Below are 72,089 nucleotides of genomic sequence, written 5' to 3' on the forward strand. Positions count from 1 at the left end.
TGTGGCAATAAACGGTGGCAGTGACGTGGCAATACATGGTGGCAGTGACTTGGCAATGGTGAGTTGGCAGTATGGTAGCAGGAGGCTGACGTAGGCAGATGACACAGTAGGATGACGTCACTGGGCGGAGAACGTGGTGCCGACGTCACCCAGGGGAGGCCGGTTTGGCGGTTTCGGGCGCACCGCCTTTGCACTAGAGTGGTTTGGGAGGAGGGGCTCTGCCACACCCGGGAGGGAGATGCGTGGCGGGAGTATGGCGGGAAAACTGCCCATCTCCCAGACGCTAAACATCGGCGGCTTCGGAGATGAAAAAGCCTGTCCGCTGTTGATCTTGGGCGCTGGTGATCGGACGGTCGGCGGAATGGATGAGGCGACGAAGGGATAAAGGACAGAGCCTGCGGCCCGTTAAATTAGTTTATTACGTGGCGGGGGGTTTAAACATTAGGAAAATGGGTTATGGGGTTATAAAATGAGCGGGGAAAATGTTTCGTGGGCAAGACCTTAGGATAAGGGCAGAAAGAGGGTCTTATGGGGTTAAATTTTAAGCGAGGGAAAATAAATTAATGTTTAATAAAACTTTTAAACATCAACTTTGGGAAAATGACTGCGGAGGGGTAGAAAATGTGCGGTTTTTAAGGGTGAAGGGATGGGTAAAGGTTATTAACTTAACCAGATGTCAAGTTAATCCTAGGGTTTGAACATGGAAGGCTAATGTCAAGCTCTTGGTGAACTCAGCATTTCCCAAACTTGATATTATATGGCTATAGTGCCAAGGGATGGGGATATGTACCTAGGGGAATTTTATAATTAGTTTTAGTAGGGGAAGGGGAAACAGATAGGAAGCTATATAGTAAAATTAGTAGTTAATATGACAAGTGACCAGAAAGCGCTAAGTATGTGAGACTTAGGCTATTAGGGGGGAAAATGATTCATAGAGGAAGTATGAACATGCCTTGAGTAAAGCAGATCTTCACCAAGGCAAATGATGTGGAAATGATGAAACTAAGAGGTTCAAGCAGATCTTGACCTCTTCAGGGAAATTAGTAAGTGATTTGGGGAAAAGGAAGAAGGGGAGGTTAGAGATATCCAGTTTGAGTTCCTCCATATGAAAAAAAACTGCATCATAACTGTGATCTGAAAAGATATAACACTTTGAAACACAAAATTGATCATACATCAACATTCTGCAACCATCAAAACTACCTACCCAGCCTACTCACCTAGCATTTTTTCTTATTTTTGGTTTGGGTGCATTTAGACTTGCAGACCCTGCTTTATAATTTTTCTTTTGACTGCCCTCCTATCTAAATTTATCCTTATTTCTTCCAAGGGCCCAGATTAAGTAGTTGGGCTCCTTTGTTTCTCTACCTATCTACAAATCTGCCAAGATTAAGCTGTTTGGACAGATATCAATTCTTTATATTCTAAAACAAGAAATTGAAACCTATAGAAGCCAAGATTAAGCTGTTTGGACTTCTCGTAACAGAACATTCTTCAAAAATGGTTAAGTCATCAAAATTGGAATACAGCAGTGGCATTTGGACTGGCACACTTTCATGGCCTCTTCTTTGGCCTTTTTCTGGAAATATGGAGCATTGCAGGATGCAAAGTATGACATATTTGGCATGTAAAACTGCCAATCATGAAAGATGAACACTTGTTGCAATAGGAGGCTAACAATGGCTCCACTTGGGGATGGCTTTTCCTTGTGAAAAAGCCAAGAACAGTAGTTCAGACTGCCTTGATCTTCTATTGTTGTTGTGGATTGAAAAACTTCTTTATGCTGGCTGTTAAAATGTGAAACTTTGGAATATGAACAGCTCCCTCCTCAACTGAATTATTGTAAACTGTATAGCATCGCCTGCTTTCTTCTGCATGCTTGATGTTATGTACAGTATTGCTTGATCATTGAGCCTTTGAAAAACAGAGGTCAAAACTGAGGTGTTTCCTTTAGCTCTGGTCTAGAAACAGTTGCTGATGTGAAATTTTAAAAAGTGCTCCTCTCTTATTGATACTGTTTGACTGAAGACTGTAAGCTGCCCACTGTTTGCTTTTACCATGAATTTATGTGATATGATAGTGCTACTATTGTTGTTTTATCGAGATTAATGTAGAGACAGAGCTTTAAAGAATGGAATACTGGCAATTGGCTGTGTCTTCACAAACATTGCTACTGCTCCTCTAACACTCAGATTGCTTACACAAAAACTAAAAACAAAGCGCTGATATATACAAATATCAATGTACAAAGAGATATGTACAGAGCTCGATTGTATCCCTTTAGAAGGGATCATGGTAATGTTTCAGCATTCAGCCATTTACAGGGCCTTCTTCAGCCATGCTGCCCTCTACAGATTTAAGAAAATATGTGTTATTTCCCTGAACAACAGAAATAACGAATGGCCCTTTCCATAAAAAATCAAATTTTGCATGTTTTCCCTTGTCTTCTCTCTGTGAATCCCACCTTAGAACTTTGTCACCAATATAGAAATCCTCAGCCTTAGCTCTCTTATCAAACATCCTTTTGAGATTTTCTTGCAAAATCTGAGCTCTGTCATAAACTTTCTCTCTGGTTTGCTGAAGATGAATGGTTTGGTTGATTCTTCGTTGAATGTCATTTGGTTCAGCCTGAATCTCCTGTAACAGTCTTATAGTAGGGATGCCCAAAGATGAAGAAAACCTGGCTTCCATGCCATATACTAGCTCATAAGGGCTCATCCCAATGGATTTCTTTGTTGAAAGTCTGTCTGCCCATAGGGCATTTGTGAGCTTTCTATGCCAGTTCTTCTTGTTTTCTTCTAGCACTTTCTTTATGATATTAATCAGACTCTTATTAGATGACTCAGCCAAGCCATTACCTTGGGGGTAATAGGCTGTGGAATGCCCCAAGGTGATGTGAAATTTGTGGGAAAAATTGATCATTTTTTTGGATTTAAAAGCAGCGGTGTCATCAGTAATGATCTTCTCAGGGCAGCCAAATCTAGAAAGGATGTTGCACTCAAGGAGTTGGATAATGATGGTGTCATTGGCTTGTTTGCATGGGATGGCCTCAACTCACTTGGTGAAATAGTCGGTGGCTGTTAAAATCCATTTGTGCTGGCCTGAGGAAGAGGGGTGGATTTCTCCGATGAAGTCAAGACCCCATTGTTGAAAAGGATTTTCAGTTGAGATGGGTTTAAGGGGCAGGGGCAACAACTTTCTTTTGCCCTCAAATATTTGGCATTTGTGACATGAAATGGCAAACTTCTTTACATCTGCAAAAAGAGAGGGCCAATAGAAGCCAACCCTTAGAATTTAATCAGCAGTGGATTTCCAATATAGATGTCCTCCACAGTCACCTGCATGGAATTCTTTCATGACATTGTTAGTTTCATTCATGTTTAAACAATTAAGCAATATACCTTCATGATTTTTCCAAAATAATGCACCATCTATGACACAAAAATTTGAAGCCTTCATTCTTAAAAATCTTTTCTTAGTTCTTGACAATCCTGGGGGAGCAAACAGGTTTAACAAAACAAAGCATATATCAGCGTACCATGGGGATTTCAAAAAGGTTTCACTGATCTGTGGAGTCGCCAGCTCCTGTTCATTGTCCAATTGGTTAATGTCTAAGGCTTGAAAGTTTGTTTCGGACATCAGTTTGGCTAAACCTTGTCCCTTTATGAGCTTGGTTGGTTTTATTTCTATGTCATACTCAAGGATGTTTGCAATCCATTTGCCTCTTTTGCCTTATAATCCCTCTTGGGTCAATATGTCTTTTACAACAGCATTTGGGACATAGGAAATCACATGTGAATATAAAATGTACACTCTCAAATCTTTAATGGCTTTGACCAGAGCATAGGCCTGCTTTTCCATGATTTGGTATTTCAAAGGGGCATCTCTTAAGGCTCAGCTGAAAAATGCAATTGGCTTTTCAGCTCCCTGATCATCCTTTTGCAAAAGAACAACAGCTATGGTGTGATCATATGCAAAGGAAAATATGATAAAGTCCCTATCAAATTGTGGACTTGTGAGGACAGGGGCTTGGGTTAAGGCCAATTTTATGCCCTCAAAGGCTTGTTTGGTTTCAAGAGACCATCTTACCTTGGCATCCTTTTTTAACATGTTGCTTAACAGTCTTATCAGCTCAGCTAGATTTGGAATAAATCTCCTCAGGAAGTTGATCTTTTCAAGGAATGCTTGCAGCTCTTTATGTTTCTTTTATATGGGATTTGGAGGATGGCTTTGATTCTTTCAGGATCAATTCTAATCCCGTCCTTTGATATGATATGGCCAAGGAGTTTGCCTTCTTCCAGGCCAAAGAGGGATTTTTTGGGGTTCAAGGAAATGCCATATTTCCTACATGTCATGAATATTTGCCTCAAATGTTTCAGGTGTTCTTGATCAGATTTAGAGAAAGGGGTTAGATCATCAAGATATACTACTAGGAAATCATGTATTTCTTTGGCAAATGCAATATCCATTGCCCTTTGAAAGGTGGCACCAGCGTTTTTAAGTCCGAATGGCATCTTCACATACTTAAATGTTCCCCACGGTGTGGTAAAGGCTGTCTTGTCTTGGTCATCCGGGTGAACCAGTATTTGATTGAAACCTGAAAAGCCATCTAGCAGAGAAATTCTAGATGATCCCACTACTCTCTGCATAATATGATCCATTTTGGGCAATGGCTAGTGGTCTTTTAGGGAGACTTGGTTTAAATTTCTTAAGTCTATGCATAGCCTAATCTCTCCTGTCTTTTTTCTTGTAGGAACCAGATTGGATACCCATTCAGAAAATCTGATGGGTGCTATGATACATGCTTCAAACATTCTTTTCACTTCCTTTTCAATCAAAGGGAGAAGCATGGGATTGATTCTCCTCAGTTTCTGTTTGAAGGGCTTTTGGTTTGGTTTTAAGGGAATGGTGTGTTGGATTACTGAGGTGTCATAGGATTTCAAATCCTCATAACTCCAAGCAAATACATCTTGAAATTCTTTGAACAAATCGACATATTTGGGCTTCTGATCAGGTGGAAAATTTTTAGATAATTTAATCATTTTGGGATTCTCTGCTGTCCCGATGTTATGTTCTTCTATAGCAGCGTTTAGGGGTTGCATTTTTGGTTTCTTGGGAACGTCATTAGCATCAAACATGTCTTCCAATGGAGTGAGGCCAGCAGGGAGTAAGTTATCTTTCAGATCGACGATCTCGGCCTCTGTTTCGGCTATTTCCTCCAAATGCATCAGTTTCAGTTCTCCTATATTTGTATTATCAAAAACAATTGGGTTCAGCATTCTTTTGGCTGTTATAGGGGTTACAGCCTACTGATTTTCATTCGTTTGCTGTTGTTCATCCGTCATAGCATCCATGTCAATGTTAATATTTGAAAACTCATGCTCAAGGGTGAGGAAATTGTTAATCTGGGCATCATTCTCGAACACTTGCCAGTCTTTAACATTATTTGGGATAGCGGGCCTGTGTTTTATTTCAGTAGTGAAATGATGATTTGGTTCAAAGGGAAGCTTGCATGTACTAGCAAAAGTGGCTAGGCTGTGTGCATGAATGTTATGCTCTCTTGAAATTTTGGCAAGCTTGGATTCAGTAAATGTATTGAGTATACTAGTGGCAGCAGTCCTATAGGCCCTCATTCTATTGTCATTGGTAACAAAATTACCTTTCATCTGTTGTATGATTAAATCAGAGTCACCTAAAATGGATACTTTTGCAGCTCCTAGAGATTTGAGCAGTTTAAGGCCTAAGAGGAGAGCCTCATACTTTGCCATGTTATTAGTGCATTTGAAGTTTAGTCTGTAGGCGTGGCCTTCTGCATGGTTGTTATGTGTATTGTGAATCCAGACACCTGCCCCTGCTCCTAACTTGTTGACAGAGCCATCAAACTATAAATACCATACGATTTCTTGCTTGTGGTTAGTGTCAAGAGTTTCAGTCATTCTTGCAGCGGACAGATTTGAATTTTCTGTTTGGGGAGGTTCTTCTTGTAAGCCGGTTGCCTTGATTGTTTTGACAGTTTTATCAGTATGGGCAACCGATTCTTCATTGATGTGTGTGTTCATTTCTAAAGCCAACGGCTTGTCATCAATTGGAGGACTTATTTCATCATTAAATAAAATAAAAGAATCCATATCAGAATGGATTGAGTAAATGGGAAAATTTTCAGGCTTGCTCTCACTACTTACCACATATTTCATGAGTGTTTCTCGGTACAGTCTCTTTGGTTGCCCAAAGACTGAAATAGTGGCATAGGAGAGGTCTAATTGAAGGGATCCTTGGAGTTTTGCTCCCCAAGACCTTGACAATAACATGCCATACTTTGGTGGAATGTCAGCAACCACCACATCCATGAGGATTGTCTTGTTAGGAAATTGGACTAAGGAGACACACAGGTCTTTGATGAGGCCTAAACACTTGACTTGACTTGAGTCAAAGGAGAATAGATCCTTGTAGGGTCTTGTAATATCAAGGTTTAGCTTTTCCATTACAGCTTTGGGCATAAGGTTGTGGGAGGCACCTGATTCAAACATGGCATTGTGCAGGACTTTGTCATGTATATGTAAACTGACATAAAAGGGCAAGACAGATCCATATGTTGATTTTCCATTAACTTCTAGACCAAACAGCAGCTCAGGTTGATCATCAAGAACATTCACATCATCCTTTACCTCTGGCATTTGAAGTGACCTTTGAATTTGTTGCCTATACACATCATGTTTGGCCAGTTCAGATAAGGGGATGGATATCTTCAATTTACCTATTTCTGCCTCTAAGTCAAATGATTTTTTAGATTGGGTTTTAGTAATGTGAGAAGTAGGTTTCCCTTTTTCCATTGGAGTATTAGCAACTTGGTCTTGTTTATTAGTGTTATGGGAAGTGCTTGATTGCGGTTTTTCTGTTTTAGGAGGGCTTTTTGGAATGCTGTTCAAATTTTCTTTCGAGCAAGAAAGTGGCAGAGGCTGGTCAATAGATGGTTTCATTTGTGTTATGTCCTCTACAGTCACTTGATGCGGGTTTGGGACAGGTATATCAGCTAGTTCTATTATGACAGTCTTGCCTTTAATCTTGTTGGGCTGTTTGCCATCCTTTGGTTTGTTAGGTTCAGGAATGTCAATGGTCCTAGTTCTCAACTCATATTGTTTGTGGACCTCATACACAGTAGTATCACAACCTTGTTTAAAATCAAAATACTCACCAGACTTAGTCTGAAATTGATTAAAGTCATGCTCATCTTAGTCTTGTTGAGTTAGGAAAATTTGTTGCTCAACCCTCGAATCCACCAGGTTCATGTGAGTGTCCTCTAGGGGTTCACTAGATGTAGATGCTTCTGCATAATTTTCATGAAAAGGTGGTCTTATATCATGGTCTGGACTAGACCTACCAGCATTTGTGTTCTGTGTTTTCCTGAAATTTGGGTTCCTTATTGTATTGGATTGTTGTCCTTCCCATGATGATTTCCTCTCAACACTTTCTACTCTGTCTCCCAGCCTTTGCATGCCATTGATAATAGCATCAAGTTTTTGATCTAAGGCTATGGGTTCTTCTCTCCATTCTAGCTCTATTTCTTTTGGCAATCAGGTTGGCCTCTACGCTAACAGGTACATTTTGCATGTATGCAAGGGTTTGAGGGGCTCTTTCTTTTAACTCGTAGGCCATATCTAGGTCAAATCCATCAGAAAGTTTATACAAGGAAGGGTCAGGTGGAGGTCTCAGGTTCTGTGGTATTGCATTATAGACATTATTGAATCTAGCATAGTAATCTAAGATAGACTCTTGAGGGCCTCTTTTTATTGTATCGTACTCATCAAGTATGTGCAAGGGGTCTTTCTTTTTCTCCCATTTGTTGGTAAAGGATTGGTAAAGCTCATCCGGAGTGGTTATGGAATTTGCAGCAAGTGATCTGAACCAAGTTCTTACATCACCTGTTAAACTTTGAACAAAAATTTTCATTCTCACACTATCATCATCTATTTCGTAGTTCTCAAAATAGTCTTGCATCTTCTTTGTATGTTGAAGGGCTGTGCAAGTGCCAGTTCCATCAAAATATGTGATTTTAGTTTGATAACCCTGAGTCATAGCCCCAGGGTTTGCAAGTAATTGCAGGGGTGCATATCTATTGGCCATGTTTACAGGGACGACCGGAACAACAGGGATGAGTGGAACAACCGGGAAAATTGGAACAACAGTAGTGGTAACGGTAGTATATGCAGTGAATGGGGGTGTGGAAGGAGTGCTTTGGGAATTATATGATGAACAAGGGGAAGTAGGGGTTGAACGAAATAAGACTTTGACAGGGGTTGGAACACTGCTTGGGCGAACTTCTTGAGGACTATTATTAGATAAATCTTCTCTTTGTTCTTGCTTCCTAAGGATTTTTGGGATTAAGTTCGGATTTTCAAAAGCAGCTGGTGGATTTGGGTCTGGATTTGACCTAGTATAATGAGAATTCTTTTTGGGAGCCAGATTCTAAATGTGTTTTGGTATTTTCTGCGAATGTTTTTTAGAATTGGCAAGGAACTGATTAAATTTTGGGGACAACTATCTATTGTTTAAACCTAGCATGAAGACTGACTGAAGCAACATTTATTTACTCCTGTAACTGCAAAGCAAGAACAATTTCAAAGGCTTCCTGGTCGACATTCAGACTTCATCTATAGTTTTAAGGAACAGACATCATTGATTTTTGTTCCTATGGAGTTTTCCAATTTGATTTGTGAAAATAACTGAGGAGGTCCCTAGTGGAGTCGTCATTATGTTATCACTCAGTTTGTCCTTCTGGTCGGCATCAAAAGGATACGGCCGAGGTAACCACAGACCAATCTTTGGACTGCAGGTTCTAGCCCACCTGCAATCAGAGAGGGCTCTCTCTTTTGGATTTAGCTTTGTTGATAATGTTTTTAGGCTAGTTATTGAGTTCAAGGGGTTTTGTTTTGTTTTTTGGTGGGAAGGATGATGCTTTCAAGTAAAGAGGCAGGGATAACATGAAAGTTTTAGGACCATTGGGCGTGGAGTCAAGGAGTAGGACTGCTGGTGCGTTTTCCTGGTCACAAGAAGGAATATGGAGCAAGCTAGCTATATATGAAACAATCATTCAAGGTAAAAGAGATGGATTAAAGGCTAAGGAATAAGGGGAAATTAAGAATCTCTCATTTAGATTAGCAGAAAGAAGACAAATGAGCCCTATCTAGGAGCAGTTAAGAATTCCTAGATAACAGTCATTTATATGTGAAAATAGGTCAAACATGAGCCATAACAGAATTCATATTCATGCCTAATTCAAGAGGAAAACATTAAGAAGCCACAGAACCTGAGCATAGAGTGCAACCAAGCAAATTCTAAACCAATCCTTTGTTCTATGACTTGAGCATATGTGAAATCGAAATAACAGAGGTAAGGAAAACTTATTGATTCATATAGCAGCACAAGAATTCCGCATTCAATTCTTCAAACCATTAGACACAGAGCAGACAATCATCCCCCCAAAGCTTTTCAGCAATCTCTGATTAAGTAAAACATCTCAGATATCCAGTGCGAGTCTCTAATGAGGATTATCAACCAACCAACCCTTTAAACAATACAGAGGGTCGGTATATATAGGGAAAATTATCTGAAAACTAATCTATTACAGCCGCCCTAAACAGGTCTGAAAGAAAATGATTACTTTAACCTAATCTTATCCAGAAATAAATGCATGAAAATATCTTTGAGCTGCACTGAGGGCAGCTGTATCAAAACTGAGTTAATGTCTGTCCTGGGTGGCTCAGTGCAGTCCTCATGTAATAATTGTGATTTGTCCTTTATCTCCACCTCTAGCTTGGTTTTGCTACTGTTTTGCTGGCATTAATGTGCACTAATCCCGACAACATAGGCTTTTAAATGGCCTTAACTGCTTTGCTGACTTTGATGAAGGTTTTTAATTTTCACCTGATTTGATGTTGCTGAACTGATACTCTTTGTCGTTTCTTGATACTCTTTGGCACTGGTCCTGGAGTCTTAATATCTTCTGAATGGTTTAGACTGTCCCATCGATCCTTCGTGGCAGCTGCTCGGCCTTTTGTTGCTTTAAAAAGTGTGTTTTCCCCTTTTTGAATGCTTCGCGAAGAAAAACGGGTCATTCTGTGCCTTTCGGACTTGCTGAGGGCTACGCAATGAGGGGCTTTCCACTTTGGCCCATTTCCCGTAGCCATGCTAATCGCGCATGAAAAACTGCCTCAAATTTTGAATCCGGGCTTCCTAACCATGATTTTCGCCTTTTGCGCCTTTTCGAGTGATGACGTCAGCGGGTGGGACCCAGTACGACAGGTGACGTGGCGGGATGACGTCAGCAGTACGGCGGGTGATGTGGCAATAAACGGTGGTAGTGACGTGGCAATACATGGTGGCAGTGACGTGGCAATGGTGAGTTGGCAGTATGGTAGTAGGAGGCTGACGTAGGCAGATGACACAGTAGGATGACGTCACTGGGCGGAGAACATGGTGCCGACGTCACCCAGGGGAGGCCGGTTTGGTGGTTTCGGGCGCACCACCTTTGCACTAGAGTGGTTTGGGAGGAGGGGCTCTGCCACACCCGGGAGGGTGATGCGTGGCGGGAGTACGGCGGAAAAACTGCCCATCTCCCAGACGCTAAACATCGGCGGCTTCGGAGATGAAAAAGCCTATCCGCTGTTGATCTTGGGCGCTGGTGATCGGACGGTCGGCGGAATGGATGAGGCGACGAAGGGATAAAGGACAGAGCCTGCGGCCCGTTAAATTAGTTTATTACGTGGCGGGGGGTTTAAACATTAGGAAAATGGGTTATGGGGTTATAAAATGAGCGGGGAAAATGTTTCGTGGGCAAGACCTTAGGATAAGGGCAGAAAGAGGGTCTTATGGGGTTAAATTTTAAGCGAGGGAAAATAAATTAATGTTTAATAAAACTTTTAAACATCAACTTTGGGAAAATGACTGCGGAGGGGTAGAAAATGTGCGGTTTTTAAGGGTGAAGGGATGGGTAAAGGTTATTAACTTAACCAGATGTCAAGTTAATCCTAGGGTTTGAACGTGGAAGGCTAATGTCAAGCTCTTGGTGAACTCAACATTTCCCAAACTTGATATTATATGGCTATAGTGCCATGGGATGGGGATATGTACCTATGGGAATTTTATAATTAGTTTTAGTAGGGGAAGGGGAAACAGATAGGAAGCTATATAGTAAAATTAGTAGTTAATATGACAAGTGACCAGAAAGCGCTAAGTATGTGAGACTTAGGCTATTAGGGGGGAAAATGATTCATAGAGGAAGTATGAACATGCCTTGAGTAAAGCAGATCTTCACCAAGGCAAATGATGTGGAAATGATGAAACTAAGAGGTTCAAGCAGATCTTGACCTCTTCAGGGAAATTAGTAAGTGATTTGGGGAAAAGGAAGAAGGGGAGGTTAGAGATATCCAGTTTGAGTTCCTCCATATGAAAAAAAACTGCATCATAACTGTGATCTGAAAAGATATAACACTTTGAAACACAAAATTGATCATACATCAACATTCTGCAACCATCAAAACTACCTACCCAGCCTACTCACCTAGCATTTTTTCTTCTTTTTGGTTTGGATGCATTTAGACTTGCAGACCCTGCTTTATAATTTTTCTTTTGACTGCCCTCCTTTCTAAATTTATCCTTATTTCTTCCAAGGGCCCAAATTAAGTAGTTGGACTCCTTTGTTTCTCTACCTATCTACAAATCTGCCAAGACTAAGCTGTTTGGACAGATATCAATTCTCTATATTCTAAAACAAGAAATTGAAACCTAGAGAAGCCAAGATTAAGTTGTTTGGACTTCTCATAACAGAACATTCTTAAAAAATGGTTAAGTCATCAAAATTGGAATACAGCAGTGGCATTTGGACTAGCACACTTTCATGGCCTCTTCTTTGGCCTTTTTCTGGAAATATGGAGCATTGCAGGATGCAAAGTATGACATATTTGGCATGTAAAACTGTCAATCATGAAAGATGAACACCTGTTGCAACAGGAGGCTAACACTAAGATTATTTAGTCCGTGTTTTAAGATTCCAACATTTGAAGCTCAATTTATGAATTTTATGAGATAAATAGGTTGAAGAAGAATCTTAAATTCATTGTTGCCAAGTGTTTGACAAAATGCCTCAATGGATTTTGATTGCATGCTTGCAAAGTGTTTGTCAAAAGGCCTCAATGTTTGTAGATTGCATGTTTGCAAAGTGTTTTTCGAAAGGCTTGAATGGTTGTAGCTTTTGTGCATATAAATTGTTAGTGTAAAAGTCTTCATTTCTATAGTTTTTATGTACTAGAAATTTATAAAAGGACTATTTAATGGGTGTAGGTTATGTTAGCACTCTGTATTTCTTAAGACTGTGAAATAAATGCATAGGTAACCACAAAACCACTTTCGAGTCTAGAAGCTAGCCCTCCTAAACTTAGAGAGGGATCTCTCTGTTAGATTTAGCTTGTTTTCTTTTAGAATTTTAGGCTAGATGTGAAAGTTCAAGGTTTGGTTTTTGAATTGATTGTTTGGTTGTTTGGTTAATAATGTAAGAAGAGACCATTGGGAAATAGGGACAATTTGCTTTAGGTGGATCTTCTCAGCAGTGACAGATGAGTTCAACAAGGAAAGCTAGGCATATTTGTTGGATCTTATATGCTTGATGAGATGGGAAATAAGAAATGACTAGGTGTCCATTAAAAATAGAGAAATTAAGAATTCTATTACATAACTTCAGTTGAAAACATTGAAATTGTTCAATAGACAGAATTGAGTGTATTTAAACAAATTCAGATTATTTATTTTCTTTGAACAAAATAGATTAGAAACACATGTGAAATTACAGAGAAAGGAAAACACAATAGCAATAGAGAATATCACCCCAACAACAAAATATGACACACGAATCTTGAAAAGCTTTTGTATTACTGAAAATTTGTCCACTGGAACTTGTGGAGCATCTTTACATCAATAGTCTTTTTCTTCCATACAAAAATCAACACTCTAAGTCCTATTACAACATATTTATAGAATTTCTACTAAACTATCTTCAGATTCCAAAAAAGGAATTGATTACAAAGTATTCTCTAAAAATTTCTGGAAAAATCTAAATAATATACTAAAAATAACATAATATCTCCAAATTATCTGCTGGAAATATTGAACTGTTTGCAAGTATCTTGTAATGAAATCTAGAATTGGTTCACTGATTGCTGGAAATTTTCAAAAATGATCCTCAATCTGCGGATCTTCTACTGCTACATGTCTTAGACTGATCTTCATGCCCTTGAAATATAGAAAAAGGTTGAAATTGTCTTCACAAAATCAGCTAACTTCCCTCTTAAATCTGATTGCTCTGCCTTTGAGTTCTATTTCTGTCATTTTTTCTTTTCATCATCATTTGAATACTTTATTTTGTCACAAAATATTCGGGGAAAAATATATATTTTAAATAATATTTCCAAATATTTTGATCGAACCCTTAAGTGAATTTCATAATTAACATATTTGTTTGCATGATTTAATAAACCATATTGTAAATCCATGCTTTCTTTTCTAAATCCATGTGTTGTTATGCCTTCCCATGGATTTCCAAAACCATGTGTTGTTTTGTAAATCCATGTTATGCTCTTGACCTGCGAGAAGATGCCAGAATACCAAATATATGAAGAAACACAACCTAGAACACAAAACAAAATGAGAAATAATAGCGTGTATTTTATTATTTAGAGATGAAAGCAATGTTCACTTGCCTCTTCGAGGGGGAAACCTCCAATAGAGTAGGGCTTGATTACAAAATAAGACACGATGCTCCTCAATGGGAGTCTCTATCCTTTATATAGGATTCATACATGCAATACCATGGGTTAGTACCATGGTTCTCTTAATACCATCTATCTAATACCATGGTCCATTTGCAAGTAACTGTGGTCCCTTTCTTTAAATGCGGGTCAACCACTTACAATTATTAATATGGGATTTATTGACTCTTTACTAACTATAACTATGGCTCAACCCTATTACATAAATAAGGGGGTTAGGGTTGGACCCTAACATGCCCTCCCCCATAAAAACATCCTTTTCCTCAAGGCTGAAGCTGCGGAAACTACTGAAGAATAGTGGTTGGTTCCTAGGTTGCATCTTCTGGAGAGGTGTCTTGCCACTTGACAAGGAATTCCTTGATCATGCAACCGCGCAGATATCGTTCTTGCGTGTTAAGGACCTGTTCAGGTTGGAGCCAGATTGAACCTTATTCATCCAATTCAGGTAGACTGGTTTGAATTCTGCAATTGTTCCCCACCACTTTCTTGAGGCATGATACATGGAAGACGGGATGGATTTTTTCATTGGGTGGCTAGCTTGTAGGCTACTTCTCCAATGCGCTGAAGTACTTGATAAGGTCCATATAATTTTGGAGATAATTTCTGATGGCCCTTGTCTTTGTGTGAGGTTTTCTTGTATGGTTGCATTCTCAAGAATACTTGATCCCCTTCTTGAAATGTGCGCTCTGAATGATGTTGGTCTGCCTGTTACTTCATGAGATTCTGAGCTTGATGGAGATTATCTTTGAGTTGGGCTAGCATGGTTACATGACTCTGTAGGAGTTGATCCACTTCTTGCACCTCAGAGCATCTAGGGATCTAAGAATTAGGTGAAGGGGGGAGTTGACCATAAACTGCTTCATATGGAGTCATCTTGGTGGCAACATGATAGTTAGTATTATACCACCATTCAGCTAGAGGTAACCACTGTACCCATTGATGTTTCTTTTTTTGAAGTGAAGTAACTGAGGTGGGTCTCCAGACATTCGTTGACTACTTCAGTTTTTCCATCAGTTTGGGGATGATAGGAAGTACTGAGTTGGAGTTGGGTGCTTTGTAGCTTGAAAAGTTCCTGCCAAAAGTTACTGGTGAAGAGCGGGCCATGATCAAAGACAATGAAAGTGGGCATGCCATGCAGTTTGAAGATCTGGTCCATGAAATATTGAGCCATCAAAGTAGGGGTAATTTCGTGGGGTAGGGCACAAAAATGAGCATACTTAGAAAGTTTTTCCACAACCACCATGAAGACTGACTTGTTGCCTGACTTCGGAAGACCATTAATGAAATCCATAGAAACATCTGTCCAAATTGAGGCAGGGATGGGAAATGGTTGTAAAGTGCCTAGGGGCTTGACTATTTCTCCTTTGTGGCACTGACACACATCACATTCAGCTACAAAAGTAAGAATGCCAGTTTTCATGCCTGTCCAAAAGAAGGAACGACAAGTGCAAGCATAAGTCTTCTGAAAGCTTGCATGGCTTGCAGTGGGAGATGAGTGCAACTCTACTGAAATGCGTGTTTTGAGGGTGGATGTCGGTGATATCACTACTCTATCCTTGTAGCGAAGAATCTCATCCTTCCAAGATTAGCCCACCATGGAACTAGGATCTACTCGCAAGTTATTAATGAGTTTGGAGAGAGAAGGATGTGAAAACCATTCCTTGCAGGCTTCTTCAATCCAATCTGGAATGGGAAGAGAGATTGCTAGCAGGGTGTTGTCCTCCTCAAATTGGTGTGATAAAGCAACTGCTACGACATTGTTGTGCCATTTCTTGTAAATTATCTCATAATCATATCCCAACTTTTTGGCTAGCCATTTATTTTACTGTGGTGAGGATAGTCGTTGCTCCAGAAAATATTTGAGGTTCTGATGGTCTGTGTGGATTTGAAAATGCCACCCCAATAAGTATGGTCGCCAGAAATCCACTACATGTAAGATGGCCATCATATCCTTCTCATAGGTAGATTTTCCTAGATGTTTCCCACTTAGTTGTTGGCTGGTGAAGGCCAAGGGTCGACCTCCCTGCATTAAGACAACCCCAATACCCATAGTTGAAGCATCACATTCAATCACAAAATATTTGGTGAAGTCTAGTAGTGACAATACTGGAGTGGAACACATGGCCTGTTTGAGAGCCATAAACACCTGTTGTGCTTCATCCAACCATAGGAATCAATTTTTCTTGAGAAGGTAAGTGAGGGGTCTAGCAATGCGACCATAATTGCATACAAATTTGCGATACTAGCTGGTCAGACCCAAGAATCCTCTCAAACTCTTCAAGGTATTTGGTTGGAGCCAATCCTGCATTGCCTGGATCTTTTTGTGATCCACCCTAACACTGTCACGCCCCACAATGTGGCCCTAATACTCAACTTCTTCCATGCCAAAAGATAACTTGGACAATTTGACAAATAATTTATGCTTCCGAAGCAGTTGCAAGAGTAGGTCTACATGCTAAAGGTGTTTTTCCCAGGTGAGGCTGTAGATGAGAATTTCATCAAAGAAAACAAGGACAAATTTTCTGAGATATGGTTTGAGTAGGTGATTCACGAGGCTCTGAAAAGTGGATGGGGCATTACAGAGACCAAATGGCATGACCATGAATTCATAATGACCTTCATGAGTTCAGAAAGCCATCTTGGGAATGTCTACTTCTTTCATGTGTATTTGGTGATAGCCCGAGCGAAGATCTAGCTTAGTAAAGAATTGAGCACCATTCAGTTCATCCAACAAATCATCAACAATAGGGATAGGGAATTTATCTTTGATCGTAAGCTTGTTGAGGGCCTTGAAGTCTGGACACATGCGCCATTCCCCATCTTTCTTGAGCACCATGACCACAGGTGATGAATAAGGACTGATGCTAGGAAGAATGACACCGGATTCCAAGAGTTCCTTGATTATTTTTCAATTTCATTCTTTTTATCTATATGGGCACACATTCGGTGGTTGTGCCGCTGGGACCAAAGTGATGTTATGATCATGTTCCCCTCTAGAGGGTGGAAGCTCGTGAGGTTTGTCAATGACCTACGGGTGGCTGTTTAAGACATGTTGCATCTCAGGATAAATATGAAGAGTAGTGGGCTCGATGGCCTAGATGGAATTAAATTGGGTGATAACTCCATGATGGCCCTTTTTTAACAACTTTTCCATTCAATGCAAGTTGATGATAGAAGGAGTACCTACCTGGAGTCCGCAAAGGGTATGTGTGTGGTCATTCTACTTAAATCTCATATATAAATCCTGGAAATCCATTGTGATGGGGCCTACTGTGCGGAGCCATTCAACACCCAAGACAATGTCACAACCACCCATGTTGATGGAAAACATGTGGGTCTTTAGGTGGTAGTCTCCCATCTGAGGTTTGTGATTTTCACAACGAACTTCGCATTTCATTGTCCCCCCATCAACAATCTGGACCTAGAAATCAGAGATTGCTCTAACAAAATAATGAACAACTTCTGCAACTCTATGATGGATAAAGTTATGCATGTTGCCATGATCAATCAGTACTACTATCGGGTGATGTTTAATAAAACCTCTAATTTTGAGAGTTTGGGGAGAATAAATGCCTACCAAAGCAAGGAGTGAGATAACTAGTTCTTCTGGTGTAGCTGGGAGCTCATTGTCCTGTTGGTTGTCCTCATCTTCCACCTCTAGCCCCTCAAAGGGTGGGGCTTCCTCAGATGAACTGTGATCAGTAGCATCAATTTGAAATAATTTGGGTTCCTTGCATTTATGCCCTGGGGAGTATTTGTCATCATAGTAGTAACAAAATCCTTGCTTCCTTCTTTCAACCATTTCTACGGGGCACACCTTTTGAACATTAAGTGTTTGGGTAGTGCCCTGAGCTTGGGTGGGGTGTCCCTTGGCTATGAAATTTTGACAAGGCGATTGCGCTGCTAAAGGACGTTCCACTTCAATAGCCTTTGTGTAAGCTTCCATCCATGTGGCTGGGTGGTGCATCCAGACGTGGGCTTGGATGGATTCTTTGAGACCACTTATAAAAAATTCCAAGTAGAATTCATCTCCTAGACCTATTGTGCGGAAGGTCAATTTATCAAAGGCTGTAATATAGTCGTTTACTATGCCTGTCTATCTAAGCTTAGTAAGACGACCCAAAAATTAGATTCATGGTCAAAGTGGTCACAAATGGATTTTGTGAACACTTGCCAAGTAATTGTCCTTGGATAGCATTTATGATGCCACTGCCACCATTTCCATCTTTCTTGGTCCAAGTAAAGGCCTCCCACATGTAGTTTAGTTTCATCATCTATGATGTGATTTAGAGTGAAATATTTTTCCATTTGTACTACCCATATTATCGGATTAGAGCCATCAAATTTGTGCATGTACAGCTTGGGAGCTTGAGGGTGGGAATATTGGTGATTTACATGGAAGCAAAGATGATGGATAGATTCTCCTTCAAGGTCTTCATTAAAACCATCTGCCTCTGATTGTAACACTGACTTGCCCTTTGTGACTGTGGCTATTAATGTCTTCAGATGATCCATTATCCAATCCAAATTTTTTTCACTGGTATTGATCTTTTCATTGGCCATGGCTTGAGCTCTGGTTTCCACCATACACATATCTGAGTCACTTGTCTTTACTTTGAAAAAATTTGGGACCACCCAAAAATTGAAGTTGACAAGTGAATAGTACCACCATGCTCAGCTCATCATCCTGATTCTTATGGGATAAGTCTCTTATAAGCATCTCGGGCGGGCCTCAGACTCGTTTTTATTTATTTATTGTTTTTTCATTTTTTTACTTTGAACGGAGTTTTACTCCCTACTTATCAATACTGCAGTAGCAAATTTCCAGAAAAGTTAATCCTGCCTAATGTCCTGCGAGAATCGCCCCAGGGTATAGGAGCCACAAGCCACCCTACACAAATGGTTAGATCTGTCTGTGAAACCCTCAACTGTTGAATGTGAGTTGGACTACAGTAGCGACCGAACTCTAGCTGCTAGATCTGAATGGTATTGTGGCGATAGACCCTAAACTAGTGGATTTGATTCTCGCGGTGGCGACAGAGCCCCAATTGATAGATCTGATATGGAAAAGAAGATGATGGGTGATATTTAGAGAGACGAGTGAACTATGGTCTCAAGGAGTGTCAGGTGCTACAGATCGCAATATACATAAGGGTCCAATAGTAGTACTCGACCCAATCTTTCATGGCACTAACTAAGGAGGATCAACTGTACCCTTAGCCGTACTAACCGACTACCCAATCGTACGCGCGAGTAATCTCCCCGAGTGTTGTTCTCAGTGTACTGTAGCAGTAAGACAACCGACGGTTTATCTACGGCGAGGTTTCAAGTGAGCCTAGGGGGCTTCTGATATATCCAGAGGGTACGTGGAAGACAGTCCGTGTGCGGTTCTACCTAATGCGCTACTACTCGAAGGGGTACCCATAGGGGTTACAAGGGAGTCCAACAAGCGTGACCACCTCTTGTATTTCTTACGTGCATGCCTCCCCAAATCTGTAGTTTTATGCGTTGAATAATAGATCCCGTAGTTTGAAGACGCCGAAACACGTCTCTAGCCAAAAACATTTCTGCTAAAAATGGAGATACCACTGGCCCTGGAAAGCGCTCTGATACCACTTGTTATGATCTTGACCTACGGGAAGATGCAAGAATACCAAATATACGAAGAAAAAAAACCCAAAACACAGAACAAAATGAGAAATAATAACAAGTATTTTATTATTTAGAGATGAATGCAATGTTCACTTGCCTCTTCGAGGGGGCAACCTCCAATAGAGGAGGGCTCAATTACGAAATAAGACACGACGCTCCTCAATGGGAGTCTCTATCCTTTATATAGGATTCATACATGCAATAACATGGGTTAGTACCATGGTTCTCTTAATACCATGGCTCGTTTGCAATTAACTGTGGTCCCTTTCTTTAAATGCGGTCAACCACTTACAATTATTAATATGGGCTTTATTGACTCTTTACTAACTATAACTATGACTCGACCCTATTACATAAATAAGGGGACTTTATTGACTCTTTACTAACTATAACTATGACTTGACCCTATTACATAAATAAGGGGGTTAGGGTTGGACCCTAACAATCCATGGCATGTTTTCTCTTGGCATGGATTTTGGAAAACCATGTGTTGTTTTACCTTCTCTATAAAAACTCATTTTTTACTCGTCCTCTATTTACTTTCACCTATAATCTTAATTCACCTACACTAGTAAATTCAAATTCACATGTACCAGTAAAGTTTATTTCACTTTAGCCTCATTTACCTCAGCTTTATTCTTACTTAGCTTGACATCTGTAAAATTCATTTACATGAGTATAAATGTATGAAACATTTCTTTTCCTCCCAAAATTTTATTTCACAACATATGACTCATCCTCCTTCATTTGTAAACATATTTCATAACATATGAAATTTCCCTTTATATACTTTCCCACCCTAATTTAAATGTATTTTGGCCATAATTTAAATGTATAGGAAAAATGGTTTTCTTGGAGGGGGTAGGTAGTAAATGGTTTTTAGGAGGGGGGTGTGGAGTGAAGTAGGAGCTGACAGCTATAAAAGGCAGTAAATTTGAAAACAACTCCCCCGCATTTGGTTAAATGTTAGAGGGGATAGGGTCCATAATATATTTATGACCATTGATTTAATCTTCCCATATCTCGAGGCATGAGAAGGCTAGGGCGGGGTGAGCCATAAACTTTGAATTTTGAATTTTTGACTTTGGCTAGCATATGATAAATAAATGTGATGCATATAGTTTATAGATTTTATTATTTTTGAATTAATTTTGATAATTCAAATAAATATTTTCACACTTAGGCCTTTTTCCTTTGTTTTTTGGTGCAGACTTCAACTTTCTCTTTCTTTTGATCTAGATGTTGGTTTGAAGCACCAGATATACTGTTGGAAAGCTGCTTCTAAGCACTTTACCATGAAAACACCCGAAACATGATCTAAACCAGACTTTATATGCAAAAAATCTCCCAAACATCCATACTTTGTCTTGGCCACCAGACTTCAAAAACTAAATGGCTCCTTGGAAAAGAAACCTTTAGGCTATGACACTTAGTGATTCATAGGCTAAAATTTACCAACAGATTCCCAACATAGATAACTACATAGATAGATTACCTATATTATAATACCCTAACAGTGGCTCCAATGGGGATGGCATCCTCCTAGTGAGGTGCCAAAGAACATCATAGACTAGTAGCCTTGATCCATTGGGCTAATCCCAAGTCTGCAACATGCTCTGCCATGAAACCTCTGCAATTGAAAATCAATTGATAAATTGTTATAATCCTCAAATTGAATCAAATCCATTCTTCAAATTGAAATCTGAACTGTATACTGAAAACTCTGTTGCAAACCGAAAATGATACTGAATACTACAAATTGTAAACTAAATGTTGAAAAAGATGCTTGCCCAGTAAGCTTATTTATGTATAGACAATCCTATTCTAACAGCTAAGAACCAAATGCTTGATTTCAAGCAATGTAAAACCTCCAATATAACCAATCAAAATGTTGATCCAATACCTGGGCTCCTTCACTGTGTTTAAGAAGAATCAAAACTAGAGCTTATAAGGGCACTAGAAACTAATTGTAAGCTTGATCTTCACAACAGAAACATAATTGGAACTTTGTAGTGAACAATTCCTCCATATATAGAGATATCGGATCATAAAAGACATGAATTATTGCTTGTTTTTCAAAGTATTATGCAAATTTATGGTCATGCTTGGCCAGTTCATATATGCTTTCCTTACCATCATATAATTTCAGTTAAAAGTCACCAGATCTATTCTCAAAACAATCCTCAACCTCAATATCAAAATGCAGCACTACCACTTCTTGTTTTGGTTGAAAAAGATTCTCAAAGAAATTATTTTGACATTGTAAATTGTGGTCCTGAATTTGAACTTTTAAGGCTTGAAGATCCTTCTCAATTTTTTCAGCAAACTCTGCTAAAAATATGGTCTTGGCTTCAGAGCTAAATTTGCATTTCTTTAGATAAATAAGAAAAAAAATGATAAAACTTCATCAATTCGATCGTCATCAAAATTATCCCAGTATTCCTTGAAACCTTCAATAGAGATAGGGTATTCCATATACCCTATCATCTTGTTTAACAAGTAACCTCATCAATATGTAGAGGAGTCACCATGAGTGTTTTGCAATCTGTATTCTTCGATAATGGAGTCTTTGGATCAAGTTAAAACTTGATTGGAGAAATTGATACTCTTTCCTGAGGATGATTAAACCTCCTTCCCCAGTATGGTCGCAGGATGTTAGCACTTTGTATTTCTTATGACTGTGAAATAAGTGCAAAGGTAACCACAAAACCACTTTCAATTCTAGAATCTAGCCCTCCTAAACTTAGAGAGGGATCTCTCTATTAGATTAGCTTTGTTTTCTTTCAAAATTTTAGGCTAGATGTGAAAGTTCAAGGTTTGGTTTTGTAGAATTTTCTCTACAAATCAGCTAGCTCACTGATATCACGTAGAAATTTCACCTATAGATCCAACTGATATATGCAATGTACTAAAGCATAATACTAGATCTACATCGACCATAAACTTAGCGGAAGCTTAATTGAACATGAGCAACGTCAAACATGAACACATATAACTGATAAGAAGGAATCAATCACACATAACACAGAATATATCACTGGGGAAAGCACCAGCATAAAACCCCAACACTGTATTATCAATCAAGTGGAAATCCTCAACAACATACAAAAAGAATCAGCTCAAAAGCTATCTTGCTCTCTTTTTACTCTGATGATGTAGCTCATGGACTACCTAGCCCTGTATATAAAGGCTGCACCTCAGGTCCAAGCTCCTATTTCCTTGCGCAGTTTTGATTGGGATCCAATTACAAAACGCATGTAAATTGTCCTGATCATACCTGTTGTCACCTTAGGTCCAACTATGCAGTCATAGAAGGAAGAAGCTTCCTTCCCCATGCAAGGAATACTTACTAGAAATATACTAGCATCTGATAGTACACTGTCCCACATCTGATCTCAATTGGGTCTCTGACAGAACTGACATGCATCAATTATCCATGAGTGAATACATAGTTATCTGAAAATAATAGTTGTCACATGCATGCAAGCATCAACAAACTATATATCTCATTAATTTAACAACTTGTTAAATTAATCTAACTGAACTTGACTAAGTTAAACTAAGTCAACTGATCCTCTCAATATAGAACTCATCCTTAATTCCTCAAACAGTGGAGCAAATCAAGGATACATTCCCCAATTAGTGGAGAAATAATTGCATGTTTTCACAAAGACTTCAAGTTTGCTTTTCCTTAACTAATTAACTCATGAAGAATTAATTAATTAATATTCCAAACTACTAGTAAGACCAAATTCAAATTTAATTCCTTTAGATAGACCAGGGATTGCTATAAATAGGAAGGGACCTAGAAATGCTATTTTTCGCAGTTTCACCTCTCACCCAAGGTGGCCAAAATGCTCATTGGCCAAACTGCTATTTTTAGAAGTGCTATTTTTAGTAGTTCTATTTTTAGCACTTTTTAAATTTAGCATTTCTTGTTGCACATTTTTCAACACTATTTCTCAACAAGAAAGGCTTCCTCTCGAACCTGATCCTGTAACTCTGGAATGTTCTGCATGCAACACATCTACCAAGTGTGGTTGCTCCAACAATACTTGGAAAAGAAAACTCCCAATTGACCTCTCTATTGGGCTAGAAACATACTCTGATGTCGAAGCTTTACCTTCTGCTGACAAGTGCTCCCTCTCTGACCTCTGCACTATTGCAACATCTCCATGCATCTCGCATTGTTGCACCCTTCTATGTGCTAACTTGCTATGTGCAACACACTTGTGCCTCTCGCATTGCTGCAGCCTGCATGCTCTGCAATGTCCTGGGATTCCCTACACTATATCTCTCTCTACCGCTCCATCCACATCTATCTCTACCCAATCAATCAGTTCCTGCTACTCCACATCGGGGCTCCCGTAGCAAGGTCTCATCCAAGAGGTTGGGTACTTCAAGGATCTTGCCCCTTCTCCTTGGGACCGTCACTCTATATCGCCCCACCTCCTACCTGGAGGTATGGATGCATGTGATCCCTCTGCCCACTTGGCTCGAAGTTTCCCCCTATTGGAGGTCTCTGCATGAGTAGATGTCTCTACTCGATCTCCACTTAGCTTCCCCTGTCGTGGTTGCTCCACAAACTCCTGAAGCTGCTGCACCAATTGTGGCTCCTCCACAATCGTCTGAGACTTCTTTTGGCGCTGCAAGTTGAGAGGTAACATACCCTCCCTCTCAACCACCAAGTCTCCATCAGTTGCCTTGCTACTTAAGGCTTTGCATGCATCTTGAACCTCAAGAGCATACAGGTTCTTGACCCGTGAACCAATCTGCTTCACCTGTCTAGTGATGATGTGTCTAAGGAAAACCTTTCCCTTACTAAAGAGTACATCATAAATTATGTCTTCCAGCATCGCGATTGACACCAAGTTTCTCTTCAGTGCTAAGTACATACTTGACATCAGTCAAGGTAAGGTGAGCTCCATGCTCCCTCTGAAAAATAACCGTGCCTACACCTGAGACACTATAATTCTCATCATTACCCATCGCTATGAGTATATGGAGATCTTTCTCCTCCAAAGTACTGAACAAACTCTTGTCGCCGGTCATGTGGAAAGGAGCTCCACTGTCAAGAAACCAACCGCTTCCCACCATGGATGAAACCATGCATGCAAAGAGTGTGAAATCCAACTCAAACTATGAAGCAAGTGCGTTACCTTCAGATCCTTCCCCAGATCCCTTCTTCGATTTCCTCTGTGGACAATTTGCAGCATAATGGCCCACCTCATGACAGTGAAAGCATTGCACTTTCGATTTGTCAACCTTCTTCCCACCATTGGAAGAATTGGATTCGGAAAGAGAAACCTTCTCCTTCCCCTTCTTTTCCTTACTCGCTAAGGCACAGTTCTCCTCATCCTCCATGGATGAAGAACCGTCTCTGGTGCTCTATCTAATCTCCTCCTGCATTAAATCCGACCATAGTCATTCCCAATATGGTAGTTTCTCCCTTCCATTAACCAAGTCCTCGTAGCTATGCCAGCTCTTAGGAAGGCCAAGGAGTGCTAGACTCACCATATCATCATCAACTGTCATGACCCCTACACTTGCAAGCTCATCGCTGCATGTGATGAGCTTGGTTAGATACATAGAGATCGTCTCATCCTTTTCACACTTGATCTTTCGAAGTTTGTCCTTCAGTGCCAACTTCCTCTGATCACTGCTATTATGATATAAATCTTTCAACGTTTTCCACATTACAAATGGAGTCTCCTTCCCATGGAGGCTCGAGACAATGTGATCTCGCACTCCCTCCAAGAGAATTCTCCTAGCTCTAGCCACACACTTCTTCCATTCCGCCAGTTGAGTAGCATCAGTAGGCTTAGGGAATTCTTGATCAATGAAGTCCTTAAGGCCGTTATCTTCCAATACTTCCTCCATGTGATCCTTCCAAGATATATAGTTTGAGCTGCCATCAAGGGTATACTCAAGCCTCAAACCATAGAACGCCATCGGTGAAATAGATGTGATAAGAACTTGAGATCTATATCCCGAATAATAAACTTCGAATTCCTTCTTGTATATTGTTCTTCCTTGATCACCTGTGCTTCGATACCATGTAGATTTTTCTCTACAAATAACCTAGCTCACTGATATCATGTAGAAATTTCACCTACAGATCCAACTGATATATGTAATGTAGTAAAGCATAATACTAGATGTACATCTACCATAAACTTAGCGGAAGCTTAATTGAACATGAGCAACATCAAGCATGAACACATATAACTGATAAGAAGGAATCAATCACACATAACACAGAATATATCACTAGGGAAAGTACTAACATAAAACCCCAACACTGTATTATCAATCAAGTGGAAATCATCAACAACATACGAAAAGAATCAGCTCAAAAGCTATCCTGCTCTCTCTGTACTCTGATGATGTAGCTCTTGGACTACCTAGCCCTGTATATAAAGGCTGCACCTCAGGTCCAAGCTCCTATTTCCTTGCGCAGTTTTGATTGGGGTCCAATTACAAAACACATGTAAATTGGCTTGATCATACCTGTTGTCACCTCAGGTCCAACTACGTAGTCATAGAAAGAAGAAGCTTCCTTCCCCATGCAAGGAATACTTACTAGAAATATCCTAGCATCTAATAGTACATTCTCCCACATCTGATCTCAACTGGGTCTCTGACAGAACTGACATGCATCAGTTATCCATGAGTGAATACATAGTAATTTGAAAATAATAGTTGTCACATGCATGCAAGCATCAACAAACTATATCTCATTAATTTAACTTGTTAAATTAATCTAACTGAAATTGACTAAGTTAAACTAAGTCAACTAATTCTCTCAATATAGAACTCATCCTTAATTCCAAAATCAATGGAGAAAATCAAGGACACATTCCCCAATTAGTGGAGAAATAATTGCATGTTCTCACAAAGACTTCAAGTTTTCTTTTCCTTAACTAATTAACACATGGAGAATTAATTAATTAATATTCCAAATTGCGTAAGACGAAATTCGAATTTACTTCCTATAGATAGACCAGGGACTGCTATAAATAGGAAGGGACCCAGAAATGCTATTTTTAGCAGTTTCACCTCTCACCCAAGGTGGCCAAAATTCTCATTGGCCAAACTGCTATTTTTAGAAGTGCTATTTTCAACAGTTCTATTTTTAGAACTTTCTAAATTTAGCATTTCTTGTTGCACATTTTTCAATAGGTTTTTAAATTGATTGTTTGGTTGTTTGGTTGATAATGTAAGAAGGTACCATTGGGCAATGGAGTCAATTTTCCCTAGGTGGATCCTTTCAGCAGTGATAGAGGATTTTAACAGGTCAAGGTAGGTAGATTCATTGGATCTTATATTCTTGATGAGATGGGAAAGAAGAAATAACTAAGTATCCATTAGACATAGAGCAATTAATAATTCTATTACTTAACTTCGGTTGAAAACATCGAAATTATTCAAAAGACAGAATTGAGTGTATTTAAACAAATTCAGATTCTTTATTTTCTTTGAATAAATTAGATGAGAAACACATGTGAAAATTACAGAGAAAGGAAAACACAATAACAAGAGAGAATATCAATTCACCAACAAAATCTGAGACAAGAATCTCAAAAAGCTTATGTATTACTGAAAATTTTTCCATTGGAACTTGTTGAACAACTTTACATCAATAGTCCTTTTCTTCCATACAAAAATCAACCTACTCTAAGTCTTATTACAACATATTTGTAGAATTTCTGTTGAACTATCTTCAAATTCCAAAAAATGATCTGATTACAAAATATTCTCTAACAATATCTGGAAAAATCTAAAAAATAAAATAAAAATAACATAATATCTCCAAATTATCTGTTGGAAATATTGAACTGTTTGCAAGTATCTTGCATTGAAACATGGGATTGGTTCACTGACTGCTAGAAATCTGCAAAAATGATCCTCAATCTGCTAATCTTTTGCTACTACGTGTCTTAGAGTGATCTTCATGCCCTTGAAATCTGGAAAGAGGTTGAAACTGTCTTCACAAAGTCAGCTAACTGCTAGGGAAAATTTTAAGGATGGAAGATTATCTTGAAGTTTAAAAACATTGGTGAATCTCACTAGTCTCTAATATGCAAACTATAAAATGTTTATTCATGTATCTGTAAAACTATTCAAATTTATATGATTTTATAGATACTCTCTATATAATGTTGGTGATTTTTAAGGTAAAATTATTTTGTACTGTAAAATTTGGGTGAATCAATTTTATAAAAAATGGAAATTAGCGAATCTTTTTTTTGGAAAACTCATGGAAAATTATCCCACCAATGAATATTAGCCCCTAAAATTCTCCATGCTAAGTACCCTCTTAAATATGATTGCTTTGCCTTGAGTTCTATTTCTGTCGTTTTTGTTTTTCATCATCTTTTGAATACTTTATTTTTCCACAAAATATTTGAGTACTTTCTTTTGTCACAAAATATTTGAGGAAAAATATATATTTTAAATAATATTTTCAAATATTTTGATTAAATCCTTAAATGAATTTTGTTGGAAATAATACTGAGAGGGGGGGGGGGGGGGGGGGGTGAATCAGTATTATCACATTAATAAAACTTTTTCATTTCCATAATCAGATTCATATATGCTACTTCCACAACTTCTTATGATTAAGTTAATTGATCTTTAATGAGTGCATTAGAACATTATCAACCATATTATCAGTTAACAGATGCAATAACATAGAGTAGATCATCATACATAAGGCACACACATGAACACCATGATATAAGGTGGAAACCCAATGCGGGAGAAAACCACCTGCTGCAAGTCATCTCAATCTTCTTCTTAATAAGAAAATCCTTTTACAATATTTTGTATTGGTGCAGTCTTATACCAGTACGGGAGCTACAACCCCCTTTGCTCTTGTACTAGCCGATCCATTTACTAGTACGCAGGCTACTACTTGCTACAATGCTCCAAAGATTTCCTTTAGCTCTTGTACTAGATTAGATACTAGTACTAGGTGCTGACCTACAATCTTCTCTCCTCCAGGTACCACGTTTCATCAATTTTCAGACTGGATACACTGAAGCACAACACATAATCTGAAAGGCCACATTTCATCCAATTTTCATACTGGGCCCAACAACATTGAAGCTCATAATCAAACAACCTTCTGAATTACCCAAGCACTAGATCAATACATATACAAGTGAGTCATCAATCAGATCTAGTCCACCAGATCACATAAAATGAGTCAATAAGAACCTGATCCATTCATCCATCAATGTATAGACATTTAATCAATCACTGCTATTATCAGAACTTAATACCAGAAACCAGACATCACTTCAAAACCCAAAACACAACAATAAACAGGGGCAACTAAATAGATTTCATGAGAAGTATGCAGCTTCACCCATATAACACCTGCGTAGAAGTACGCACTGTTTCCAACTGCGTTCCTGCGTACCCACGCACTGTGCCTCACAGACTTCCTGCGTACCTGCGCTCTGTGTCCAATGAACTTCTTGCGCACCTCCGCAGCTGCAACGCTTCTGGGCCTGCGTATCGGCGCACCTGCAGCACTTCTGCGCCGTCGTATCTCCGCACTATTCTTTCATTGTACTTGCGTACCTGCGGGCATAGATAATTTCAAGACTTCAAGAATAACCCAGACTGTCAGATCTATAGATCTGAGCATGCGCCGAGGAGATATCAACCCATTAGTAGATCCGACTTGTGATTCTCATGTTTCTCCATGATATTGATTCAACTCTCTCTCACAAACCGATTACAAGAATTTCAGATCTAGCTTCTCTTAAGATCTTCTAATTTCACAAGTGTCTAGCCAAATGATCTCCTTTGCTTTATATAGGCAAGCTCTTCCTAAAATCATGGATCAATACCATAGATAACCAAAACATGGGGCTCAATAATAATAATAATATAAAACAATACCATGGGTCAAAACCATAGAATCAAGAACGGCGGGCTAAATACCACGGGCCAAACATAAGAAACCCCACGTGAGCGCGCTTCTTTGCCTTGAAGTGAGTGAACTGGGGTCCGCACCTTTTACATGGTTTACCTACGGGTATGTACGCGCTTTATGTATGACATGCCTGCGGGTCCGCGCCTTTTGTACTGAGTACCTACGTGCCCCTTATTTTCTTCAATATTTGAGAGCTGATCATCAATCTCTGCTACTGTCCTAAAGTACTGTGATCTATCACCTGTATGGGTTGCCATCAAGGACAACACTTTAGCCATAATGCCAACAATCTCCCCCTTTGGACTTGATGGCAAAGCTTACTAAGAACTTGCCATTTGATTCTTTTGAACTGTCCTTCTTCTGTAGATTCATCTGAATGTATATAAGTGAGATGTTCTTCTATGAGTGGGTTGCCATCAAGTACAACACATACATCATAATGCCAACAATCTCCCCCTTTGGACTTGATGGCAACAACACCAAATCACTCTCCCCCTTTGACATCAAGGGCAAAGGGTTATGCTCCCCCTAAGAACATGCTCCCCCTGACGATAAACCAGATCTGCTGAAATTTCTGAATGAGCTCCCCCTTTGTATATGCCATGGTGCACCAATCTGATAATGCTCTTTCTGAGAACAAGCTGAAATGTCTGCTCTGCTATATAGTGTTGTTCATGCTCAAGCTCCCCCTGACTGTAAGCAAGGTCTGCAAAAAGATGTTCTACAAGAAGAACATGACTCTATATATCATAAAAGACCTTCCTATCACCAAAGACTCATACATCTATCTCCCATCATAATGGTGATATACCAAAAGTTTACATATGATAACATAAAAGAATAACATCATTCATCCCAGGCATAGTGGGGAAACCAACATAGGTCGTTACATGACCTGAAGAGATGACTACAATAGATAGAGACATACTATTACATCATGAGTCGTGATATGATATTTATAACAGAGACCAATCACCTAAGATAAACATCAGCAACAACACTGTATGATCTGCTCCATAGTATCTGTCAACAGCAACTAGATCAGCAACTTGCATTAGTGCATGAATCATCAAGGTATGTCTGCATCAACTCATTCATAGCCATTATGAACCAAGTATCATCAATCTGCATTAATCATCATATGTATGAAACAATCCTATCATCATAAGAGCTCACAACACAACTTTGAATAATCATCCCTGTATCCAGCCAACAATCCTCATCCATTCATGCATCATAACTGTAATATGCATATGTCAACAACAGCATATCAGTGACTCATAAGAAGATGTGAATTCGAGCTGAGTGCTTCTCCTTATCCTCATGAAAGTTACCATGTAAGCATCATTAGGGAATCTACCACAAATCTGATCCAAGAACCATGTGAACAACTCATAGCAAGATGAATCATTTATCTATGTAAGCATCATCACCAAGGATTATTACCCATAATGCCAACAATGCATTAAAAAAAAACATATGCTCCCCCTAAATTGGTGCCATCTGCTAGATCTTATCAACAAGGAAAGTCAGCCAATAAATTCCTTAAGACAGATACAGAGTTTCTCATTATACGACCTGCGTGGCTCCGCACTTCGTCTTTCGCTCCTCTGCGTATCCCCGCACCTGACCTTCTGTGTTTCTGTGTATCCACGTAGGCAGCCTTCTACTACAGTGCGTACCCACGCACCTGTGCCATCAGTTGTGCCGCGTACCTCACGCATCCTTTGCTTCTATCGCGTCGCGTACTTCTATGTACCTCCGTAGGTTATCTTTCTATCGCGCCGCGTACCTTCGATCTTGCTACACACCTCTTCTTCTGTCTCGCCACGTCCGTCCGCATGTGCTCTTTTGTTACGCCGTGTACTTATACTGTACCTTCGCAGCTCGACCTCCTATGTCGCCGCGTACCTACGCACCAGGACCATTGCTGCGCTGCGTACCCTCGCACGTTCCCTGTGTATCACCTGCGTACCTCTGATTAGAACCCAATTAAATAGTCCTCCTCCGTGCTACTGTCAGTCAGATTCCCAGATCTGATCTTGTGCTCGAGAGATCACACTTCACATATTCACTTCCAACTTCACTTTCCCTACTGCCTTTCTTCAAACAATCATATACGCGATTGTGCAGTATCCAACTCACGTATATATGTGACTTCCCTTTATGGAGTTTGCATATGAGATTCAGGGAACTAAAGTTTTGTACTTTCAGCTCCCTCTGATTCTGGTATGTTTGTACGTTGTGCTGTGCCGCCTTTTTCTGACTGTACTTCCTTTTTCCTCCATATCTTCAAGCGTGATGATGTTTTCTCCTTTTGGTGTGATGTCCGTGCTTTGTTCCTGCATTCCTTTGCTATATGTCCAAGCTTGTTACATGCATAACATCTTACATATTTCATATTCTTTTTATGGCAATCAGCGGCTTTGTGATCATACATATTGCAAGCAAAGCAATATCCATTAAAGTACCTTGACTGAGAAGATCTGTTTGTTTGATGATCTTGAACCCTTCTTCTTCTACATCTGGCTGCAACATGTCCAAGGTTATGACATACATAACATTCAACATTATTCATAGGAGGAGTAAAGGATTTTCTTTGAGGAATCTCTTTCCTTGGTTAATGATGAGATTGATCTTTCATTTCTTCGTTGATCACTTTAGATTTCTCTTTAGAGTTCCTTGTCTCACCTTGTGAACTAGATTCACCTTCAACAGATTCATGGAAACCAAGACCAGTCTTTATAGCAGGAGACCTTTGACTACTAAGAATATCATCCAAGACTTTAGAACTATCTTGAAATCGTAAAAGCTTATCCTTTTCTTCTAATTTACCTTTCAAGATATTTACCTCAACCTGAAGCTGTTCTTCCTTTTCAAGAGATTGCCTTTTCAAATCGTCTCCAACTTTCCTTCCTTCCTCCATTTGTTCCCTTAGTTTGAGAATCTCCTTTTCTTGTTCTTCATTCAGATCCTACGGCATTTGACGAATTCTGAATGCACATTCCAGCTGAGATTTTAAGTTGATGACTTCGTTGTCTTGTTTTTCAATTGCTTGATGTAGATCTTCATTTTGCTTCTTTGATTCTTCAAGATCTCCTTTTAGTGAGAGGATTGTAGCTTCAAGATTTTCATAGTAGTTGGATCTATCTTTGAGTTTCTTGATGGTTGTGCTTCTTTCGTTGACTTCTTTTCTTAATGATGTCACTTCATGCTGCAATTTTTGACATTGGTATTCCTTGTCCTTGAGTAGTTTTCTTACCTTGTTTCCTTCTTCTAGTTGGGCCTTTAGTTTGTTAGCTTCTTCTTTGAAGTCACATTCCCTTTTGTTCAATAGATCTTGTTGATCTCTAATTTTGTCTGTTAACCTTTTAAATTCTGCCTCTAATTGATATCTTTCTTGTTCACCCATAAGGGAAAATTCAGTAGTTTCGCTATCACTTTCATCTCTTCCAACAGGAAAGATAGCTGGAACATCAGAGGATAATATATTCATACCTGATAATGATTCTGAATCTGAAGAGCTTCTTATACCTAATCCCCAATCGATTCTCCCATTGTCATAGTTCTTCTGAGATGACTTCTTCTTCTTAGGTGCTTTCTTCTTAAGCTTCTTTCCAATTGTTCCACGGATCTCCTTCAAGCGATCAAGCTTCTACCAAAGGACCTGCTCTGATACCAATTGTTGGAAATAATACTGAGAGGAGGGGGGGGTGAATCAATATTATCACATTAATAAAACTTTTTCATTTCCATAATCAGATTCATATATGCTACTTCCACAACTTCTTATGATTAAGTTAATTGATCTTTAATGAGTGCATTAGAACATTATCAACCATATTATCAGTTAAGAGATGCAGTAACATAGAGTAGATCATCATACATAAGGCACACACATGAACACCATGAGATAAGGTGGAAACCCAATGTGGGAGAAAACCACCTGCTGTAAGTCATCTCAATCTTCTTCTTAATAAGAAAATACTTTTACAATATTTTGTACTGGTGCAGTCTTATACCAGTACGGGAGCTACAACCCCCTTTGCTCTTGTACTAGCCGATCCATTTACTAGTACGCAGGCTACTACCTGCTACAATGCTCCAAAGATTTCCTTTAGCTCTTGTACTAGCTTAGATACTAGTACGTAGGTGCTGACCTACAATCTTCTCTCCTCCAGGTACCACGTTTCATCAATTTTCAGACTGGATACACTGAAGCACAACACATAATCTGAAAGGACACATTTCATCCAATTTTCATACTAGAACCAACAACATTGAAGCCCATAATCAAACAACCTTCTGAATTACCCAAGCAATAGATCAATACATATACAAGTGAGTCATCAATCAGATCTAGTCCATCAGATCACATAAAATGAGTCAATAAGAACCTGATCCATTCATCCATCAATGTATAAACATTTAATCAATCACTGCTGTTATCAGAACTTAATACCAGAAACCAGACATCACTTCAAAACCCAGAACACAACAATAAATAGGGGCAGCTAAATAGATTTCATGAGAAGTACGCAACGTCACCCATATAACACCTGCGTAGAAGTACGCACTGTTTCCAACTGCGTTCCTACGTACCCACACACTGTGCCTCACAGACTTCCTGCGTACTTGCGCTCTGTGTCCAATGAACTTCCTGCGCACCTCCGCAGCTGCAGTGCTTCTGGGCCTGCGTATCGGCGCACCTGCAACACTTCTGCACCTGCGTATCTCCACACTATTCTTTCACTGTACTTGCGTACCTGCGGGCATAGATAATTTCAAGACTTCAAGAATAACCCAGACTGTCAGATCTATAGATCTGAGCATGCGCCGAGGAGATATCAACCCATTAGTAGATCTGACTTGTGATTCTCATGTTTCTCCTTGATATTGATTCAACTCTCTCTCACAAACCGATTACAAGAATTTCAGATCTAGCTTCTCTTAAGATCTTCTAATTTCACAAGTGTCTAGCCAAATGATCTCCTTTGCTTTATATAGGCAAGCTCTTCCTAAAATCATGGATCACTACCATAGATAACCAAAACATGGGGTTGAATAATAATAATAATATAAAACAATACCACGGGCCAAAACCATAGAATCAAGAACGGCGGGCTAAATACCACGAGCCAAACATAAGAAACCCCACGTGAGCACGCTTCTCTGCCTTGAAGTGAGTGAATTGGGGTTCGCACCTTTTACATGGTTTACCTGCGGGTATGTACGCGCTTTATGTATGACATGCCTGCGGGTCCGCGCCTTTTGTACTGTGTACCTGCGTACCCCTTATTTTCTTCAATATTTGAGAGCTGATCATCAATCTCTGCTACTGTCCTGAAGTACTGTGATCTATCACCTGTATGGGTTGCCATCAAGGACAACACTTTAGCCATAATGCCAACAATCTCCCCCTTTGGACTTGATGGCAAAGCTTACTAAGAACTTGCCATTTGATTCTTTTGAACTGTCCTTCTTCTGTAGATTCATCTGAATGTATATAAGTGAGATGTTCTTCTATGAGTGGGTTGCCATCAAGTACAACACATACATCATAATGCCAACAAATTTCATAATTAAAATTTCAAACATATTTGTTTGCATGATTCAATAAACCATCTTTTAAATCCATGCGTTTTTTTCTAAATCCATGTGTTGTTATGTCTTCCCATGGATTTCCAAAACTATGTGTTGTTTTGTAAATCCATGGCTTGTTTTCTCTTCCCATGGATTTTGGAAAACCATGTGTTGTTTTACCTTTTCTGTAAAAACTCATTTTTTACTCATCCTCTATTTACTTTCACTTCTAATCTCAATTCACCTAATTCAAATTCACATGTACTGTAAAATTTATTTCACTTTAACCTCATTTACCTTAGCTTTATTCTTACTTAGCCTGACATTTGTAAAACTCATTTACATGAATTTTACTCATCCTCCTTCATTCGTAAACATATTTCATAACATATGAAATTTCCCTTTATATACTTTCCCGCCACAATTTAAATATATTTCGACCATAATTTAAATGTATAGGAAAAATGGTAGTAAATGGTTTTTAGGAGGGGGGTGTGGAGTGAAGCAGGAGATGACAACTTTAAAAGGTAGTAAATTTGAAAACAATTTCCGAGACCACCCCCCCCCTGGTTCAATGTCAGAGGGGAGGGAGTTAGGTAGTAAATGGTTTTTAGGAGGGGGGTGTGGAGTGAAGCAGGAGATGACAGCTTTAAAAGGCACTAAATTTGAAAACAACTTCCTAGACCCCCCTTTGGTTCAATGTCAGAGGGGATGGGGTCCATAATATATTTAGAACCATTGATTTAATCTTCCCATATCTCGAGAAATGAGAAGGGTAGGGTGATTTAATATTTGGGTTGTCCCTAATATATTTATAACCATTGATTTAATCTTCCCATATCTCGAGGCATGAGAAGGGTAGGGTGATTTAATATTTAAGTGTGGGGTGGGCCATAGGCTTTGACTTTTGGATTTTTGACTTTGGCTAGCATATGATAAATAAATGTGATAACACCTGCAACATGATCTAAAAAAGACATTATATGCAAAAAATTCCCAAACATCCATACTTTGTCATGGCCACCAGACTTCAAAAACTAAATGGCTCCTTGGCCAAGCAACCTTTAGCCTATGGCACCTAGTGATTCATAAGCTAAACTTTACCAGTAGATTCCCAAAATAGATAATTGCACAAACATATTACCTATTTTATAGGACCCTAACAGCTTCTTATGTCTCGAAATTTTTGGTATGAATTTGAAAATGAATTTAATAATTTGTTGAAGTGTGAATAGAGAATAGGATAATTGTTACTTTTATTATCTAAAGCTTTCATAAAAAAAGGGGGTTGTTGTTGGAAACAATTTTACAGTGACTAATTATGTAGGAATTTGTGCAAATGAGCATAATAAGTTTCATCTGAGATGCATGTATGTAGGAATTTGTGCAAATGAGCATAATAAGTTTCATCTGAGATGCATGTATTGATGGGTGCATTCTTGTGCATCAATGAATGTAGAAAAATTCTACTTGTTCCCAATTTATACAGATCCATTGTTTTACTTGGCACTTTTTGAAGAATAATATGCTTCTAAATTGGTGACAATAGTTTCTCTTTCTACAACATTCATTATACAATTCTCATGATTGAAGCATTGAATTAATAATTGGGATTGGGAATTTTAATTGATGAATTTGGAAATGTTGTTGGGTCAATATATTTTGTGATTCCATTTCATAAACTTATCATATTTATTAGATTTACTAATGAAGAGGCATATTCTTCCCTCAGTTACCTTGCTATAGATAGGTTAATACTCATACACTTATATGTGATTTTTGTAATAGAAGCATTATACATTTGTGGTTATGATATCAAGAGTCAATAAGTGGAGCTTATTTAGCATAATCTAGGAAATAAAATAGGTTGATCTAGTTTAATGGTGGAATTTATTTCCAGTCTTACTTAAAGCTCATGTAGAAGTATGAAAAGAGTACATGCTAATCTTTTAAACTTGAGAGGAAATTTGTTTTGGAATTAGTATTAAGGGAAAGTTATCCTTGACTTTTTATATGAAATTCTTATATTGAAATAGATGAAGGAACATGATTACATGATAAATAAGTAATGCTACCAAAAAAAAAAAAATTGAGTATTTGTGATTAATGTGACCTCTACTTATGTATATTATTGATTGTTGGTAAGGTGGTGTTATAGACATTTTTGTGCCTTACAGCTCTAAGCATGAAATGTCCATAAATCAAGGGATCCTAAGTCCCTAAAAGTGTTGTTCCGGCCCCTAAAGGAACAAGGTCAACAAATTACAGCTTCTCCCAGAAGTTCTCCACCAGAAACTGCTCAGAACTAGTCAAATCAGGATCATTTCAGCTGCTCCACTAGCTAGCTGCGTTGCAAAGCACCCAAATACACTAGCTAGGTGCGTTGCAACGCACCTAAATGCACTACCAGGGTGCGTTGAGTGGGAAATGACAAGTGGCAGAGTCATTCCACGAGGTGGAGAGACAATGGAAGCTTCCAGAATCTTCCCCAATGACACTTGCCTCACTGAATTCGACCAGTGATGAGTAAGAGGCTCTCAGTCTCCAAGTGGAAGCAAGAACTGACAGAGAGAAGCCACTAATCAATTCATGAGCCGACTCATCCTCTTTGCATACATCTATATATGGATCCCTCATCCAAGAGATCCAGAGGGTGGAATTTTGTACATTGCAGAGAATTGTTGTTGGTTTTGAGATAGATATCAGAGTATTGGGTGATTTATGCTTTGTTGGAGGTGAAGAGGGGATTCTATGCTGGGAGGTTGATGCTGGATCAGGAATCATCGGTTGTAACGCCTCCTAGATCTTCTCGTTTTATCAATAAAACTATTTGAGTTTCTCCTACATGCTTGTATATCATTGATGTTGTTTACATTTGTGTGTTTAGCTTAAATCTGATCCTAAGCTATTTATGAATATAAATCCATGTCTTTGTGTAGTTTCCTTCTTCTGTGATCTTACAGGAACTTGGTGAAGCTGGGCAAGTAAGGGAGCAGGTAGCTGGAAGCTGTCAAAGAGGAGAGAGATTGGATCAAAGGACTAGCGCAAGACACAGGTTGGTTCATCCTATTCCTCTTCGTTTATAGTTCATAAAGGAGAATACAAAAGTAGTTTTCCCTGTTTGTTTCTGAGGTCACTGTCACACCTCAATGGGATAGGGTCGTTCTGAATAGACACTTTTCCCGTTATAAAAATGGCGACTCCACTGGGGATCGTGTCTAGTTAGTTTGTTTGTGTTTCTCTTGTTGTTTGTTTCATAAACTTAGAAGTAACGAATCGAACTGCATTTGCCATTAAAAAATGCAAAGTAGATATCTGCTGCCTCAATCCATTCACTGGATCTGTTTATGATTTGAACAGCTGATTCACAAATGATCTGATTACCCTTTGTGATAGCTCTTAAACCTCTTTTAAATCTACCCTCTGATTGTGCATTACTGATTGCTTTCACTCAGCCAAAAACCATAGATTAAACTGCAAATCGTGACCCAGAACCTAGATAGAATTCTCGTTTCTACCCCAACGCAAGCTCTGTGAATAGATTCTGCATTTCAGCGCAGTTCCTGAGAGGGCAACCTGCGTTGCAATCCAGTTTCTCTGTGTAGCAGGTGCGTTGATCAACCTAGCCTTGTGCAGCTGAGGTTCTTTGCTCAATTTTTTCAGTTTTGTCTCTGATTTTTGCAACCTGTGATCAGTGTGTGTGTCTGTTTAAAAACCCCTTTTCTTTGCCTTAATTCTGCCTCAGTTGTATAAAAGAAATTGTATATGTTTTTGTGTGTTTGTTACGTCATTTACAGTTTCCCATTGCAAAAGTAGAATAGTCATACTGTCGTCCTTTGATTTAGATCTGTCGTAAGTGTCGATTTTGATATTAGGAGAAAGTTTATTTGCTGTTGACAGTCGATTATGCTTTTACTTTTGCCTTTGGCTTGAATTTGTGAATCTCTAGTGTCGAAACAAGTGTTTATTTCAAAATCATAAAGTGTCGTAATCGTCTCTACCTTTTGATTTCGAAAAGCAGCTTGTTTGTGTTTTTCACTTGAAAAAGAATTCAAATTTGTACAACAACTTTCTTTTTAGGCATCAATATTAAGAAAGTGAAAAACAAATACATGCACATGTGCATTTGCATATTGATAGTCTGTTTGGCTTGATTTAGGAAAAGTGCATTTACAGTGTGCTCTTTGCTCTTTGAGAAAAGATTGTGTCTTTCTTTTCCCTTGTAGCTAGGATGTTCATTGTTGAAAAGAGATAAAAGCTTGCTTATCATCTTTAGATTGCATTTTAGGAATTACATCTACATCTCATGGTGATCCCAAAAGGAAAACTTCATAAGAAAGATCAACTTAAAATAAACTCAATGAACTTAACAACGCTTTGTAACTTAACGCACAACATTTAGAGGTCTAGGCTAGAGACGTATTCCAGCGTCGTAAAGCCTGGTAACTGTTGTCCTCACTGATGGTTGGGTGATTCCTCCACTTTGAGATGATAAGTGCCAGTACGGACTTGTGCTCCCACGTACCGTCGAGTATATATTGGGAGACCCCTGTAGGCTTAAAACCTTTTATCCATAGGAAGCCGTGTCGGCCGCCCTACTGATCGCAATGCACCGAACACAGCATTCGGGAAGATTGACTGCCGTACCGTAAAAAGTTTTCTGTAGTTTTGCGATTGGTTTGGTACTCCTTCTACCTAGACCTCCAGAGAAGTCCCTTTCGTTCCTTTTCAGACTCCTTAATGGAAAAGGTCCATCTGAGCACTTGTCACTTCAGGCTCATTAAAAATCGAAGGAGACTAGAGTCATCTTTTGTTTTTTCTCGACTCTTTAAAACTGAAAAAACAAGTTGTGTCAAAGCGTGTTAAAATTTATTTTATACGGAATATTCATACCCTTTTCCTACGTTGATCTTTAGGTTGAGAAAATGGAGCCTACCAACCAAGGAATTCCGCTTGGTGGAAATCCTAGTCCCTTCTCCTCTTGGGGAGATGTTGGTGCACCCCATATGGCCACATTGTCGCTTCCAGGACTGACATTTGGCTTGCCAGTATGGCTCTTCTCAACCAATGTCGTTCAGAACACCACTATTCCTGAACAATCGAATCAGCAATTAGACGAGTCCAGAGTTACCCACCAGCCTTCTACTTCCTCTAATTCTTCCTCTCCTCCTTCCTCTTCGCTTGATGGGACTGGTAAAGCTAAAAGCCAAGTTCCTAAGGAGAATAAGGAAAATAAGAAGAAAGAGAAAAAGAAGAAGGAGCCAAAGGCGAATGGGGGAAAATGAGTGTCGTCTAACGAAAATCCACACACAGCACCAACCAGGCCTAAATCGCCATGTGTCATTTGCAAAGGATACCACTTTCACAGAGATTGTCCTTGCATCCCCCAGATACTAAGGGACTGGTCTCCTCATTTGCACAATCCGGTATCATCAACCTCTGGAAATCATGTTGAAAGCACACCGTCAACTAGTGAAAGTGAAGCCCTAGGACAAAAAGGAAAAGCTAGATTTCCTTGTAAACTGTGCGAAGGCGACCATGCCCTCCACCGTTGTCCCTTCTTAGACGAGGCTAAAAGAGTTTTGGATGATCGTCTGGTTTCACCGTTATGACTTCCTCTTGGATATAAAAAACTCTTGCCGAGTCCGTCACTAGTTGAGAACCCAGCTGGCCCGCTCAAGTGGTCGGCTGAAGCGCCTATCATTGAAGATAAACCAACTGAATCCATACCAGACGAAAGTCAAAAGGTCGAGGTGGCAGTTGACCCGGTCTTGCCTCCAGAGGTTTTATCTTCGGATGATACAGTCAATGAAGAGAACAAGGATGACACCGTCCAAATTCTCTTCATCAACACAGACTCCGACGAACATGGGGGCAATCTACCCATTCCTTTACCGCAAGAAGGAAGTTCATCAGAGCCATACCCGACCGTCTACTCGGTCCCACCTCCAATCAACCTAGTTGTCTCCTTCGACTGGAATCAACTAGGCAGACCCCATTTGCCAGCAAGCATACCATTCCGAATTATCGTTCAAATATATAGAATGGTCATGGCTGGTACCATCATAGATGAGGGGGCTTCTGTGAGTATCCTTTACTCTATTGCTTGGAAAGCGCTTGGTTCGCCATCGTTGTCACCTGAGATGAGAAATCTAGCAGGCTTTGATAAAGGAACCAGTCGACCTTTAGGGATCCTTCCCGATGTGCCCATAACATTGAGAAGGAAGACAGTTCACATGAACGTCATGGTAGTTCAAGGACCCTTGGATTATAACCTACTCCTTGGACGAGACTATATTTATTGCATGGGAGCCATCGTCTCCTCACTCTTTAGATTAATGTGTTTTCCGCAAAAAGGAAGAGTGGTCAAGCTCGTGGACCAGCTTTCATTTCCCGGATCACACATAGCAAATAGTCATATACCGTCCCTAAATGGTCTGTTCACGCAAGAAATGTCTCAATCACCAGTCCGTCCTCCCGATAAGCGCGAGTAATTCAGAAGGATATGACTGAAACCCAGGGGGCATGCATCCTGGTTTGCTTCGGCAGGAAAACTTCGGGTATAGGGTAGGTTTCCGCGGGAGAATATGACTAGTCTGTACCCCGTCTGTGATTGGAAGAGGGGTTATTTTGGAATAAGATTCTCTTGTCAAAGTTATGTGAGTTGGCGGGCATCGTCACTCACCTTTGTTTATTTCGAGAAACATCGCCGAAGAAGTGTTTTGTTTACGCCGTAAATAGAACAATCTTTGGGTAACTTGTAAGAGGTAGGCCTCTCTCGGTAAAACAAATGTTTTGGCGGAAAGAAGTAGAGGTAACCTTGAAACTCTGTTTTATACCTAGGGGCATGCAAACCTTTTGGAGTGCAGGCAAAGAGCGATTATTTATCTGCTTTTTGGATTAGTCGTTTCCTAACTTGCATAAAGTAAGGATGTGGGGCAACACTCGAAAAGTTGCCATTTTTTATATGAGACATTCTTATCATATGACTGGATTAATCGAGCAGTTTTAGCACATAGTTCAAGCTCATTAAAAATAAACAAACTTGTCTTTAGGCGAGAACGAGTTTCACTATCGCTAGGCTCGTTAAAACATAGCGATGGGTTTGCCCGAAGGGCAAATTATAGAACAAGCATATGTTATCCTCCTCAAGCTTGACAAAAATAAAGAGGTACTGGTCAGCAATGACTGGGGAAAAATTGGGAAGAAAACTCAAAGAAACTTTATTGGTAGCAAGTCGCTCTTGAACATGACACTTCCACTCCGTGCCTAAGTCGGGTTGGGTTGTTTCATTCACCGGTCACATCACCATGGTCACGACATACCATCCACATTTGGGGTAAATGCTACCAATCCATCACATAAGTGTCGCCGACGTGTTCAAGAGAAGTCATCCAGAGAAGTCACCTGTGTCCCATCCACTACCATACATTATACTTCATTCCTTCATGACTGCCACCCTGAACCATATATCATCAGATTGTTTTCACCTCCATCAAAATCATTTGCTCCGTTCCGTGTCATTGATGTGGGATTCATTAAGGCCCTCCTGTGATGGATCGCTTCTTGTCGACATCAGCTCATTATCCAAGAAGTTGATCTAGGAACAACCCCTTCAGTACTTTGAAGCTCGCATGCCTCAATGGCAAGTTTCTCACTTCTAGCGACAGGTATACATCAATGACCTTCGACCGAAAGATTTTGCGTGGTGTTCGACACCAAGTCCTTTATTCACACCATGTGAATTGTACTGCAGTACCTTGAGGGTCATTATCATTATCGGTGATTCCTCTCGCGCTTGTTAACAGTTTACATCATTGACTGGTAATCAAGCGATGTCTTTCCATGTTCCACTTCAAAACATTTCTCACATGGATCGACTTGTACTTCGAGTGAAGATCGAACGAGATTGAAGACCCCGGATCTAGTTTCATCCATCCGGGCTGCGATATATATTTAGGAAAAATAAAGGCATTGAAATGTACAGCATTGCAGCACAGATAATCATCCTACCAAAAGGATGATGACTCCATCAGAATCATCAGTCTACCATCAGACGATTGTCTGTCCTATGTACATGAAAATGAATTTATAAAGCTGAGCATGGGAATGCCTGCCTCATTTAGATCATGAAAACAATATGAAGATAATGTATTGTATTGTATCTTATTATAGGTCTCCTCCCAACATTGAAAGAACTTCGGATCCTCCTAATAAAGCATTTCACCCGATAAACGGCCTCATACTTTAGGGGGCAACTGTTATAGACATTTTTGTGCCTGACAGCTCTAAGCATGAAATGTCCATAAATCAAGGGATCCTAAGTCCCTAAAAGTGTTGTTCCGGCCCCTAAGGGAACAAGGTCAACAAATTATAGCTTCTCCCAAAAGTTCTCCACCAGAAACTGCTCAGAACTAGTCAAATCAGGATCATTTCAGCTGCTCCACTAGCTAGTTGCGTTGCAAAGCACCCAAATACACTAGCTAGGTGCGTTGCAACACACCTAAATGCACTACCAGGGTGCATTGAGTAGGAAATGAAAAGTGGAAGAGTCATTCCACGAGGTGGAGAGACAATGGAAGCTTCCAGAATCTTCCCCAATGACACTTGCCTCACTGAATTCGACCAGTGATGAGTAAGAGGCTCTTAGTCTCCAAGTGGAAGCAAGAACTGACAGAGAGAAGCCACTAATCAATTTATGATCTGACTCATCCTCTTTGCATACATCTATATATGGTTCCCTCATCCAAGAGATCCAGAGGCTGGAATTTTGTACATTGCAGAGAATTGCTGTTGGTTTTGAGATAGATATCAGAGTATTGGGTGATTTATGCTTTGTTGGAGGTGAAGAGGGGATTCTATGATGGGAGGTTGATGCTGGATCAGGAATCATCGGTTGTAACTCCTCCTGGATCTTCTTGTTTTATCAATAAAACTATTTGAGTTTCTCCTACATGCTTGTATATCATTGATGTTGTTTACATTTGTGTGTTTAGCTTAAATCTGATCCTAAGCTATTTATGAATATAAATCCATGTCTTTGTGTAGTTTCCTTCTTCTGTGATCTTACAGGAACTTGGTGAAGCTGGGCAAGTAAGGGAGCAGGTAGCTGGAAGCTGTCAAAGAGGAGAGAGATTGGATCAAAGGACTAGCGCAACTCACAGGTTGGTTCATCCTATTCCTCTTCGTTTATAGTTCATAAAGGAGAATACAAAAGTAGTTTTCCCTGTTTGTTTCTGAGGTCACTGTCACACCTCAGTGGGATAGGGTCATTCTGAATAGACACTTTTCCCGTTAACAGGTGGGACCTTACATATGGTATTAGAGCTAGCTACAACACTAGGGTCTAATGGGCCAACATGCTTGCTTGTAGGTTGATGATGTATGAATGTTGATTTTGCCTTCATGTTGAATTATTGTATATGTTGACTTGGAAGTGTATTGGTTGCATAAGGGATATTATTATTATTTAGAAACTCATGAAAGAAAAAGAATGCTTTCTTATATTCCTTTATATTTTTGTTAAGACAATTTATCATAAATATGATAAAGGAATTAAAGACATTTTGGGAAAACATGTGCTTGAGAAGTTGGGGATTAAACCCAAGCATATGAATGACTTGATTTTAAATGGGTGAGTGAGATATCTGGAGTGTATGCATGGTTGCATATATGTTTAATACATCATTATCAATGTGATGTGGGCCTACTAGCCATATTTACTAGCTGAAATTGTATCTAAAAAGAAAAATATTGGTCTAATCTAAACTATATTATGATGACCTTAGTGTGTATGCTTTGGGAATGTGTAACAAGTGTAAGGCTGGGATTTAATTAACATGATGATTGAGTTCATCATGTTAATTTTGACTCTTTTATTATCGCCACTAATAGAAACTTAACAAAAGTTACCTTGAAGGATGCCACTTTTAACTGTGAATGTAGATTCATGAGTAATGTTTGTTTATTAATTTGATGTGTTAAAATATGACTTGGGAATAACTTCTTAACGATTAAGAATGAAATTCCTAGGATTTCTGTGATTGATTTTGTGTAGTTTGGGTTGACATTATGCATCAAATAACTTGAAATTACTCAAATACTATGTTGTGGTATAAACAAGAGGCTTAAATGATTGGTGCATGAAAGGTTGTGGAAGCCATTTTAAGGAACACTTGAAGGTTATTCTTTCCTTAAGTTATGCATGGGTGTGGAATCCATACTATCATATATCTGTGAGCTAATGTATTTTTATAGACATATTTGGGCACTGCAACCCCAATCACATATGTCCATAAACCAAGGGATTCTAAAACCCTAAAAGTGTTGTTTCACACCCTAAAGGAACAAGGTCAGCTGATTACATCATCTCCCAGAAGTTCTCCACGAAAAACTACTCAGAACTGGTCAAAACTAGACCATACAAATTGCTCCATGCATAGGGTGTGATGCATCTCACCTATTACACACGGGGGGTGTGATGCATACTGGAAAGCCCTTCTGTAGGGTGCAATGAGTGAGAGTAGACAAATGGTAGAAGCTATTTGCTAGGTGGAAACCTAGAGAATCTTCTAGAAACTACTCATATGAAACTTGCCTCTCTGAATTCGCCTAGGGATGAGTAAGAGATATGAAATCTCCAAGTGGAACCAAGAAATATTAGTGAAATGACACTAATCAAAATCCCAGAAGCTGACTCACTCTCCTGTAAACATCTATATATGGATCCCTCATCCTAGAGATCCAGAGGCTGGAATTTTGTAATTTGCAAGGAAGTGTTGTTGGTTTCTCTTTGAAGACATTGTTGGGTGATCTTGCTTTGTATGAGGTGAAGAGGGCTTTCATGCTGGGAGGATGATGCTGGATCAGACAGCCTGGTTGTAATCCTCTCTTCTACTACTTCTATCAATAAAGATATTTGAGTTTTCCTCCATATGCTTGTATATCTCTGAATCTTGTATTTGTATATGCATTTATATGGTTAATGTACATCTGATCCTACATTTTTTATGGTTATAGATCTCTATGCTTTGATGGTATTTTGCTGCCTTAGCTCTACAGGTGTTCTTTAAAGCGGGACACGCGAGAAAGGACTGGCGAAAGCTCTATCAAGGGAGAGAGGAAACAAGCAAGGAGACTAGCGAAAGACTGAGGTTGATACTCTCTGCTTCTCTCTCATCTATTTCTCATAAAGGAAAACACAAGTAACTTTAATCTGTTTGTTTCTAAGATAGCTACCTGTCTTAGTGGGACTAGTAGCTCTGAATGGACACTAGTTTTCCCGATAACATGTATGGGTGTGGAATCTATATTAGTGTATATCTATGAGCTAATGTATAGGTATAGAATCCATACTAGCATACATCTATGAGCTAATGTATGGGTGTGGACTCCATACTAACATATATATATGAGCTAAGTAATGAGGCAAAGTATGGGTGTGGAATTCATACGAACATATATCTATGGGCTAAGTAATTATTCTGGTTAGAATGAACATATTGTGTTGATGAAATCTCATAGACACGATCAAGGAGGATTGATTATGTGTAATTAAAGTTAAAGGGATAGAGGTTCGTAACATGGATTTTCTTGAGATTTAAATCCATTATTTTCTTTTTATTACAAATGAATATACTTACATTAGTATAGTGAACACCATTAGGTGGTTTAGAATGTTTAGAATAAATGATTTTGATATACGGAGTTAAGTGTGCACTAGGTATCTATCCTCTAGTATTGTACTTATTTTGCATGTGTTGGATTAAAGTATAATTAAATTGATTTTCAAATTCTTGAAATGTAGAAAAATATTATTGTGATAATTTGATGAAATATATTTTGTATTGGCTTAAGATAAATTAGGTCTAGGAAATCCATAATAGTCTCCTTAATAATTTTATCATTTGCATATTGGTTGAATTCTATTTAAGCTAAATTAATTAGAGAATTTATGAGGATTGAACTCATGAATTTCTCTAAACTATTGTTAGTTAGGTGATTGAGTCAAAATTCATATTGTTTATGAACTTGATGAACTGCTTTCTTGAAATTTGATTAACTTGTAAATTATTAAGAGAATAACATGTTTAGAAGATAAGCAATTTTTGTGGTGAGAACTTTGTTTTATTTGGGCTTAAAGGAAAAATTTATGTGATTAATGAAGAGCTTATTTGAGTTCTTGTTTTACAAGAATATGTGCTTGTGAATTTTTTTTTTGAGGGAGAAATTGAAGGAGAGTGAGATCATATTTTGATGCTTTGGAATTCTTGTATGATTTAGAAGCCTAAGATGAATGTATTATATGTTGAATGGAAGAGATTAATGGATTTAGGAATTTTGGCTTGGATGCATAGTTGTACGAGTAGTTAGTAGTCCTGCAAAATGTTGTAATCTTTTGAGAGGTAGTAAAAAAAAAAAAAAAAAACATATCTTTAGGCTAGAAATTCCTTTATGATAGTCTGAATATTATTTAAAATCAATAAGATTCTTCATAGTTTGAGAAATGTATGGTTTTCATAGTTTTTTTTTTTGTATGTATTAATAGTAAGGAATAAGACCTAAAACCAAATGAATTGATTAATTATTGAACAGAATCCTGAGTGATTTTATAGTAGGAAAGCAGGTTGACTTATGGTTATCAAGATAGATTCAATAATATAGATATCGTATTTATGAAATTTGTTCTTGATTACAAGCCACTTTTGAAAATATATCTTTAATTGTTTTTGGAATGAATATCTTCTAACCGAGTCATTCATAATTTATTCTCAAGTAAGAGAAGTGAATAATAATGATATGAAAATTCAAGGAATGGCCTATAATACAAAATTGGGTTCATTTGGATTGAATGGAACCTTAGCCTACTAGTTTCAAAAAAAAAATTGTGTCTTGAACCTAAAATTGTGATTTTTTCCTAAAGAGTAAACATTCAATAAAAATTTCAGGAAGATTTTGATTGCAAGGGTGTCTTATGGAATGGAAAAGGGAAAACTTGGATTGAGAAGACATAAATCAAGTGGGATGTAAGAGTGGGTTATATATAGACATGTTTTGTTGCATAGTTTCAATGGAAATTGTGTGTGGATGATTTGATGCTTCTTGTATGAAAATTTGATTGTGAGATGGGATGGACTGCCAATGTCGTTTTTATAACCAATGTGGGAGTTGTTTGTGAGTTGGCAAGCTCAATTTTTCTATAGAAACCTAGGAGAATGATACAAGAAAGATTATTGAATTCTTAATGCATTAGATAAGGAAAAGACAATGATTTGTAATATGACATCATTGTCATATCATAGTATCTAGATATAATATGCTTGATTAAATGATTGTTTGATATAGTATGTATTGTAGTGTATGTTAAAATCTATTTAGTATGGCATAACTATAGATGGTACTTGATTAATAATGGCATTTTTGGTCTTCATGGAAAACCCGATTAGATATATATATATATATATATATATAGTTATCCAACAACTATTAGAAAACTTCGGGCCAAGTTTAATCCAAGAGGGGAAGTATGTAGTGTCCCACCTCGGCAAGGTTAGCTTTGTGACACTTAGAGAGGGTAATTTTGATATAATGATATAATATTATGCATGATATACTTATGTATATGCTTATATTCTATGAACCTGGTTTGGGTCACCTGGTTGTTGTGTGCTTATGATAATATCTATGGTTGTGTGTATAAGAACTTATTTTGGTTAAGAACATATTATCAATGTTTTCTCTTTTGGTATCCTAGTTTGGACATAGGTGTATGACATGGATGGTGATCCAGGATTGAGACACATAGATCCATGGATGATCATGGTTATGTGAATTATGATTTATGGATGATACATGATTTGTATGATTATATATGCTTAATCTTGTATTGAGCAGGATGTGACAGGGGATGTGGTTATTTGCAAACAAGGATGCTCAAATTATAAATTAATGTGGAAGTCATGATACATGATTTGTATGATTATATATGCTTAATCCTGTCATGAGCGGGATGTGATAGGGGACGTGGTTATTTGAAAACAAGGATGTTCAAATTATAAATGACAATGGAAGTCATTTCTTCAAAACCAAAATGACTATAGAAGTCATACACCATTCTTGGTCTTGGAACTAGACCTTACGAACGAGCCATCAGATGGGTATGAGCTCACAATCAATACCTTAAGGTGAAGTGCGGAGTTTCAAATCAGAGTAGATAAGAAACCATGGAAATTAGGGTGTGGAATCCTAAATCCATGAAAGATAAAGACATGGAGTCTTGTATATATAATAAAAGGATTAGGGCGAGGAGTCCTAAATTCATGAAAGATAAAGATGTGGAGTCTTGGATCTATAATAAAAGAATTGGGACACAGAGTCCTAAATATTTAAAAGATCAAGATGTGCAATCATGGAATCCTTGGAGTAGATTACGGTGCGAAGTCGTCAATCTACTAAGGCACTGTGATGCATGCAGTAGGGACACGGAATCTCTACTCTCCGAAAGAAAAAATCCACTCATGGGAAGCTCAGGGATGAATTTCCTTAATAAAATATCATTCTTGACAATTTTGGAGTGATTTAAAAAAAAATAGAAAGTCATGTCTAGCATCTCAAGTATGACTTTCCAAAAATAGTAAATCACTTTCAATCAATGGGTAATCAAGTATACTTGAAGGGAAATCACTTAAATTATCATTAATCAATCCTAATAGTTATATCTTGACTTAATGCTCAATATTATTAATATTACTATTATATTTTATGAGACTATGATATTATTATTAAAAGGGAATTGCAAGTAAAGTGTAATCATTTCCTCGTCAAATCCCGCTGCTGCTGCTCTGCGCGCGCGCGCCTGAGCTTGCCCTCGGCCCATAGCCTCGGCCTTCAACTGCGCTTCTGTTCGTGTTCTTTCCCATGGACCCTCCGGATCCACCTGGAGGGGATCCGGACCTGCAGCAAGCCTTCTCCAACCTGGTGAAATCGCTCCCTCAGCAAAGACCAAGACCTACAACAACCAAGTTTGTCAAGAAACTCGATGTGTTACAGGAAGTACACTTGCCTCCGACTATTCCTCGCATGGCAGCCATCTCACTAGCAGAGAAAGGATTAATCGGTCAATTTACAGGACTATGGCCTTCACCCAAAACTGTGCAAAGATGGGTGGAGCGTAACTGGGCAGACAAGGTCCAAGGGAAAATTTCCATTAGGTTTTGTGGCAGAGGATACTTCACCTTTCACTTTGAAACCAAGGAGGACAAGGATCTAATCTTTAGAAATGGGCCTTACTTCATGGATTCCAGAGGTCTTTACCTCAACAAATGGACTCCGGACTTCGACCTCGAGCTGGACATTCCAAGTGATGTTCCTGTTTGGGTCAGACTCCCTCATCTCCCTCTTCACTGCTGGGGAGATGATTCGGTCAAAGCAATAGGGAACGCGGTCGGGAAATACATAGATCAAAGTGAACCAAAGGATAACATGCAGGCCTGTGCGCGAATATGTGTGGAAGTTGACCTGGGACGCGGACTACCGGAAGCAATCAAGTTGAAAGTAGATGACTGGTGCCATATCCAACAGCTAGACTACGAACAGATCCCCTTCAAGTGCAAGGTATGTCACGAATATGGACATTTTGCTAATAGATGCCCCAAACTTATAAATGTAGAATCAACAGAGCAAGAAGGACAATGGGAAACGGTAAAATGAAAAAAAATGAATCCATCCGTGAAGCAAGCAGAAACTGAAACCCCAGGGCCTTCCCAGCTTCACTCCTCTCATCCTCATTCATCTCATTCTCACCCTCCCTCATCCCCTCAGCAGCACCCTCCTATTATCCCTTCTTCACCATCTCGACACTCGGATCCCTCTATTCCTCCCTCTTCCAACCCCTTTGCATCTTTGTCTGAGGTTGATCCCGAACAGGACCCCATCTCATCTGATCAGCAACCCCATCCCTCTCCTCCTCAATCTTCTCAGCCTTCTCCTGATACCAACTCCATAAGAATCACCAGAAGCTCATCAAAGGAACACGGTGCGCCCAGTGACATCCCCAAAAAGCATGGGCCAGGTAGGAAATCGGCTAAGCAGCATAGAGAAGAAAATGCTCAGAAAGACATAGCAATGGGATCCCAAACACCTATAGAATCCTACATCCTTGGACACTCGGACAAGGAAAACAACAACAAAGGCAAAGAGAGGCGGGCACCTCTCCATACCACTGGTAAATCATGATGAAGCTGCTGTCCTGGAATAGCAGGGGATTAGGGCACCCCACCAAGAAAGCTGCCCTCAGGGAGTTAATTCAAAGTGAAAAGCCCGAAATCATTCTTATTCAAGAGACGAAGCTAGATCAATCCGAAACTAACAAGCTCATCAACCAACAAAAGCAATACAGTGGGTGCGCCAGCGAAGCCAGAGGAGCCTCGGGTGGCATACTTACAATGTGGGACAATAGCAGATGGACTTGCAGCTTCACCAAAATCCACCAGAACTGGATTAGTGTTAAACTGGAAAATAAGGACAATGGAACAGAGGTTAAAATATACAATGTTTACTCACCAAACCATTACAAGGAAAAAGAAGTTTGCTGGAATACTCTGAATACAAATATTGAAGAAGACCATGACAGCAATATCATTCTCGCTGGGGATCTAAACCTAGTTATGCATTCTAATGAGAAAAGAGGAGGGAACTTTAGCTCAGATCCGTTCAGAAACAGGCTGGAGCATATTATGCAGGAGAAAGAGCTAGTAGACATAAAACCTAAGAATAGAAGATACACATGGAGCAACAGGCGTTTAGGAGCTGGAAATATAATGGAAAGGCTTGACCGTTTTCTCATCAACATCGCTTTCCTATCCACCTTCTCTACCGGTCAGACAGATATTCTCAACATCTCCGCCTCGGACCACTACCCAATCACGCTCACACTGTACAGTCATAGCCAGATTGGCTCCCTCCCCTTCAAATATTCTCCCCTCTGGAATCGAGAACCTGCAGCTAGAGATGCGGTGATGCAAACGTGGACACAGCACGTGGAGGGTTCCCCGGTGTATATCTGGGAATCCAAGCTGAAGCGAACTAGGCAGGCCCTCAAATCTTGGGCAAAGAACAGTTACCAGGAACCTGAGATCATTAAAAAAGACTTAAAGAAAAGCCTTGAGATAGTCCAGCAAAATATCGAAGTTTCTGGTCTCACCCAGCAAGCAAAAGAAGATGAGATTCGACTGTACACCCAGCTGAGGCAAACAGCCAGAGATGAGGAGATCAAGTGGAGGATAAAATCACGACAACTATGGTTGCGTGAAGGAGACAAGAATACCTCATACTTCCACAAGCAAGCAACAGTCAGGAAGGCAAGAAATACCGTGAGTATAATCAAAGATAGTGAAGGGAAAAGTCATGAGACTCAAGACTCCATTAAAGAAGCAGCAACCGTTCACTTTAAAAACCTTCTATCTGAGGACAAGAGCGAGGAGGACTACTCAAACTTTCTCCAACACATGACTAGAGATGTCACTCAAGGAATGAACAGCAAGCTCACGCAAGAAATAGAAGAGGATGAGGTTCAAAAAGCAATCTGGAGTCTCCACCCGGACAAGGCTCCAGGTCCCGATGGGTTTCCAATAAGCTTCTACAGAGAATACTGGCACCTAATCAAAAAGATCTTTTAAAGATGATTATATGGACCCTTCAGAAAGGCAAATTGGGGGGCTACACCAACTCAACCTATCTAGCTCTAATCCCAAAAGAAAACAGGTCCTCTACCTTCTCAAGATTTCGGCCCATATCTCTATGCAATTCTGCATACAAAATTATTACCAAAATTCTGTCTACTAGGCTCAAGCCTCTCCTCCCTTAATTAATCTCAGAAAACCAAGGAGGCTTCCTATCCAACCGCCACATCTCAGACTCCATTCTCCTAGTGCAAGAAGCTATACACTCTAGCATAAGTCGAAAGGAGAAAGGCTTTGTTCTAAAACTTGACCTTGCCAATGCATTCGATAGAGTTAGGCACTCCTTTTTGTTTGCAGTTTTACACAAAATGGGATTCAACACCACCTTCATTAACATGATCAAAGCTTGCATCTCCAACCCTTGGATCTCCCCTTTGATAAATGGACGCCCTTGTGTTGCTTTCCAATCCTCCCGAGGTCTCAGGCAAGGCTGCCCCCTGTCTCCTTACCTATTTATTCTCATGGCTGAATCCTTCAGCAAAGCCCTAGACTTCAACCGTAGAATTGGTCTCATTACTGGCATTCAATTTGAGCAGGGCACTAAGAATATCAACCATTCCCAGTTTGCAGATGACACTCTCTTGATGGGAGGTGCTTCAATCACCATTGCAAGGCGATTCAAAAAGATTCTAGATCAATTTATGGACTATTCAGGAGGAAAGGTTAATCAAGTTAAAAGTTGTGTCTATGGATGGAATGCCTCGAATCACACCATACACAACATTGCAGCCACCCTTGGAGTTTCATACAAGCTTGATTGGAGTCACTTCACATATCTTGGGATGCCAGTCAGTATAGGGCCTCTGAAGATCGATACTTGGAATGGAATTCTTGATAAAATCAAAAGGAAGATTCAACAATGGGGATCTATGTGGCTAAATCCAGCTGGTCGCCTAGTTCTCCTAAAATCAGGTCTGATCTCTCTGCCCATCTACTGCTTTTCTCTGATCCAAGCTCCAATGGCCTTCCATCATAAAATGGAGAAAGCTCTCAGACACTTCCTCTGGCAAGGAGGAAAGACGGAGAAAAAAAAGTTTAACCTGGTAAATTGGAAGAATGTTATTCAGCCTCTTGAGAAAGGAGGTCTTGGAATAAGATCCCCAAATCTGCTAAATTTAGCCCTCGGGGCTAAAATTGTTTGGAGACTAATAACTGGGGATTCAGCATGGTGGAAATCAGTTCTTGAGGCCAAATATTTGAACAGTACTCGGCATCATCTATTGGACACCATTATCCCCAACAGGGACAGCTCTAATATCTGGAAATTGTGCAAGAAAATTATCCCCTATATGGCACAACATATCTCAAAAATACCTGGGGGAGGGGGCAGCATCAATATCTCTACTGACAGAATTTCTGGCCAGTGCTCTATAGGATCCAATATAGAGACAATCCCAGCTATCAGTTGGCTCAATAACAGAGGAATTTGGAATTTAGCACAAATAACGCAGTGGGGAAATCAAACACAAGCTTGGATCGACTGGTCTTTTCCGGACTACCCCAGAGATCTGGAAACTAGCTTCCTTGCTCTAAAGAGTCTATTGCATAATAAAGCTCCGGTCCAAAAAGGGATACAAGACAGCTATCGATGGGACCCTACGGGAACTCTTTACACAACCAAAGCAGGGTATCAGCAATTGTGTGAAATCAACTTCCCACAGGTTATCTGGACTCATTGGAAATTGGCTTGGAAGGCGGAAGCCCCTCCTAAAGTTAAATTCTTCTTCTGGCTACTCCTAAAAGGAAAGATACTAACATCAGAAAACTTAAAAAAAAGGGGCATATTGTGACCTTCCAGGTGCCCAAACTGTTGTCAAGCTGAAGAAACAATGCAACATTTGTTCCTTGAATGCCAAGTAGCTCAGAAGTGTTGGGAAAATATGGCCTCAATAGGGGAGGTTGCATGGGAACCAAAAGAATCTATAGTCGAAACTGTATACAGTTGGAAAAAAATTTGCCCTTGGAAAGGTAAGAAGGACAAGTTGACTCAAAGGATCTGGAACACAATCCCTTTAACTCTTGTTTGGAGCATATGGTTGGCCAGAAATAAAATGGTTTTTCAAGATAAAGGGCACAGTTTAAGAGTTATTTGCCACAAAGCCAAAAGTTTAGCGGTGGAAGCAATCGTCGTCCACAAACAAGGCAGGATTGAGGCCTCCCATTATAGCGTAGAAGAAAGAAATCTGATGAATTATGGGAATGGAAGTCTCATCAGTGTCCAGGCAACGAGAAAAGAGAATTTGCAGCCGAATGAGACAGGTAGTGTCTGGAAACTGAGACTCAAAGAAGAGGAATTTGCTCTATGGCTGAGCAACTGCAACAGATTTCATATGTTTTTCGATGGAGCCTCAAAGTCGAATCCTGGCAAAGCAGGGGCAGGAGGCATGATATGTAACGCTAATGGTGAGTCAATTCTCCATTTTGAATGGGGGCTGGGTGAATTATCAAACAACAGGGCCGAGGGCTTGGCTCTGTTCCAAGGACTCACGCAATTGATCAGACTAGGAATTAAAAAGGTGACTATCTTCGGCGATTCGGCAATAATAATTCGACTTATGGTGCACAGGCAATCCTCGCCAAACACCTTATTGCAGCAAATCAATAGAAGAAATCAAATTCTCCACGACATGCTGGAAGAGGCCAATTACTACCATATTCTCCGCGGCCTCAACAAAAATGCTGACAGCTATGCCAACAAGGCGTGTGATCACCCCAAAGGCCACCTCAGCTGCAACAACATCCCGTCTGTCCATTCATTGCCATGATCACGCATCCAGGTCAAGTAAGGGGCACCATAACCAATAGAATCCGCATCTGCAGGCAAATCAGCAGAGCAGAGGACAATGTAGATAAGGAAACAAGGAATTGTAACAGAAGCCAGATCGAGCAGCCGGCTCAGCACACTTTTTTCAATCGCTCCAATGTTTCGCACGTATACAGTCAACCTCCCCTGTACAGAGAAGGCATGGTAGATAGGATCTCGCTCAGAAATGGGATCGAAAAATCTGCACAAAGTGTGGGAAGCTGTCGAGACATAGAAAGAAATCGTCCCGCCAGACAGAGCACAGGTTCCAATTCAGACTTGCTTTGGACTGTGTGGCCCAAATTTGGAAATAGCACACCAGACAGCTCCCGCCTCAACTACACAGAAATGCTATTTATATCCCAACAGAGCCCCAGCATCTGCCATCCTGATGAAGCACTCTGCGATAGCTCTTTCTCCATTAGAGTTGTCTTAACTCAAGCAGCTTCAATCCCTTCTGCAAGAAGCGTTGGTCTTCAGACTTCTGGGGATTCAGTGAACAGCACTAGTGACAGGAGTATCCGAGTCCGAGAAGGGAAAGTAGTCAAGAACAGAGGGTTAATTCACCAGAATCCTTATATCAGAGAAGCGAAAACCATGGATCGCCCTGAGCAATGTTTCCACTGTCGCGATTTGCAGGCAGAATTTGAGGAAGTGCGCGCTCAGCAAAGGGCCCTGGAAGATCAAGTTCGCAGTATGGAGGCTAGGCAGGCAGACCAAATCCGGAATCTGGAAGCAAAACTTGATGAGCAGTGCAGAACCCTTCATGACAAATACCGGGCCGAGATAAACTTATTCCTTCACCGAGTACACTCCTTACATGAGCAGTTCAACAACCTTAGCAACAGGTGCGCTCATGCTGAAGAATCAATCACAGTCCTCAGGTATATGATGGAGAAAAAATTCAAAGAAGCTTCATCCACCTCCAGCGCCAAGAATGAGGCTGACCAAAACCCGGAGGATTCCACAGCGCGAAAGATTAGTCACATAGATATTGATTAGTTATGTGTTGCAGTTGTAAGTTTTGGTGTTTTCAGTTTGTACGAATCTATAGTAGTAAAAGTTGTCTCATAGCTAGAAGCAATAGGATCAAGATCAAGGAACAGAACCATTTTGTATTTCCTTGGATCAGTAAAGCTCAAGAAGCATCTCATGTATGGCAAGCTGCCCCCCTCTTTTTCAGATTAATACATAGCAACCGAACTTGTCACAAAAAAAAGGGAATTGCAAGTCACCTTCATCTCCTCAATCACTTCACAACTCTCTCCTTAATGACTCTCATGGCTCTATGTAACTCTCTCTCTCTTTTAATAATACATTATACTCTTTTTTATGCACTCATCAAAGAATGGAATATTCCACTTACACTCATTAAATATATGTCATAAAATATTCCTCTTATGCTCTCTTTAATGCATATGTTACACTCTCCTTAACTAAGGCATGCATACCTCTCCTTAATGGCATGAGTTACACTCCTCTATATGGAATGCAAGCCATGCATATTACTCCTCCTTTATGACAAGAATTTGTTGTTCCTCCTATATATGTGTCTCATGTATTCTCACTTGGGGGAGGTTCATTGTGATACCAAGAGTTGGAGAGATTAAAAAAATAATAATGAGAGGGATAGACTTGGATAGTAGACAATTTCTTTCGAAATGAATTTGAAATTCCTAAACCAAATTACTAAGTAGCTCTACTTGGTGGACCTAACCATGAGTGGTATTGGGAGGAAGTGAAAATTATCTTCCTAACCTTGCCTTGGATATGTCTCTACTGCTATATTTTGGTATTGTTTGTGATCTCTTATAGCTCGGGAGTTCCAGGGGGAGAAGTTCTCCCTGGATATGGTGTTAATTTTTCATAGGGCTACATTGTTCTTTGATTTGATAATTGCATTTCTTCATTAACACATTGATTTCACCCCATAAAATTATAACATTATTCAGATTTACATTATTATTCATCAGCGTATGCAACTATGTAGAAAGAACAATATTATTATCATCTATGCAGCGAAATATAAAGTGACAATAGAAGAAAACCATGCACACATAGAGACACCGGGATTGGTCGGAGACCAGGGGAAAACCCTTGGAAATTATTCTTCTTTGTGGATCGTCATCAAATGATTCAACAAAATAGAGTACAATGATCCATATCTTTATCTATGTAACAAAACAACAAGAATATCCATAACATGACCTTAAACATACTTATACTCAAAGACCCTGACTCTGAGGACTATAATGCACTGTCACTAATTGTAGTTAACTGGTGGTTACTGTTGTCACTATGTTGAACATTGTTTCATATTGATAACTCATCTTTTGGTCTCGGACACATGCATTGATATTGTGTGCGAGCATCCCGTGTCTGCGATGGATCTGGACTGCAGAAACCCTAGCCTCCCAGATGCTCCCTTAGATACTAAGTGCGGAGTCCGAGACTGATTGCGATGCTCTCTCAAGAATTGGATGTGATCTTATGGGGACCAAACCGAACCACATAAGGCCTAGCCTCCTAGACGCTCCCTTAGACACCTTGTGTGGATGTCCTAGACTTCCCAGACACTCTTAGGACCATACTGAGCCAACGTCCAAGGAAAAAAATCCTTAGTTACATCCGAGCATCCATGGCTCAGAAACCCTAGACATGTGCGAGCATTGATCCTGTAGTTTCACACCCTTTGCATGAGATTTCCTCCCTTAGGCCTGTGTGAACCAAACAATAGAAGAGAGAAGAGAGCGCTTGATGATTGTGTCCAAATGAGCTTGAGGTCTCTTCTATATACAGGCTTTCATGAGGGTCCACTTGATGTTGAGGCCAACCTATCCAATTGTACATGTGCTTAGGGATGACCTAATCCAATTATTGAACCTCAGAATTACCTTCCCCTTGACATTTATTCTCACCTTTTTCTCTTTATTTCTCACAATACTACAGATCCAATCAATGATAAATTCTAGATTTTGTCTTAGGAAAGCATTAAAATGATCACCATATTATATTTTCATGTTCTTGCTATTTTAATAGATTTTTGCAATTTTGCTATAGAATGCAGCCTATTCTACAGCTAACTATGAGTTCCGTATCTACTCTCACGATATGGCAGGTTACAAGTGTCAAATGAAGAACTGGGCCACATGGGCATCTCTATAATCATCTCTACATGGATTCTATCCTACTCACTCGATCCAGATCGACCTAAAAGCATGCATAAAGTCTTGGTCAAAGATGGAGAGAAATACATTATATAGTAGCAGTAAAACTCTTGATACTTTGTAGTTGATCAGGAGTCTAACAGTTTTGTTGAAGAGTTAATGCGGAGTAATCCACTTGTAGCTGATCAAGAGTTGAGGAGTTAATGCATATCAGCCTACTTGTAGTTGTTCAAGAAGTTTAACAGTCTCATTACTATTTGAATTAAGCCATTTGTAGCATGTATTTTCATAAAAAGTCATGATAGATTCAGATCAAGCCATCTGTAACAAGATTTTCTCTTAGATAGTTATGTTGTTTTTATATAAATATCGGTTAGATGAGATTGAGAAGTAGTTAGAAGCTAATGAAGGATTACAAGATTTTTGTTAAAAAATCTGTTCAAACTTCGTTTTGCTGATAATACAAACTCAATTTTTTCAATGGTGGTTTAAAAGTGCATCTTTAGTTAGCTGTTATCTAGCCACATCAGTTGCAGATGGCCCCTGCACTGAAGGAGGTTTTTCACTTCTTGTTTTCATTTTAATTTCTACTACTCTATTTTTTCTGCAAGTCCATTTTCTTTAGTTTTGTTTCATTTCAGCTTGTAACCAAAAGTGTGAGGATAAAAGTCACAACTGTGCAAGTCTTATTCTTCTGAGATATTGTATGAGAAACAATTGAATGAAAAGTGGAGAAATGAGAATACACAGTTGCTTAGCTTCTCATTGTTTTTGATTACTCATTTTAGCATAGAACTGTCAATTAACTGTATTAATATATGTTCTCATAACCATATCGAAATAATGACAATTATAACTTAATTGGTTAAATATCTAATGCATGCAGTGACTAAACTTACTCAGCACATTATTAGTTTCATAAACTATCATCTTTTCTTTTCTCTTTTCAAGTCATTACTTAGTTGCATCACTTGACATTCCAAAAGATCGTTTCAAGGAGATTGATTCTATGATGTTCCAAAATCGAATGGTTGAATGGCTAATGAATGCCATTATTGAATTACCTTCTACATCAGTATTACTTTTGGTTTTAAGAATTAGATCCATGGATTAGGACTAAATGGTAGATTAGGAATAAATGGTAGATTAGGAATAAATGGTAGATTAAGACTAAATGGTAGATAAGCTAGATGCTTTGTTTCTCTTATTAGGTCCTAATTGGTTAAAAATTATTCTTAGTCCATTTTAGGAGTTTAGACTAACTTAGGAACCTATCATTTCTTTATCAACTTGTTAGATCCATGTAAATCTCTCATAGAATGTATATTCTTAGACATCAATGAACAGAAACCCCCTAAAACAAACATAAAATACAAAACAACGAAGTAAGAGAAACCTCGGTTGATAATTCATGCAAGAAATTTAGGACACTAAATTGACTAAACATTTTGGCACCATTGTCAGGGAAGTGTAATTAGGTAACCTTATCTCTTACATTCAAAAAAAAATATATGCGTAGAGAAAGAGACTCTAGGGGTAGATTTATAGCTAGAGGCAGGAGTTCAATTCCTACAACACTACCTACTCCACCAAGACTAAGAAGAGATACACCTCCATCTCAAGCTTATATTCCTAGCCATAGACCTCCTGAAGTTCTGAGGTCAGAAATTCAATCAAGAGGATATCCTACTTCATCTACTGAGGCAGTTCTAGAGGAGGAAAATCTTGGATCTCCAATAGAAGGAGTAGCCTTTTTCATGTCCACAGGGGAACATATTTTAGTTGAATAATTAAGAATACCTAGTGAGGAAGAAGAAGTAGAACCTCTCTCCCACATACCATTAATAGAGGAACTAGAGGAAGAGCAATCAACCTTACAGGTTGAATCTTATATTGACTCTGAAGAAACTATAATGGTAGAAGAAGGAGAGGATGGAGAATTCACACTGTTTGGAGGAGGAGGAGGTAGAGCAAATAATGGAGAAGGTAGAGGAAATAATGGAGGAGGTAGAGAAAATAGGTAAGTTGATAATTCTTTTGGATTCCCTATAGTTGATGAAGAAACAACTGCCACAAATGAAAAATATCTCACCTTGTGTCCTCCCAAACTTTCATGGACTAAAAGTTGAAGACCCTGAAACATTCTTATTTGAATTTGAAGTCTTGTGAAGAACTTATGATTATTTACAAGACTCTCAAAAACTAAAATTGTTCCCTTCAACATTGAAAGGAGCTGCTTTAAAGTGGTTCATGGGGTTGGTCACACAATATATTAGAACATGGAATGACATGAAGAAAGTGTTTTTGGATAGATATTTGGATTATTGCATGCATGTCAATCACAACGATGAAGTTTTCAAAATGATGCAAAGAGAGGATGAAAATTTAGAAGATTTAATTAAGAGATTCAACTATCACTTAAAAAGAGAAAAAATGGATAACCTAGATCAAGATACTTTAAAAGCCCTTCTATTAAAAGCCATTAGAGATGAGTGGATAGATATCCTTAACATGATGGGGAAGGGAGCTATCTCTCAACTCCCATTAAGTGACCTAGGAGAATTATGTGTTCATCTCTCAAGAGGAAAATCCAAAACTGTGAAAGGTCCAAGAGATCCTTCTCCTGTTAGGGTGAATAAATATATAACTGGATCAGTGAGTAGGGCAGAAATTGGAAACATGCTTGATGAATTTAAAACAGATATTCTAGGGAGCCTTAGTGAACAGATAGACACCCTTAAGTTACAAAACAAGTAGAAAACTGAAACTAATGCTCTGGCTATTTTTTGTCCCAAATAAAGAAAGAAGCACACTTTAAGAGAATTCCCTTTAGATGCAAAAGTCATAGAGACTTGTGTGATTTGTTTAGAAAACCATGAGACCAAAAGTTGTCCTTCAATCCCTGGTATTAAGGTTGTTTTTCAAGAAGAAACAGTTTCAAATCCAATAGAGTCTCTTTGCTTTGTCTCTAGAAGACCTTGGCAAGGGCAGCAAAATCAGGGTTTTAACAACCAAATGTATATGAAGCCCCCTCCAAATTGGAATTCTTGGCAACAACCTTGGCCTCAATCTCAATCTCAAACTCAACCTTGGGCTCAAGGAATGCAAAATCCTTATGGAAGATTTTCTCCATATTATCAATATCCTCCACCATATCCAAACTATCCTCCCCAACAAATTTCTCAACAAAATCAACGACCCCAACTTCAAAACTAGAACCCTCAACTTTCACTGCCATTTCTACAAAGACCAAATCAGTTACCTACCCAACCCTTACCTAACCCCAACAATAAAAATCCTTAGAATACCTACATGGTAGAAGGAAAACAATTTCCAACTTACATGATCACTCCATTAGATCTCAATGATGTCCAATCGAGATTTGGTAGGATATTAGAAAAGAAAAAACCTTTTGTGGTTATTTAAGAACAAGACAATTCCGAGGAAGATTCTCTACAACAAAATAAAATTTTTGAAGGAACATCTCCCCAAAACCAGAACACTAAAAATAAAAAACCGAAAGAACCAATAAACTCAACTCCTATCATAGAGCAACAACTGATATCTACTTCTACACCTCCTTTTACAAAAAGATTACAAGTTGATAGAGGGGTAGAAAAGCATATTATGTTGCCTAATTATGATTTTATAGATGAATTGAAAAATGTTTGTATCAAAATCCATTTTTTACAATCCATTAAGGAGGTTCCAATTCTAGCTAAAACAATAAAAGACTTGAGCATGAAGAAACCAGGAAGAAAAACAAGAGAAGTAAAAAGAATTCACTTAGCAGGAAAAATAACAGACGTAATGATGGGAAAAATTGCCATACAAAAATATGTAGATCCAGGAAGTCCAGTTGTAAAAACACATATCAATGGAGTGTAAATCCCAAATACACTGACTGACTTAGGAGCAGCAATAAACATTATGAGAAAACAAACCATGGAACAACTCAAACTTCCCAATCTTCTTTATACACCTACATTATTGCAATTAGCAGATAGATCTGTAATCAAATCAGATGGTGTGTTAGAAGATACTTCAGTGTCCCTATACTCTTGGGAGTACCCTGTGGATTTTATGATCCTAACCCCAAAGAGCAATCTAGGAGGACATCCACTTATATTAGGAAGACCTTGGCTGGCCACAGCTTATGCATTCATTAGCTGTAGATTTGGTGATATGTATATCTCTGATGGTAATTCAACTAAGAAATTCACTTTATATCCTCAAGCAAGTACAATCACAGAGATAGATGACAAAGAATGGATTGATGATGAAAATGATATTCAACCTCTCTTTATTATTTCAACCATTAGTGAAGATCGTCAAATCTTGAATACAATGGAAAATTTTGAATCATCTCCAGAATATGAACATGAACAGTTTCAAGAAAGATCTAATATTGAATATTTCTCATCTAGGCAAATGTCTCTTTATTCTATGGAAGAATTTGGTAGCTCTACAGTTGAAATATTTCCAGGGAAAACATTGAACATAAAAAATAACTTGGAAAAATTACAACAGGAAAAGCTAATCAAACCTTTAGAACAACATTCTTCTGCATATGCATGGGAATACACTGACATGAAAGGAGTTAGTCCTAAGACTTGTATACATCACATCTACATTGAGCAAAATTGTAAACCTATCAGAAAAACTCAAAGAAGGATGAATCCAAATCTTAGGGAAATTGTGAAAGAAGAGTTGCAAAAATTTTTGAATGTAAATTTTATCTACCCAATTTCAGATAGTCAGTGGGTTTCTCCTCTAGTGATTGTGCCTAAAAAGAATGGTAAATGGAGGGTATGTATTGAATATCAAAAATTGAATAAAGCTATCCTAAAAGATCATTTTCCTTTCCCCTTTATAGATCAAGTGTTAGATACATTAGCAGGTAAAAGGTAATTCTCATTCTTGGATGTTTTAGTGGTTACAATCAGATTTAGGTAGCACCTAAAGATCAAGGTAAAACCACATTCACTTGCCCATGGGGAGCTTATTCCTACCAAGTACTCCCTTTTGGATTATGCAATGCACTTGCAACACTGATCTGATATGTGATTGTGTAGAGGTATATATGGATGACCTTACAGTTTATGGGAATACATTTGAGGAAGCATTAGAAAATTTGGAAAAAGTTCTTAAAATATGGAAGGAAGCAAGCCTTTCACTAAGCCATGAAAAATGTTTTATGATGTTTATAAAGGGGATTGTCTTAGGACATCACATTTCAGGAGATGGAATTAAGGTTGATAAATCTAAAGTTGAATTCATCTCTAAATTATAAATTCCAAGTTGTGAAAAGGATGTTAGAAGTTTTCTAGGATTCACAGGTTATTATAGAAGGTTTATAGAAAATTTCACTAAACTAGCATCACCATTCTTCAAATTGCTCACCAAGGATTGTGAATTCAAATGGAATCCTGATTGCTTTGCATTTGAGACCTTGAAAGTAAAAATTTCTTAGGCACCCATCTTAAGAGGTCCAAATTGGAAACTACCTTTTCATATTTCAACAGATGCTTCAGATATAACTCTGGGAGCTATATTAGGACAAAATGATTTGATCCCTTATGCCATTTACTACACAAGCAAGAATTTGACTCCCACTGAGTTAAATTACATTATAACTGAAAATAAATTATTAGCTTTTGTTCATGCTATCAACACGTTCATACATTATATAGCAGGCTATGAAACCTTTGTTCATACAAATCACTCTGCAATTAGATACTTAATGAATAAACCGATTATTAATGGCAGAGTTACAAGATGGTTATTACTCTTGCAAGAGTTCAACATCGTTGTGTTAGATAGACCTGGAAAACAAAACACAGTTGCTGATTTCTTGTCTAGAATTCAAAATATCAAAGATAACACTCCAGTTGAAGATAAGTTTCCCGATGAATATATTTTTGCAGTAACTACTCAAACTCCTTGGTTTGCAGATATTGTTAACTACTTAGTCACATGAAAATTACCTTCACATTTGTTTCCTAAGGAGAAAAGAAAAAGCATTCAAACAAGTGCAAATTACTCATGGATTACTAATGAATTGTATAAAACAGGTCCATATCTCATGATAAGAAGATGTGTTCGAGAAGATGAAATGCTTGAAATTCTTAACCTTGTGGTGGACACTTTGTTGACAAAAGGACAGCCTAAAAAATCCTTCATTTAGGATATTATTGGCCCTCTATCTTCAGAGATGCCAAAGAGTATGTCAAAAGCTGTGACAACTGTCAAAGGATGCTCCCTTAGATGAAATGCCACTACGAACTCAGGTACTTATTGAACCTTTTGAAAAGTGGGCCTTGGATTTTGTTGGACCAATTAATCCTCCATCTAAACAAAATAAATATATTTTGGTGTGCACTGATTATGTCACTAAATGGGTAGAAGCTAAAGCATTACCTTTTTCTAATGAGAAATCTGTAGTTAATTTTCTTTTTGAGGACATCTTCACTCATTTTGGTGTTCCAAGAGAAATAGTGACAGATAAAGGATCTCAATTTACATATAAAATGGTGGAAAGAATTTTAGAAGAATACAAGATAAAACATAGGAAGTCTACTCCTTACCGTCCACAATAAAATGGTCAAGTTGAATCTACCAATAAAGTGATAGAAGGAATTCTCACTAAGACTGTACATCTACACAAAATATATTGGGAAGAAAGGCTTCCTGAAGCCTTATGGACCTACAGAACTACATGGAGGAACACAACATGACATACTCCCTATGAGCTTGTTTATGGGAAGCAAGTCATGTTCCCCATAGAGTTTCAAATTAGAACCTTCAAGATGGTATTCCAATTGGGACTGGATTTATCAGAAGCACAGAAACATAGATTGGAGTAACTCAATGAGCTTGATGAAATTAGGCAAGATGCAGTTCAAAGAACTAGTTTAGTCCAACAGTAAAGGGCTAAATGGTATGATAAGTATATCAGGGAGAAGAAGTTTCAAGCAGGAGATCGGGCACTTTTGTTCGATTCAAAATTCAAAGATTTTCAAGGGAAGTTTCAGACTCATTGGCTTGGGCATATGAGATTGAAGAAGTCTTTAACAATGGAGCAATGAGAATAAGGACAATAGATGAGAAAAAGGTACCTTTTCTTGTAAATGGTTATCGGTTAAAGATATATCATAAGCCAATTTCAAGGGAGGATTTTGTCAGAATTTTCCAAGATGACACTCGGATGAAGTTGGTGAAGAAGAATTCTTCTTCTCCACTAACTTAGTTTTCCTATATATATATATATATATATATATATATATATATATATATATATATATATATATCTATATATATATATATATATATATATATATATATATATATATCTATATCTATATCTATATCTATATCTATATCTATATCTATATCTATATCTATATCTATATATATATATATATATATATATATATATATATATATATATAACATAAATAAAATGTATAAGTTTGAAAACCAATTGTTCATTGGCTTACTTATACAGGAAATCCAGGCTGAAAATCGAAGATTTCTAACATCCTATATTTCCTATTTCTCTTTCTGTAATAAGTAGTGACATAAAGCTACATTCATTTGTAGTGCCTAATCTGAAAATTCATTTCATCTCACTTCACTTTCATTCCATTTCATCATTATATTCCATGTTCCTTTCATTACACTCCTTTTTCATTTTGTTTCACATCCATGTTCCATAGCCATATTTCATCTTTTTCTTGTTCTGCAGCTAACTCCATTCCACAGCCATTTTGATTCTACAGCCATAACTCCATTCCACAGCGCTATTCCAAATAAATGTTGATTGCAGGGAATTGAAGAATATTTTTTTTTGAAGATTGATATGTTAAGAAGGGGATATGTGGATCGACATCAAATAAAAACAACAAGCAAGAAGGTTAAGTTCCAAGAGGTAAAAGTGAAAAAATTTATTCTAAAATAGCAAGGTTAGAACATAGAATATGTATAAGATGAACATTCATATGTCTCCATGAAAAATCATCATTTGATTTGATTCCCATCTCCATCGTACTTCATATCTGCCACACTATCCGTTTTCCGTCACATAACAGTCCATAATTAACTCCCTCATTGTTTTTAACGGTCATACTATGACATGACATATTTGTCCACGTCTCTCCAAAACCCTTACCATCTACTTATTTCACGCAAGCTTGCAGTTCTTTTCACCATACTCGCAGTCAATCCATTTCATAAACCAGGAGGGTAATTCTAAAGGTTAAGGAATCTTGTGAAACAGAAGACATGGGACTCACTATCAGGTCAGAACCACTAGGAGAAAAATATATGGAAGGATACCCACAACTCAAGGAAATGCTACAAAAGGTTGGATGGCTCAAATTCATAGAAAAATTTGATGGTTTTGATAAAGAGATCACAAAATCTTTTGCTAGATCTTTTGATGTAACTTACAAAGGTATAAATTGGAGATATTAAGTCTGCAGTAATAGAATCCTTCATAACAGAGGCTACAAAACTTCCAAGACATGGTGAAAGATGGTTCAAAAACAAGGAATTCCACAGTGAATCATGGAAAGTAATCCTTAGGAACCCAAGTATGGATGTCTCTGTTTTCAGAAAAGGAATTCCCATTTCAGCTCTTAAAAGTAAATGGAGAAGCATGCTTTTGATATTACAGAAATTTATCACCTGTGAGGGGATATTCGGGTGCATATACGTCTACCATATACGTTTATTGATGAATTTTCTAGAAAATGGAGAAATCAATCTTCCTTTATTCCTATTAAACAGTTTAAGAAGGATGGCTTCAAATGTGGAGAAGAAAATAGAATTCATAGACCCAACCATGTACCATCATGGGTTGGTAAAGATATTGATTGAGTTTCATTTAAAAGGCGTAGGAGATACCTGGGAGGATTTCCTCATTAGAAATCATTTTCAAGAAGCACTAGATTCACCCAAAGAAGATTGGTATAGTCATTGAAGACAAACCTGAGTCTTCATCACAGAAAGATGATGAAAAATTAATATATGAAGAACTAATAGAAATTAGGAAATAAATCAGAGCAAGAGGAAAGATAAGAAAAGAGAAAAAGGTCACAGAGAAAGAGAATATAAGTCATCTACAACCTAGAAGAAGCTCTAGACTCTAAGGGTTGCAAAGGAAACACCATCAAAAGGGACATAGTTCATAAAATTAGAAGAGGAAACCCCAGAAACGCCTCCTGTTAACATCCCTTCTACACACAATCCTCAAAATTATCCTGACCATCATTTTGAAGGTAGCCTAAGCAGAAGATCTCTAGGCATAGACCCAGTACAACAAAAAATATATGATTATATAGAATCAATGGAGAAGAAAAGTGCCTCAATGAATCTAGAACCCTCTGTCAATCCAAAACCCTCTGCGAATCCACAAGAACCTCTAATTGACTCTCTCAAACAAGAAATTTATGAATTAGAGATATTGAATAGACATATCAAGGAGGAGAATTAAACCTTGAGGGAACAAAGTAAATTGGACAAGGCTATTCATGATAATACCGTTCTGAATTTAGGACCGTGGTATAAGAAAAATAGGAAGTTGAAGAGGAAGAATAGAAGTCTGAACATAATAGTCATCAACCTCAAATACAGGCTTCTTATGAGGAAACTTAGAATGTCAGTCACTTCAAAGAAGAGAAAAAGAAGAAAATTTGGATGTACTAGCAGAAGTGTCTGAGCAAATGCATTAGAGAAGAAGAATTTACATTTTTGGAAAATTGCATGAGGACATGCAATGATTTTGCAGTGGGGGTATGTTGAACCTCGGAATTACCCTCCCCTTGACATTTTTTCTCGCCTTTTTCTCTTGATTTCTCACAAGACTACAGATCCAATCAATGATAAATGATAGATTTTGTCTCAGGAAAGCATTAAACTGATCACCATATTATATTTTCATGTTCTTGCTATTTTAATAGATTTTTTCAAATTAACTACAAAACGTAGCCTATTTTGTAGCTAACTGTGGGTTCTAAAGCTACTCTCATGGTTTGGCAGGTTATAGGTGTCAAATGAAGAACTGGGCCACATGGGCATCTCCAAAATCATCTCTACATGGATTATATCCTACTCACTCGATCCAGATTGACAGAAAAGCATGCCTAAAGTCTTGGTCAAAGATGGAGTGAAATACGTTATCTAGTAGCAGTAGGAATCTTGATACTTCGTAGTTGATCAGGGGTCTAACGTTTCCGTTGAAGAGTTAATGCGGAGTAAGCCACTTGTAGCTAATCAGGAGTTGAGGAGTTAATGCATATCAGGCCACCTGTATATGTTCAAGAAGTTTAACAGTCTCATTACAATTCGAATTAAGCCATCTGTGGCATGTCTTTCCATAAAAAACCATGAGATTCAGATCAAGCCACCTGTAACAATATTTTCTCTTAGACAATTATGTTGTTTTTTTATAAATATCGGTTAGATGAGACCGAGAAGTAGTTAAAATCTAAGGAAGGATTACAGGCTTTTTGTTAAAAACTCTGTTCAGACTTCATTTTGCTGATAATACAAACTCTATTTTGTCAATGGTGGTTTAAAAGTGCATCTTTAGTTAGCTATTATCCAGCCACATCAGAGTAGAGGGCCCCTGCACTGAAGGAGGTTTTTCACTTCTTGTTTTCATTTTAATTTCTACTACTTTGTTTTTTTCTGCAAGTCCATTTTCTTTAGCTTTGTTTTATTTCAGTTTGTAACAAAAAATGTGAGGATAAAAATCACAATTGTGAAAGTCTTATTCTTCTAAGATATTGTATGAGAAATGATTGAATGAAAAATGGAGAAATGATAATACACAGTTTCTTAGCTTCTCACTGTTTTTAATTACTTATTTTAGCATAGAACTGTCAATTAACTGTATTAATAGATGTTCTCACAACCATTTTGAAATAATGACAATTCTAACTTAATTGGTTGAATACCTAATGCATGTAGTGATTGAACTTACTTAGCACATTATTAGTTTCACAAACTGTCATCTTTTCTTTTATGTTTTCAGGTCATTACTTGTTGCATCACTTGACATTCCAAAAGATCATTTCAAGGAGATTGATTCTATCATGTTCCAAAATTGAATGGTTGAATGGATAATGAATGAAATTATTGAATTACCTTCTGCATCAGTATTACTTTTGGTTGTAATAATTAGATCCATGTGTTGAGAATGCAACAAGATGATGGAGCTTAGTGGAAAGAAGTCGCCTGCACTAAGTGGGCCCGCAGGCTATTTTTGGCGCAAAGTCTATTTTTAGACATATGGATCATGGTCTATGAGTTGCAGGATGCTATTTGTGGATGATTGGTCATGTTGGTAAAAATAGATGGACTTCTATTTTAGACATATGGGCGGTTTCTATTTTTAGACTGCCAGGCTAAAAATAGAACAGTCGAATATTATTAGCTCATAATAATATTTGGACTATAAACATTATCTTATCCTCTTGGAGCACTTCAGTTTGAGCTACAGATGTGGCACATGCAGCTGTCAGAAGGAAATATGCTTTTCTTGTGGGTCATTTGAGCTATTGCATGCAGGACTTCAATTAGAACTCATGTGGTTGAGTTTGGTGGAGTTGATTGTGGAGTTGATGGAGTTGTGTTCAGTTTGACTTGGTTAAACTAGTTGTATTTTAGTCTAACTAAAGAATACACTAGTGATGAGTTGTGTGAATTAATTATTAATTAATTCACTAATTATTAACTCATAAAGCAACTAAAGAATACATCAGTTAACTCAGTGCATGTACAGTTCAGTGGAGACAGGTGTTAGAGGTTGAGATTGCTATCAGTTGTGACTATAGTTGTGCATGAGATTTGCACATGCATGGATGGAGATTTCCCATGAGGTTTGCATAGTATAACCAAGGGAATTCGATTTCACAGAGTGATTGATTCTCTTGTAGGATTGCGCAGTGGAGGCAGGCAAACAGTGGAGGAGATTTGAGGCTTCAGATCTGAGCTAGTTTGTGTGTAACAGGTGGAGATAGTACTGAGTACTTGTGAGGAGTATTGTACTATGTATTGTTACATGTTCTCTATCATTATAATATACAGATAGTTTGGGGTTTTCAGCTGTATGCTTTCCCTGGGTTACATACTATGTTAATGTGCGCATGCGATTGATGTTTCATTGTTTTTAATGCTGCTAAATTGATGAACAACATAGAGGAGGTTATGTACTATGCATGTATTCCACAATAGTGTATAATCGGGATAATCTCTGTGAATAAGTGTCATATTATTCAAAATTTATACATGGTATCGGAGCTGTTGATCATCAGATCTATTATTCAGAAAGTGTTTACATCTTATTTCTTCAAGCAAAGTCTGTAATTGGGCCAGGTAGCCTCTGGATTCATCCTTCCTTTGGAAGGTGAGATATCCGGTAAAAGCCCATACAGTCAATCTCTATATGAGAAATACTTTGTTGTCACAAATTCTAGATTAGAGGCGGTTGAGTTTTGAGCTGGTGGAATTTGAATTTGCAACATTGTTTTCTTGGTATCAACATGGCAATGTCTTTCAACAGATTGCGATTGGAGTATGCTCTTGAGGGTAGCTCGAACTATATTGCATGGAAGTACAGGATGGAGGCAGTGTTAGATGATAATGGGATGAAGGAGTTCATAGAGGCTGAGGTCCCAAAGCCTACTGATACTGTGCAAGTTGATGCTTGGCAAAAGAAGACAACAAAGTGTCAAAGGATTCTGTTGGAGGGCGTGAAGGATCACATTGTGTCCAGCCTTCATGGAAAGGCTTCTCCATACTTGATGTGGAAAGAATTGACAGATCTATTCCAAAGCAAGAGCGATCAGAGGAAGCTGGCACTCAAGTATAAACTCAGAAACATTAAATGCGAGAAGGGAGACAGTATGCCCAAGTATCTCACGAAGTTCACTCAGTGCAGGGATGAGCAGGGAAGTGTGGGGGTGATTGTCGATGATGAGGGCTTGGTGAGCTTGGCTCTCCTTGGTCTTCCAAAGATTTGGCATTCCTATCAGAACTCTTTCAATGGTTAGGAGAATTTTCTAGGATGGGAGAGACTTTGGTCAGTTCTTGTGCAGGAGGAGATCAGGCAGAATACCAGGGACAAATCTTCATCAAAGGCAACTGATGAAGAAAATTGTGCTTTGGCTGCCAAAGCAAAGAAGGGGAACAACAAGAAAGCTTCTCATTCTGGTGCGAAAGGCAAGAAGCAAGACATGTCCAAGGTGAAGTGCTTTCACTGTCACCAGCATGAACATTATGCCACAAATTGTTCGCAGAAGAAGAATAAAAATAAGCAAGCTGCTGGATCTACAGCGGGAGAGGCCTTAGCCTCACAGTTTGAGCTTGATTTTT

Source organism: Pinus tabuliformis, chromosome X (assembly GCF_031772625.1).
Source record: "Pinus tabuliformis cultivar Carrire ecotype Pingquan chromosome X, CPIR1, whole genome shotgun sequence".
In the NCBI taxonomy this organism is placed as follows: domain Eukaryota; kingdom Viridiplantae; phylum Streptophyta; class Pinopsida; order Pinales; family Pinaceae; genus Pinus; species Pinus tabuliformis.